The sequence below is a fragment of the Pseudochaenichthys georgianus genome, chromosome 21 (genome assembly GCF_902827115.2).
Source record: "Pseudochaenichthys georgianus chromosome 21, fPseGeo1.2, whole genome shotgun sequence".
NCBI classification, from domain to species: domain Eukaryota; kingdom Metazoa; phylum Chordata; class Actinopteri; order Perciformes; family Channichthyidae; genus Pseudochaenichthys; species Pseudochaenichthys georgianus.
This window is the reverse complement of record NC_047523.1, coordinates 35,329,373-35,389,876: the sequence shown is the minus strand read 5'-3', so window position 1 is coordinate 35,389,876 and position 60,504 is coordinate 35,329,373. Positions and strand designations below refer to the sequence as shown.

The 60,504-nt window shown below is 42.2% G+C and overlaps 1 protein-coding gene across 1 annotated transcript; it reads right to left on the bottom strand.

The window, feature by feature from the left end:
* Nucleotides 1-40,792: 40,792 nt before the first annotated feature.
* Nucleotides 40,793-41,962, bottom strand: LOC117466389 (zona pellucida-like domain-containing protein 1). The gene has a single exon (XM_034109596.1). The coding sequence runs from the start codon at nucleotides 41,960-41,962 to the stop codon at nucleotides 40,793-40,795; it is 1,170 nt and encodes a 389-aa protein (XP_033965487.1).
* Between the last annotated feature and the right edge of the window lie 18,542 nt (nucleotides 41,963-60,504).

Here is a 60,504-nt window from a genome sequence, read left to right as displayed (position 1 = left end):
TTTCTCCAGTTTCTCCATGTTGGTGAATCTCCCTCCCTCCTCTGCCCGTCCCCCCGGTCATTAATCATCTGCCTGCTGGAGGTGAAAAAAACAAACAGTACACCCACTAGGACACAAGGGGCAATTTTCAAGTGGTGGCAACAACTTTGCGACTTTTCTCAAATATTCTCTCCCCAGCGGGAGGTTTCCGTCCGCCATGAATCTGCCAGCTGACAGAACTTAGCACTCAGCGAAGTCTGTCAGTAACTTCAGCCCCTGTCTGACGGAGAGACATCCACACCAACGATTAGAACTTAATAAATCAGTTCCCTGTTTTAACACCTTGATTCCTCGCACCAAGGGGAGCCTCCGGAGATGATGTTGGTCGGAGATGTCTTCTTTGCTAATGAACTGTTCAGCGTGGCGGGGAAAGGGCTGAGTGGACATTGACTGAGAGAACGTTTTGGGATGGTTGGAATGTTGAAGTGTTTGAACTTGGTCGTGTCATTGCGGCTTGCTAATTGCATCAACGTTGAATAAAAATACCTGTATTATAATAAAAAGCATGTATAAAAAAATACTAACCTTAAAAATTAATTTAATAATAATTGTATTTGTATAGGTTAGCAATTTCAGGTCAAAGTGGAAATCTTTCCAATATGTAACCTATTGTTCCTATGTAGATTTAAATGGACTTTCCACCCAAATCTATCATTTTAGTTTCAAACAATTCACTACCACCTGTCTGTGTGTGTGTGTGTGTGTGTGTGTGTGTGTGTGTGTGTGTGTGTGTGTGTGTGTGTGTGTGTGTGTGTCAGGGTGTGAGCATGTGTGTGTGTGTGTGTGTGTGTGTGTGTGTGTCAGGGTGTGAGCATGTGTGTGTGTGTGTGTGTGTGTGTGTGTGTGTGTGTGTGTGTGTGTGTGTGTGAGCGTGTGTGAGCATGTGTGTGTGTCTGTGAGCGTGTGTGTGTCTGTGAGCGTGTGTGTGTGTGTGTCTGTGAGCGTGTGAGTGTGTGTGTGTGTGTGTGTGTGTGTGAGTGTGTGTGTGTGTGTGTGTGTGTGTGTGTGTGTGTCAGGGTGTGAGCATGTGTGTGTGTGTGAGCGTGTGTGAGCATGTGTGTGTGTCTGTGAGCGTGTGTGAGTATGTGTGTGTGTGTGTCTGTGAGCGTGTGTGTGTGTCTGTGAGTGTGTGTGTGTGTGTCTGTGAGCGTGTGTGTGTGTGTGTGTGTGTGTGTGTGTGTGTGTGTGTGTGTGTGTGTGTGTGTGTGTGTGTGTGTGTGTGTGTGTGTGTGTGTGTGTGTGTGTGTGTGTGTGTGTGTGTGTGTGTGTGTGTGTGTGTGTGTGTGTGTGTGTGTGTGTGTGTGTGTGTGTGTGTGTGTGTGTGTGTGTGTCTGTGAGCGTGTGTGGGCTAAGGGAAGAACAGGCCATCTGTCTCTGTCTGGAGAATGTGACAGTGACCCCGGGATGAAGGTGAGTGTGTACAGAAGCAGGTGCTCAGTTATTGTTCACAATACTGACAGCCAGTAAGTCATATCTGTTTGGAGTTAGGACCCCGTTAGTTGAGAATAGCCTTGTGGGGAAGTTATATTCAGAGGCATTGTCGTTACTGTCTTGAGTTTGGAGAAAGTCACATTTTGGTCAACTCTTTCCGGGTGTAATGACGGCCGTTAGGCGTGTTCTGTTTGAGGCGTATGTGTTAGATGTTCGCTGAGAACACACTGGTAGAGCCGGCTCCATCCACTTCTGGAATAGCTCCCATTCCAGAAGTGATTTCTCCATTCATTTATTCAACTCTATTGACATTTCCAGAGAACCTCAAATAACAACTTTTAGAAATGGAACTCAATCAGGACCATAACACATTTGTGACGTAGCGATCTGCCGTCTCTGGAAACTCCTGAAAACCTTTCAATGAAACGTTGTTGATCTAAAATTAATACATATTCCGCAAAGTTGCAGCAAGCCAATTTTTCGTACAAAGTTTCCAAACAAGCCGCCATGTTGGTCCGGTTTGAAATCCAAGAGCAGATCTTGGAGCAGACACGGCGGACACCACCTCACGAGCTCTTCGCATAAACACTTCCATGGTAACAGAAAACTCCATCAATCAGACGGTCCACTCGAGGAGTGTTGGTGACATAGTTCTGAAGGACTTTTCAGAATATCTCCAACATGTTGTTTACAGCATTACACACTGATGCCTTGAGATTTGATGATCCACATTTCTTAAATTGTTGTGAGATTGTATTCCTTCATGGAACTCTCCTGTTAAAGGCAGCCAATCTAAACCACAGCCATCACTACCAAAGCCTACTCTTACGTTTTATATGAAAATACATGTAGCACGTTTAAAGTCATTTTATGTTCACGCTTCAATGCCAGAAGGGTTCCTTTTAATATTGACATTTCACACATCAACCGACTATCTTGGCCGACGCACCGGCATCTAACTTTTTATTAGCTTGAATGTTTGGATGACTGCTACAACATAAGAAGGTCTAGTGAAACCTAAACCTCCTCCAGACACAACCTCTGCTTCTCACTTGGTATGCTCTGGATGGTCAAGTGGAACATTCCTGCAGACTGCATTTCACTCTGTTGGCTCAGATCTGCTTTAATCACTTCAGCGATGGCTGAGCTGTGAATATAGAGTTACTGTAGCAGCGAAAGAGAGGGGGGGGGAAAGTTGACCCCAGACCCTAGTACTTTCCCATCATAGGGCAAAGCAAGGTTTCACAGGGTCATAGCATGTTCTTATCGATCGGTACTAACTGCACGTTTATACTTTGTATTTTGTTTTTACATTTTCAATTCCGTTTCTAGTTGAACTATGACTGTGGTTTGGTGATTATCATACAGGGGATTCACACAAGCTTTCCAGTACAAACAGGAGACAGTCAAATAAAACAATGGAGTTGAAGGCTAAGACCTATAATATGCTGAAAAGTACTAGACGTGGGTCTGTAGGGATGGTGCAAAGTTAGCAGATCATTTGTACTCATGTTCAATATGAGCTACTACTAACTTTAAGCAGGGTTAACGGAAACATTGTATTCAAGGTTTTTTACTTTCACTGAAAACCAACCGGTTCGATTTGACCGAGTGTAGGTCACAAGATATTTTGCCGTGTCACAACGTTGACTGCTTTTCTGAAGTCCTTTCTAAAACAGTCATTATTCACGCGACCACAAAATGCCCTTTTCATGAAAGCATTTTTCAAGTACAGTTTTAAAACTACTCTTCACTTCAAACTACTGGTTTGCCAAATACATAGTTGAATAATTTGGGCCAGGAACCCGCTTGTTTCGTCATATTAAATACCTCGTTAGCTATAGTTCATTCAATGGTCCGTGTTCTGTCCAGCAATCAAAGTACAAAGAGACCGTCTTACGTTTAAAAAGTGATTTTCATCCATCATGAGTGGGTCGTGTGCTGTGGGTGCTGTTAAACTGTGAATATAATGTCATTGTATACACTGTTCCTTTCTCTCCACACCCCCCCCCTAGCTAACTCCTCTGTCAGGGTGCCATGTGCCTGATCGTTTACACCGCTCAAGCTGTGTGTCACCAGGTCGTTATGCTTATTTTAGACGACCACCAATTAGCTGGCTTGTAATTAATCGGCACTTTCCCTGATTCCACATTTCCACGTGTCACACGACTTCAATCCTTCTGCACCGTGGAGCTGTTCCAGTGGTTTTATGATAGTCAACTAAACGGCATGTGATCCGTCTTTGTTCATTTGGAGAGCATCCTAATGGGGTCGGCTGGGTTTCAGCGCCAGTCTTTCGTGGTGTTAACACGCAATGTTTAATTAATTGAGCTATCGTGTTACTTTAGGGCACTTTTGATATTACAGAAGAGTTCAGTACTACTTTGTATAAATAAGGACACTTCTGTCCGATGGGCCTTTTGTTGTTGTTTTCTTTAGGGTAAGGGAGATAGTGGGGGTATATTATTATGGTTTCTTGACAGAAAACGACTTATTGTTTTTATTCAGCCTGACATCCAACCTTATGTTTAAGCTTATCTTCGATGTATGAATGGGTCACTCACTCTGGTCTCTTACAATTCATAAATAGGTTTAATATTTGTATATTGCGTTTTACTTTGTTCCTCTTATGTTGGTTATTATTCTGAATATTTGACATTTTCTTTCCGCTTTAAAGCAGGCATCAAAACCAACACCATATCAAGAAAATAGATGAAATGTTCTCCTGACTAACACACCATTTACGATTGAAGAGATTAGTGTGTCACCTATATTGTTTTAAGGTCTGTTTAGTTGAGAACAGTATTATGGTCAAGGTGTAAACGCCTCTGGAGAAGCATTGACTCAAAGTTGGTCATGGACCCAGTACTTCTTAGCCCGCCATAATAATAATAATAATAATAATAATAATAATACATTTGAATTATTTTATAATCAGTACACAAACTGGTTTTGAGGCCAGTATGTATTTGGTTACATTTGGCTGTCTGATGCTGTTGCCGGGCAACAAACGGATAATAATAATAATAATAGATTTAATTTGTTAGTGCTTATGCAGGTGCGCAAAGACGCTTTACAGATATAGTGAAGGGAAAAGAAAAGGAAGGAACAACAAATAAATATATAGTTAAAGTTAAAGTCAAATAATACAAAAACATAAACAAAACTCCACTCCATACTCAATGTATTGTAAATGTAATTTCTTGGCTGTAGATTTCAACCTTTATAAAAGCAAAAGGCTTCAACGATGAGCTTGAGTTTATTATGGAAGCTAGAGTACTGTATAAGGAATCTTGCAGCAAGTTAAAGCATTTATTTTAGCATTAGTGGATCTAAGTTGTAATCCTATTAGTATCAGTAACTCACAGTACTTTGTTGTAAACAGTGAGACAAACATATTAACACATAGTACCTACCTAATTATAGTTCTAAATGTGAATGAAGCGTTGGCAGAGTATTGATAAATACTTGAACCGAGATAAAACACAAGACCAAAGTAGTTCATGATTTGATCGCTCCATCAGTGAAAATAGCTCGCTATGCTAATCATTTGAGATGGCACGATATGAACCCCTGCATGCTGTGATGAATAGTGTTGTCTGTAATTATATCTAAATTGATTTATGGGGACGCATTTCCAGAACGCTTCGGCTGCGTGTAAGGTTGCACCTGTTCAGCGAGATGGAGACATAGATAGAGCACAAGGTACAGGGCATACGTACAATACACACGCTATAAATAGAAACCCTGCATGGTAATAGCAGCTTGCACTTTAACTTTTATTTGTATCTATTTTTTCTGTGATTTCAATATATAGTGAATGAGTTCTGCGACAGGTATCAACTTCACGATACTCTTAATCACAGGCATTTAAAATGTGATTATGGCATTCAAGTTCAACAATGAAAACCAGAGTCCATCCTGTGTACATGTAATATCGGCAGTAAAACAATACACCAGTACACTTTGTATATTTATTTTACAATTTTCAGTGGAGCAACATGTAAGCTGAAGACATATTAACTAGCCTGACAGGCGTATCCCTGGATTGGAGCGCGGTTGCAGTAAAGTGTATGTTACTACATTCTCGGTCAGGTGCATTTTAATACAGCGCCGTCGGGCCCTTTCAAGGGGTCACTGCAACCTTTCCAGTCAGACTCTCTTCTTGGTCCGCAGCGCAGATTACAGCAGGGTGGGCTTTTCACATTAAAGGCCAGTGGGAAATCTAAAAGCGGGACCTGGAGCCCCGGCATGCAGGTGGGCAGCCGCTTCATGTTCCAGATATCGTCACATCACATGAAGATTCATCACCGCACACATCAACCTCTCATCAGGTCCACGCGCTGAACCCAGAGTCGACCGGTGTGCTGCTGCACATGGTGCCGCGTATAAAGCGTAAGGTGGGGTTTTTCAACAGCAATAATTGAAAAGTGTTTAAAGCTTCAGGCTGCATTTCTTAATGTGTAATGTTCGGGTCTGTTGAGGTATGACACCGCCTCAAGATATGTGCTGTGTTCTTCCTCTAATATTAAAGCTGCACTTGACAAATATTTCAAGTAAAACTGCACCTGTTCCCTCAGCTTACATGACAAATTAGTGCAGCAAGAAAAGAAGCTTCCCATCAGCAATTTCTTTCCTGCTTTCCTTAACTGACAGTTGGCATTTCCCCTTTAAAGTATCCCCTATCTGATTTCGCCTCGTCTGTTAACCAATTATCTTGCTGCCGTCTCAAATTGAATCTGTCCTCGATTGGATTGCAGTTGTGGCGCAAACTGTGTTGAACCGCCTCTTAATCCATTAGGGCCAATGAGAAATGTAATAACCATAGTCGCTTAAAATCCTCACGCCAAAGACCTTTGAAACTGTTATGTTGCCAAAACATGTGGTTCTGGCGCGATGCAAATTGTAATTCTTCTTCTATGGTCTATTTGGACTGCTTTTAACTCTCTGTTTGACTCCAAAAGTATTATATACACTGTTATTAATTCACTTATTAATATGAAACTTGTTTTACACATTCGCAGAAGACTAGTGGCGGTCACAGCAAATTGGCTGTTCACACACATCCACACAGCCTACACCATCTGAGGACTAAATTCATTTCTCACAGACCCAACCAGAACTTTGTGTACAACATGTTTTATTCTGCTTAATTCTTTGAGGTCAATTGTGTACATAGCTGATGTAGCACATTTGTATATAAACAGACTCAGTTCTCAGTATAGGGCTGTGTTGTATTGACTTGTATTTAAGATGTATTTCTCACTGTTCGTGTTCGGAAGATACCCTTTGGAGTGCAGACACTTCTTTACATTCACACACCTAAACACATTCACACCTGAGATCCACAACCTTCCTCTGTCAGCCTCTGAGCCATTGCTGGTTATCCATTCACATTTGGGCGGTGGTGGCGAAGTCGATAGGGACTTGGCTTGGCAACTGGAAGGTCACCAGTTCAAGTCCCGGAAAGACCAAGTGCTACAGAGGTGTCCCTGAGCAAGGCACCGTTCCCTACACCACCACTGGGCCGAACTCTTGAATATCAGTGAGCCGCGGCGCAGGAATGTGAAAGTCAAATACAAGCGCTGAGGAATCAGAGGGTTCTTGGTTGTCGAAGGAGGTGTTTAAAAATGTGTAGCGCCCACAGATACACTCAGAGATATCCAGCGCCAGAGATTATATCTTTTTCAAAGTAAATAAGTGGAATTATGATGTTTTTCTTGGCTGTCCACATTGTTTATAAAAAAGCGGAGAGAGCAGTCCGTTCACACTTTAGGTGATAACTACAGTGGGCCTTTGTGAAGGCGCTGGCACGGGAACGGTGGTTTACTTTGGAGGCTAATATTAAGCTCAACGTTGTGTGCAAAGTTGTCAGGATGTGTACCTTGTTTACAGAGCATAACCCGTGTGTGAACTTGTCTGGGTGTGTGTGTTTGTGCATGTGCATAATGTGTTGCTCGCTTGTGCATGTGTCAGCATTAAGACATGTTAATAAAAACAAATATTGTATATATTGTAAAAACGATTTTTGACAAGTAAGAATACATGGATTTTTTTTTTTAAAGAAAGAATAACAAGCCTGGTTCTGGTTCTGGCAGAATGCTGTCCGGATGATGGATCTATTTCTGAAGCAGAACAGAAAAGTGTATACGATTACAAAATGCTTACTACGATAATTCAGTAGTTATTCTAGTAGCCCTATATTTTGCCCGAATAAGTAGCCAGAAATGCACCGACACATCCAACTGGGATCTCAATGCCTGATTGAGCTCACAGTAACCACATGGAATTTGTTTCACCACAACTGTTAGTTCTGTGTTTTCCAAATGGCTCTTTCCACACCTGCATAGATTCTGTCACCACCACGGCCTCGTTCACATACAAAGTCTCTGATAAGAACTGACAGGTCAATAAAAGCAGGAATATCATCAGCCTCGTCCTTAACCTCGGCTCTGGCAGCTGCCAACATATCCCCCGTCGCGTCGGCCGGCTCCTCTTCAAACATCGCCGCCCGTCTTTTAAGAAAGGTGCTAATTTTACGACGGCAGAACCCGTCAACCTGCAGACAGTTCAGCGCCGATACACCTGATGTGAAACCGGGTTGCTTGTCTTTTGTCAGCTTGTCGTGATTCTGGTTGCCGACACGGTGCCTGAGCAGCTTCCCACATATCACCACCTTACTGGCTGCACACCTCAGGACTGTCTCTCAACACCTTCATGCATTGAGGTGTTTACTGACAGTCTTCACACTGTATTACACTAAGTCACACTGCTGTACTGGCTCACTAGAGCAGCACTCTTACTCTGCTCACACGCTAACTTTAACTCCTGATAATCTTCAAATGTGCACCAGTCAAAATCTCTCCTTCACTGTTTAAATAGTTACACCTAAAGTCATGAAAAGTATCAATTTTCGTGACTGAACTCTCGCTAAATAGACCTGGGAGTAAGCATTGCAAGGATTTCCCTTAAATGACTTTGTTGGAGTTTGGAATATGGCAGAAAATAAGCTTTGTGGCCAAAACACATTTATGATAAAGGTTGCGATCAGTCGGAAGATCGCCAGAAGTAAAGAAAATACCATTAGAAACTAAAAGTCTCAATTGAAACCAAATGAAATCCAGTCTGTGCAAGATCCTGTACGCCGGTATACATCAGACGATAATTGTTGTTATTGGTTATCTCATGAAAAGATCCTTTGTTATATGTATTGTAATAATGGACCAGCACCAGAGGCGTTCCCATACACACAGGTGTTGGAGCTGTTCTTCATGAAATCACACAAGGATGAAGTGCTCTGAAAAACAGTGCCATCTTTGCGCAAAATGATTATACAGGAATGAAAAGTCAATAAATAAACATGTTGTTAAAACTTTTTTTTTTTTTTTTTTTCTCCGCGCAAACCACTTTTTTATTGCTATGCATTCATATATTTTATAAAGTTTACACTAAGAAAATGTGGGCCCCAGACCAAAAACGTTGAAATTGGACGACTGATTGGATGAGCTGTTTTCCTTTTGAATTGATGCTTTCTGCCCCCTGCTTCTAAAAATGATTGTCTTCTGGTACCTTGTGTGTATCAATGGTCTTTATGATCATTACATTGAATTAGTAGAACAATCCATATGTCTAATGTGTGTGGCGAAGTGTGGTGTAACAACACAGAGGGGTTCTGTTCTGTCCTCCAGGTCATATTGTCCTGTTATATCATGCAGGCCGGCTGCTGGAGACGACGTTGTTTTGCTGTTGTCCGACCCGTTTGATGTTCTATTTCCGCGCTCAGTTGAAAGACCTCTCTGTCACATGAATCAGAGCTGCAGTGAATACCAGGCAGTGTTTTGTGTCAATCCAGAGGCATCCGCCTACAGCAGCAACGATTGATTGGGAGAAAAGCGGCTATATTTGTAGTAGCAACCTTCTGCTGGACCTCACCAGCTGATGTCAGTTAATTATTTGTCCCCTGAATCTAATACTTTTCCCCTGAGCCAAAACCCTAGGCGTGGAGAATCAGGATCCTCACACATGTAGATAGCCTCTCACATACACACAAACTTAAATGTAAGTGCACACTAACACCCACCAGCAGATGCCATCTCTTAATGTCGTTCAGTGCGGAAAATCAGACACTCCATCCATCTGCTCGTGTTGTTCCTAGCAACCAAAGTTGTGTTGCTACGATAGAGATTTCCCCACGTGAACTTGTCAATCAAGCCGAAGCGACTAAACGTTGTTATTGTTTTTCCCAATGTCTTGCTACCTCGTTTGAATGTTCGTTCACTCCCACATTGTGGTTCTCTCTGCCTCGTTGGGTCAGCAGGGTTGATGTTTACAGCTTTCCTCTGCTAACTTCAGATGCCTCTGCTCGCATGTAAGCACGGCTGTGACTTAAAGCTGAGTTAATCAAAGCGGAAGAACTTCATGTTCTAGAAACTAAACGGGAGTCGCTTTTCAGAGTTTCTGAATGAACAATAGCGTCAGTCTAAACTCACGGTTGTGCGCTTCCCATGGGTTCTTGTGAATAATGGCCCGGCGCTGAATCGATGAGAATGGGAAAGGTGCTTTGTGAAAGTTGTACGTCATGGTGGGTGAAAACCACATCTGTTTAGACAAACGTGTGATTTAGTGTTGTGGGTTGAAGGGAGAAAAGCCAGGAGAAGTTGATAAACCGCACAAAGCCACCATAACCACAGAAAGCCTCTGTAAAGTACAGTAATGCCCAAATGAAGTGTGAGAAAAAGGGGGAAAATAATGACTTTGTAATACCTTTAACGACACGGTTTACTCGAGGATGAGTGTCGTGTTTCCTCGGAAATATTGCCACGTCCGAAATGTGGGGCGGCATTTGTCTCATTTTGCATGCTGACTTACGCTTTGGTGTTACACTGGAAATAGTTACGCTTGGATTTAAAGCAGTTCCGCCGTCGCCATGACCTTCTTCCACCTCTATTGAAAATATACTGCACTCCCATTGGATGTGTTTCATTTGAGACGTGTCCTCGCTCAAAGCGCTTGTTTCTAGTGGTGGTGACAGTATATGTACAATAATGAACAATTTACTCCAAATACTGTTCTTGAGTGTGATGAGAGATGAGACGAGATGAGATAGTACTTTATTGATCCCAACTTGGGAAATGTTCGTGTTGCAGCAGCATAAAAAGACATGGCGTTGTACAACACAAATTAGAAGACAAGAAAAGAAAGTAGAAAATATACATGTTGAATTTACAAATTAACAATAACAAGATACATATGAATTAAAAATGGCAGCTAAATATACTTAAAGTGAGTATGTGTACCTATTAGTTAGGGCTGCTCGATTATGGCAAAAATCATAATCTCGATTATCTGGGTCAATAATTGATATCACGATTATTAAAAACGATGATCCATTGACTTTGAAAACATCCATTTATTAGAGAATTTTTTTGAACAGTATGTTTTTAACAGTTGATTACCGTGAACTTGAAGTACAACTCAACTGAAAAACCAATTTAAAAAAAAAATGTATTTGAAAAAAAAGAATAATAATAATAAAAGATTATCGTTTTATTTCGATTACGTTGTTTTCGTAATCGTTGCAAGCCATAATCGTAATTGCGATTAAAAAACGATTAATTGAGCAGCCCAACTATTAGTACTATTTAACTTTCCTTTTCAATTGATGTATGAGATACAGATCTCACACATCTTGCTTTTTTTAAAGTTAAAATATATTTAAAAACATTCATAAGTGCAAAAAACTGCATTAAATAAACGTGCATTAAAACACATCCTATTATAAAATACAAAGTGATACATTTTATTGAGTTTTTTATTTGACTTGTTTTGTGTTCTTTTGTAAATATGTAAATGATGTACAGTACTCACTTAAAATGAAAACAAATGTATCTAAAGTACATATCTTTTGAGTTTTTCATGATATAATATATTAAGAAAAATAGTAAATGTAGCCATTCTGCAAAACAAACTTAATGTACTTGTAATATTTATAATTACAATATGCTGGTACTATAATTGCCTGTAGAATTTGTAATGCAGAGACATTTGAGCTAAGTTACTTGTTTAAACACTTAAAAGACGAATTGGTGTTCTCTGTGAAATTGGTGAACGAAAACTTGAAGGTTGTTCACTATTATAATGAAGTCACTGTGTGCGTTGCTACGGAGATGATGTCCAGTGTGTCTTTTTGTCTTGACGTGTTCTCTGGCTTAAGAAGGCAGACTCCCAACAGGTGGCTAAAGCACAGTGACGTGCATGCACCGTATTTCTAGGAAGCCATTGCCTCGTCCTATTAGCAAGAAGGGTCTCTCAACCCGTGATGACCTGTACGACACAACCTTGTCCTGTGGTTATCCAACCTCAACTCAGCACGGGGATGGGATCAAGCGGGATGTAATGGAACATTTCTCAGCCTTTCCCGCCGCCCCGTTTCCACTGCAGGCACAGCCGGTGCTTTCCCTTTGTAACTTCACAGACCCTGGATCCCAGCCGCTTCTATAAAACCGGTCTTTAAACGCGACGCTGGCAGCAGGTGGGGCTCCGTGCCACGACAGGAATGCCGGGCAAGGGGAAGGACCGTGTGGGGGGCTTAGAGATGCCCCTTGGCACTGTGGAGGAGACCTCTGCGGGGCGGCCCTTTCAGGCTGCACGGCCAGTGAGAACGGAGTTTAGCTCCGAGTCGCTACATGTGAACCTGTCACTCCTGCAATCTGCAGGGGTGGAGGTGTGGGGGGGTGGAGGTGTGGGGGGTTTTGGGGTGTGTGTGTATGGGGGTGGATTTAGACCATTAGTTCTGGGCTGTCCAGGCACACACTCACATGTGTGTGCGGAGAGTCACTGAGGTCTTTCTGCTAATTATAGGCTGAAATCTGACAGAGAAAAATGAGAGGGAAACGGGACAGCTGCAGGGCCCTGTGGACGACGGGGGGAAGAGGAGAAGGCAGAGGGGGGGCTTTTGATTTCTCGCTAAATCCTCAAACCCCCTCCTTGAACCTTAAAACTCAATTCAATCATCTTGGTGTCCTTCTCGCTCTCTTATCCCCTCTCAACACGACCCCACTGCCTCCCTGGTCCTCTCAGACGGGAGGTCAGAGGTCAGTCCCAGATGGGATCAGCCCGGGTTTCACAGGACGTCCCATCTTTTCCCCGAACGAATGCCATTTCCTCCGGGGAGCTTAGCCAGCAGCGAGAGAGGAACCCTGAGACCCCCCCTGTGTGAAGGTGGTCACATCAGCAACCACTATCATATCACACACACACTAACACCTGTCACACACACACACACACACACACACGCACGCACACACACACACACACACACACACACACACACACACACACACACACACACACACACACACACACACACACACACACACACACACACACACACACACACACACACACACACACACACACACACACACACACACACACACACACACACACACACACACACACACACACACACACACACACACACACGCAGAGAATAGCAAATTGTGTTTTCCATAGCTCTATAATTAGCTGCTAATTGAGCCAATGAGCTCTAATGGTACTTACGGGTTTAAGCTTCACTATTCATTTTTTAACACACTCATTTTCACTCCACTTAATGTCAGTTTCAAATATACGTGTTACATGTCACTCTACACCCGCAACGTTGAAGTCATCACTAAATGCACTTGGCTCCAGACCCTCAGGGACCCAACAGGTCTCTTGTGGGACATTGTAAATAAATCATGAGCCAGTTGATGACAACCATATACAACGTTAAAATGAAGATACATCCTTCAAGATTTAAACTCCAACATGACATTTCTAAATTCTTTGGTCTCCGTACCAAATTAATCAGTGTTCAAATATAATGGTATGAGCCTTGAGATGAGTCTAGAATTGCCTTCTATACCTCTTAAAAACTCAGGAATTAAATTCAACCTGTTCTTTCACGACGTAGAGCAACAAGAAAAAACAAGACGTCAGGATTACAGAACGCACATTGATGAGACTCCAGTCGGACCTCCGCTGATCCTAAATGAAGTCAACGCTTCATAAGGCAGTCAGATGACGGAAAGCAAAACAAGTGGTGTCAGAGAGATGTCGATCAAACGCCGTCTGTTCACACGCCGCAACACACGTTCCCTAAGGTCCAATACGTGCAGAGACCCGTTTGAACTCTTTGATTGTTGACAGAGTAAAGGTAATCAGTATTAAATACATCCCCTAAATATGTGTAGATTGTGATGAACGTGTGGCTGCTGCATGTTAAGCTTAGGGTAGAACAACAGCATTTTAATACTTCAGTATCAAGCTGTCACAAAGACAGAGGACTTATTTAGCCGTTTATTTAGCAGGGACAATGCAGTGAACACTTAAAACAATCACATGTGTCAACCGTAAATATGCATCCATCCGCGGTCCCTCACATAAAACATTTAAGAAGTTTACATTTTACAAACATAGCAAAAACTAAATACACGATATGCAAAAATTGCAAAAGAGCAAGAGCAGCAAACACAAGTATTTATCACATGGTAATACAATGTAGCAGCAACGACATATAAAGTGCACGAGAAGACACAAGTGCTACCTAAAGTGCGAGAGGAGATGCCCCTGTGCTAAAGTGCATGTAGCGGTGATTGTTGTCAACCATTCTTTGAGGTGACCTTTGAACCTATTGAGGGGACAATCCGTACCTCAGTTGGGAGGCTATTCCAGAAAGAGCTGCCTTTAACGGAGAGGACATTTTGTCCAAAAGTGGTCCGTCTGCAGTGGACTTCAGTGTCCTCTGGTTTCTGACTTAGTGCAGCGTCCAGTGTCTCTTAGAGGTCAGGTCCTTGTTTTTCTATAGTGCAGCGTCATGAGTGCTAAAAGTCTGCTTGGCTGATCCATCTCATATTTGAATGAATATATATTTATAAGAGTTTGTAGTCATGTGATCTAGGAATTAGAGTTGATGCATCATGTAAAGTATATCCATGTGTGTTTTTAGGATTGAAAAAGAAAGTCCTTATCAATCCTCCCATCACACACACAGTTGGTGGGATGGCTCAGCTTCCCCACACACAATTAAAAGTCTGTTAAGTGCCGGGGAGTATGTTACTCATCCCAGCCCTCATAATGTGCGAGTGTGCAAATGTTTCTCAATGTCGGTGTAATATTTTAAGATCATTATCTTGCGACAGGGGTTTCCGTGAGAATGCCATGAGGTTTCCTTGTGCGGGCTTAGCCGTGTTACAGCTGAGGCACAGTAGCCGAACCCAGATATTCTCCCTCCCCCGCGTGATTGACAGGTGTCCACCAATCCCCCTGGCTTTGCGCCGGAGATCCGCAGAGGCCGCGTGGAGGCCCCGGTGCGGTCAGGGCTGACCTTGCCCGGCTCATCAATAGCATGCAATGCTCCCAGGCTGTGGGCAACAGGTGCTCCAGCCCAGAACCTCTGCCCCGGCCCCCACACCTAAATCCCGCCCGTTTTTATTGGTCCTTCTGCCTTTCCCCTCATCCCCGTTTCCTCCAGGGACATTTCAGAGCGGGGCTCGGGTCTCCTCTGGCTCAAATTAAATGCCTGTGGTTAATTAGCTGAGGTTGCTATTACCAGCAGAGGTGGAAACCTTTACCAGCGCTCCCAGCCCTGGGAACAGTGGGAGCTGTGTGGCCTTTCCTCTGAAACAAGAGAGAAGTTGTAGTTTTTTAACGGGACATACTTCCTCCCTCATCCTGAGTCTAATAATGCGCCAGGCTTTGCTGCGTCTGCTGCAGGCTGCGGACGTAGAGAAGAAGACTCACAGCTCCCCCCTAGTGGCCGACAGTGCATGCAACCCTTCATTGCAAAGACAGTGCATGTATTGGGATGTTACTATGCGTAGAGATGCAGCAACATACCTTCATTTTAACTCAATTGAATTATAGCATATGTACACGTTGCCCCTATGTAAGGGCAGAGTGTTTTTTTTATGAAGATGAAGACAATTATGAGAAAGCAAAGGCACACATGTTGTGTCATTATTTCAAATCCAATTATTTAGTCGGGAAATATGCTTATTTTGAAACCACCGATTACACACGCACAAGGATTACAAAAGTATGTTTTAGTTGGAATATGTTTCAGAGAGTTTCCTCCTTCACGCAAACAGGAGAAAACAACAGTCTGACACCCAGGCCTCCTGCTGACTGTTGGTCCAGAGCTGTCTTACGCAAGACACTTGGACACGTAGAGATTTCTGTTGCCAGATGCTTAGATTCTATCCTCTCATAGGTGCAAACAAGTAGTTCATATATACATATGTTTGTATTCCTAAATAAGCCGTATCTATTGCTGTTATACTTGGCCTTACCACACGCACTGGGACCTTTGTCTCAATTCTTAAATGATGTCCGCCCAGAGCAGTGAGCAGTAATCTCCCTAAAGAGATGTTTTTGTGCCACATTTCCCTTTGTCTTGTTTTAAAGGTCACAATGCTTTATTCATGTACTTGCTCAAGCTGTTAATGGTTCATGACGATTGCTGCTGTGAAGTGTGCACGTATCCAGATGTCTCCTCTAACAGTGTCCAACTCTACATGTTGCTTCTCTTTATCTCATGCCCTGTGGCCTTGTCTTGTCACTGTGTGTCACCAGTCCTTTTCTGCACACACAGGAAGTTGTTTTCGCTGTATAATATTCTGCATTTACACGTATCTACATGTATCTATAACGTATGACTTCTTTATGTTCATTTCCCCTAAAGGTTAAAAGAAAATGGCCATCTAATTATGGAAATTGAATTTTTCATTTTTTGTCGGTCAAGGTTTTCTAGTTTTCCTCCGTCTGACTTTGTCACCGGTGTTAAATATAAAAAAATAACTGGATGCAGTCCTCACATTTCACTTTCAATTTATTGAGTGACGCACCACAAATGCTGACATGTTACATGCCTTCAGTCTTATTTGAAACACCTCGGTATGTTTCAAGTGTCTTTTTTTTAAATACCTCCGGCTTCACGTCTCTCTTGTTTCGGTGCAGCCGGTGCTGCTGTATGGCTGCGCTGTGTGAGAAGTTGTTAACACCGTTATTCCTAACCCAGATGAAGGCCACGGCGCTGGTTGTTCACAGCCCCGAAGCCTCCGCGGCATCCTGAGGGACCAAAGCCCAGCGACCGTCACATGACCGGCGGCATTAACTCCTAACACCTGTGGGAAGGAATAAAATAGCCTCACAGCTCTCAGCGGTTAAATACGAGCGGCGATAAGTCTTGTGACTTTGTGCTGATCGGCGGCATTCCCTGCCTCGAACATGTGTTTTGTGTTTTATTGTGAGAACAAAAAATACGTTCAAATCATATACCGAGTTGTTTGAAGTCTTTTGGCATGAGTTTAATGCAGGTAAAGGAAATAATGGAGACATGTCACTGGTCGATAAATTCAACCATTCACAGTTTCGTGTATTTTCCTGGGATCAGAATGTACGGTCGTCCACAGGCCGAACCTGACTATTCGACCGGTATGAGCGGATCATTTGGTGTCCCATGTATGGTAGAGACGTCTGACTCTGCATCAGGTTGCGCAAGACGACTCGGTCTCTAACGTGTTAATGGAGTTTTATAAAAATGTACCAGCAGACACGGGTGGGTTAGTTACAATAAAACACATTTCCTCAGCTGTTTCATCTCGATAAATCCATACGTCCATGGCAGACTTTTCACATGCGTCTACGCTTTCAACAATAAGCAAAATAAAACACGACATATTGACCGTGTCAGTGTCAAGGTGGAGGTTTACACATGTACATATTAGCAGGCAGGGACAGGTTACTGTTGCATCATGGGAAATGTAGGAGCTTGAACCTTTTAGGGACTCGGGGGATTGTCTTTACCTGGGCTCGAGGGATATTCATGATTCTTTGGTTCTTCTGGTGAGGTTATGGTTTTTTTCTTCTGATGGTTTGTTTGTCCGTCTAACTAACCCTACTTTCATTACACTTGGTGGCAGGCAGCTCGGGTCTCAATGGTAGAACCCATAAATAATGCCTTTAAAATGAATCACAGGGAAGACATTCTTTTTCACTTATGGAAACAGCCACGGTGGAGGTCTGCGTTCGCTTAGTTGCTCTCAAGTTTAATCTCCTTTGAGAGTCAACCAAGTGCTGTACTAAACGGCTCCGGTGCAAACTCACAAACCGTAGGATAAAACTTCGAGGCCTGCGCTTTGACCTCCAAACAACCCCGTTACCTCACGAGGCTTTATGTTATACTGTAGCCGGAACATACCGGACCTCTTGCTGTTGATTATATTATTAGATTATAGAGAATTACATCAATATATTTTACTAAAAGAAAGATGGTGGAATCTGTTTTTCTGCCGCTAGCATGTTTCCCAATGTCTGCCTGGCTAAATCCCACAGGATTAAAGCAGCGTGTGTTTTTACATGTCTCAGTGCACGGGCTCTCCTCAATGTGCTACAGTACTTTGCATACAGTGTGTGAGTGAGATGGGGAGTGTGTGAGAGGTGCTGAGCTCTCCCCAGCTCATTAGGGACGCTCTGCTGGGAAGGTAACGGCTAATGTCTCCTCATTGAGCTATATTGCTCGTGCAAAAGGTCCTCGTCCAAAATCCACTCGCTCTCACCCAGGCTGCGTCAACTACAAGCATATGGCCGTGTGTGTGTGTGTGTGTGTGTTTATGAATGTGTGTGTGTTCTGTAAACCTGCATATGTTAACTGATTAAAATGCAGTGTTGCTCTCTTTGGTTTGAGGTGGAGGAGACGCTGAAGGAAAACATTTGCCTCTGGAAGCATTTTCAAATTAGAAAATTGCACTTTTAATGAAAATATTGCCTTTACCGTTTAAAAATGTTTTTGGTGTAAATAACATTGTTACCATGCAATTTGTTCATGTTGGTTTAACTTTACATCTTGTTATAAGGATGTCTTTTAACTATGAAATCCATATCTTTAATTGTTAGAATTGTATAGAAGTCGTAATTACTCATCATTATGATATCCATATCTCACATTAAGGGGATACTGATGAACAGTGAGACATATATTTTTACATAATACCGGGGAAAAAAATAATGTTGTCCTTAAGATTTCACATTTTGAATGAAGTTAGATCTTCAAACATGTAGAAAGTCTTAAGCAGTAGACTGTGTGTGGAGGCTTGAGTTTGCACATGTTCTCGTACATGTATGTGAGCAGTGTGTATGAGTCTGAGCACACTGCGCAGTCACTCAGCAGCAGTGAAGAATGAAATGTGACGGGTCCGTCCATAGGAGCCTAAATCCAAAGTCCATCTGCCTCTTTGGGCTCTGTGCATCTCGACACACACACACACACACACACACACACACACACACACACACACACACACACACACACACACACACACACACACACACACACACACACACACACACACACACACACACACACACACACACACACACACACACACACACACACACACACACACACACACACACACACACACACACACACATGCTCACACACCTCAGTCTTCTCTTCACCTTTCTTTCCCACACTTTATTCAGTCCGACACTCTGATTGAGTTGCTTCTACTTTTAGGCATTTGGAGTGGTTCAGACGTAGTCATCTGAAACCGTTTTGTTACGTAGTACCTGTACTGTGTGATGACAACAAGTTGATTCTTCTTCTTCTTCTTCTTCTTCTTCTTCTTCTTCTTCTTCTTCTTCTTCTTCTTCTTCTTCTTCTTCTTCTTCTTCTTCTTCTTCTTCTTCTTCTTCTTCTTCTTCTTCTTCTTCTTCTTCTTCTTCTTCTTCTTCTTCTTCTTCTTCTTCTTCTTCTTCTTCTTCTTCTTCTTCTTCTTCTTCCTCACACCCCGTCTGATTGTCTGGCTGCTTGTCACTTTGATGTAGACTCATATACTCAGATGGTAAAAACTATGAAGAACACAATGATGGATTTTTTACTGAAACACAATAATAAACAAGAACACACATATCTGTGATTCCCAGTTTTTTTTTAAATGTGTTTGTTTTTTCAATTCTTTCTACTCCTGTGCATCAGATACATTACTGAGGTTTGGTGCATGCTTCTCCCAACATATGAAGTCTAAAGTCGTAGTCAGTTCTATGCAAGCATCATAGCAGACATTTAACATGTTGCAGTGGTCAGAAGAGTCTTCCCATCAGCTGCTGACGCTCAGAGAGAGAAAGAGTCTTTATCAGCCTGAGAGGATTAGTAGGAACTAGTTACGCCCATAATCACACACTCACTCACACTAACACGTTCTCTCACATGCACATTTGCTCTCAAGCATTCTGTTCACTTGCACATTCTCTTGAACACAGCGGCCAACACATGCTGACACACACACACACACACACACACACACACACACACACACACACACACACACACACACACACACACACACACACACACACACACACACACACACACACACACACACACACACACACACACACACACACACGAGAGGTTGGAGGCGGCCGCATGATGGTTGGAGGGAGATTTGAGAGGGCTTATCTGAGGCTGATGGAGCGGCAGACTGCAGCTGTGCTGAAATGATTTATATCAGCAGAAACACACACACACTTTTTTCCGAAAGCCCGTACCCACAGACGTGTGCATGTGTGTGAAACACAAGTGCATATTATTGCAGTGGAGTTGCACATGATACGAATACTTAGCTGTAAAATCAATTTGCACATTTGTCTGCGACGGATCGTAAAAGATGTAAGTAGATGATTACCTTTGTCGAGTCACAGTGCGGACAACAAGCAGTTACTGCTCTGCAGATGTTCACTGCGCAGGGTTAAGATAACACAGATTACAGTATTCTTAATATCTGCTGAGGATATGTTCAAGAATGCACTAAGAGAGAGAAAGTGAGTACACAACCTGACATTTAAGTATTACTAAGACGATACAAACTGGTAAATGATACGAATATCGCACCAAGACGTATGAACCATGAATGCCTGTTTGATGCGTTTACTCTTGGAAGAGGACACTTGAGTGCAGGGGTACTCAAATACAAATCTTAAAGGTCCAAAATAAATGTTTCAATAAGACAAAGGTCCGTTTATTACGGTCGTTCAAACTTTTAAACAATTGGACCGGAGTCCGTACTTTGAGGATGCCTGCTTGAGTGTATAGTTATCCAGTTAGACAGAGACGAATAAAGTATTTAGTGTAACTCGTTTCTTTGTATCTAGTTTTTAGCGTGGCTGCTCAAATGGTGGTTATTACCATCTCTGTAGTGGTGATGAAGAGGGCAGATTATTATTCACTCCTGCACCTGTCAGACCCTTTGAGAGCCAACCTGCCCAACCTACAGCGTTGTGTGTCTTCTTTGTGTTTGAAGTCGGGGATGGGGAAAAGAAGGGGAGGTAGACTGATGCTCACAGTTTCTGTCGATCATTAATATTTCACATTAATAATATGAAAGCTGCTTTGTCTCTTTTTCACCCGCTTGTCAAAACCCGTAATAATTTGCATGAACAAATCTGTATTAACAAACAAGGATCCAAACAATATAATACGTCCATTAAGATCACATGGATCTTAGCATGTGCTTTAACCAAAGCTATTGCGAAATCACCGCTGTAGCTCTTGCCACCATTGCTCACTAAGCACTGTGCATTAGCTTCGTTAGCAGCTTTCACAGAAGCCATATTTTCCACCACGGTTTCTAAAATCAGAAGAGAAGTGGTCCCTTGAGATGTTATAATTAGCATTCAGGTGCGAACAGTATCGACTGGATTTGACCCAATGTGGACACAAAGTATCTGGATACAGGCTGTCAGTCTGTCGTCCCGGCAGAAGAGACGGAGCCGGGCCGCAGGTCTCTGTGGTGACACTGTCAGCGCACTCAGATCTGTCACGTTCACAACACTTCCACACTTTCTCAGATACCCCCATCTCCTTCTGTGAGAGGCCTTTCACCAGCTCGCTCTCTGACAGAGACACTCGCAGTGTGGTCTTCTTCACTGCCGCCATAAGCCTCGACAGAAAACACAAAATATAAGCTCATACAGAAATGCTGCAAGTTGACCCGAACATTCTGATCGCATGATATCAATGTTTGCTACACCTTGCTCCTTGTGTTTGCCTTCATTGATTGTGTTTGCAGTACCTTGAGCTCTCACTCACTAAACAGACCTCAGAAGGTGTGTTTGGACAACATTTTGGAAAATGGAGGTTTCAAATGAATTCCTCTTTAATCATCACACGGGGAAACGCAGTCTCTGAATTTCACATTTCACAGACATGTTATTGTGGACAACATTAAATCCATCCAAGTGTAAACATCTGAGGAGCGATTCGTTAATCTTTCGGCGGGCGACACTTCCAAACATTATTTGCTGTATACTTTAAAAAAAGGGTTCCTTTTCAAAGTTATGAGTCCTTGGTTTAACAAGTATCCGATCTCCAACACATAGTCACACGCAGCAGAATTGTTTATCCTCCTTTTGTTGCTGTTCTTCGCTCTGTCGATATGATTGGACTCTGATGCAAAGACAATGTGCTTATTCTCCAGAGACCTTGATCTCAAATAAAAATGATATCACCCTAAACTAGAGAACTAGATAGCTATTGCAGTCAGTGTTTGTGCATCAATCAATCAATCAATCTATCAATCTATCTATCTATCTATCTATCTATCTATCTATCTATCTATCTATCTATCTATCTATCTATCTATCTATCTATCTATCCATCTATCCATCTATCCATCTATCCAGCTATCCATCTATCCATCTATCCATCTATCCATCTATCCATCTATCCATCTATCCATCTATCCATCTATCCATCTATCCATCTATCCATCTATCCATCTATCCATCTATCCATCTATCCATCCATCCATCCATCCATGTTTATTTATATAGCCCAATATCACAAATGTTACATTTGTCTCAGTGGTCTTCACAGTGTGTACAGAATATCAGTATGACAATACGACACCCTCTGTCCTTAGACCCTCTATCCTTAGACCCTCACATCGTACAAGGAAAAGCTTCCAGAGAAAACCCACAGTTTAAAGGGAACATGGGAGAAACCTCAGGGAGAGCAACAGAGGAGGGATCCCTCTCCCAGGACGGACAGACGTGCAATAGGTGCCGTGTGTAAATTGAAAAGATAATACATTTACAACATAGGTATTCCAAATGTTTGGAAATGCATGTGTGTGTAATAAGAAGATGAATCCACGAGGATGTCAGCAATCTTGTGGGAGCCTTCAGGGAAGTAGAAGAGTCAGGCAGGACCGCAGAGACTGGTTCAGCCACGACTCGAAGTCCAGGACTCAGATCCAGTGCTCAGGATAGAGGGTCCAAGACTCAGATCCAGTGCTCAGGATAGAGGATCCAGGACTCGGATCCAGTGCTCAGGATAGAGGATTCAGGACTCAGATCCAGTGCTCAGGATAGAGGGTCCAGGACTCAGATCCAGTGCTCAGGATAGAGGATCCAGGACTCAGATCCAGTGCTCAGGATAGAGGTTCCAGGACTCAGATCCAGTGCTCAGGATAGAGGATCCAGGACTCAGATCCAGTGCTCAGGATAGAGGATCCAGGACTCAGATCCAGTGCTCAGGATAGAGGATCCAGGACTCAGATCCAGTGCTCAGGATAGAGGATCCAGGACACACGACCACAGCAACAGGATCTCGACTCAGGATCCCGGCGTAGATATGGACACAAAAAAGAGATTTGGGGGAAGCTGGGTTAATCGGAACATGAGAGTACACAGGTACAGACAGACAGAAAGACGGAGTAAGGTGCCCCCCCCAACAGTCCAAGCCTATAGCAGCTAAACTAACGTGTCTACATACATGCACTCCCTTAGGATAGGTTGAGGGAAAGGGTAGCAAGTAAGAAGTGGGAAACAGAGGTGGAGACACACAGGGAGAGAGGTCCCCACTGGAACCTGAATTTGTCAGAGGTAGGAGTGGGTCAGTGACTACGCTCCACACTGCCCGGCCGGGCTAGGCCTCTCTGCAACCTGTTACCCTCTGATAACCTCGAGTGGTCAGAGAGGGGAAAGGTTTGGATAAAGTTTTAAATATAAGATCTAAGTTTTTAGGATTTAAGTGAACTAAAATGTATAGGTGAAGAGGTACAACGTATCTACGTCAATGCACTCTTATTAGATTATTTGATTTGATCACTATAAGCTTTATTCAAAACGGATAGGCTGTCTGCCGCCCGAACACAAACTGGAAGCTGGTAGCTTGATAAGAAAAGGCTCTGGCTCCCGTTGTACTTTTAGAGACTCTAGGAACAACCAGCAACCCTGCATTCCTGGAGCGCACTGCCCTCGGTCTGCATCATGTGCCGGTTCCTCAGTTGTTCAGCTGAGGGCAAAGATCTGCATCCAGCAGGCTCACGTACGTATGGAATGATGGAGTTACACGCTGCTGTGTGTGGTGGGCTCTCTTGGCACTTGTAAAGGTGAGTGTTAGATATATATATCTCTGAGTCCCGGAGCCCTACAGGGCAGCGCTCTCGGCAGTCGGCCGGGGTTTGGGTTACGCAGGGCTTAAAGTGTAAGTTAATGGAAAGTGTACAGTGGTACGGAGATGAGCTGATGCGATGCACTTTTCTATTTTCACTTCCCGAAACCCCCCCTCCGACCTCTCGGGGGGAGCAGGGTTTTCTGATGCCGTTAGCAGATGCATGAGCGTTATTGCGGAGAGGGGAATTGGACATTCTCCATATACTGCGCTATAAATATCCCCGTGACGTTTATTGTAGTCGCTAGGGTTCAGGTGCTAAAGCACTTGGATCTCACTCGATCCCTTTGTCTTTATTCATTGTTGTTGTCAAGGAGTCCAGTCACTAGTGACAAATTGTTATGTGAGTGTGGGAGTGTGGGAACAGAGATTCAGAAGAGACTCGAGTGGTTTTAATGCATGGGAATAATCAGAAATAGGATTGAAAAATGTTTCTACTTTCAGTTGATGTTATTATTACTTCTGTTCCTCGGCTGGATCCAGCATCCTCAGACACATCGCTCTGAACGGATGCTCTGACAGATCACTGATAATATGACATGTCTCACTTTACCACTAATCCCCCCCTGAAAATGAGATGAAGTCTTCTCCTAGCATTTCACTGGGTATGCACATATTCACTATATGTTCTTTTCCAAGAATATCCACCGGCAGATCATTCCCAAATTGAATGTGACTTCTGGCTGTGGTGAGGGACACTCTATATGAGCTGCACTATCGAGTGAGCGGACTGTGTGTGTCAGTATGTGTGTGTGTGCTGTGGGCGAGTGTGTGCACAATTAGAGAGGGACACAGAGAGGGAAGGTACACACACATAACTGAGTGGTTTCCTTGAAACTTACATGACTATATATATATATACATGACTATATATATATACACGATATAGTATAAATCAGAAATACTTTTGCCTGGAAATAGAATACATTTGTATCATCCGAAATTCACACTGAGTCCAGCCATACTGAGCTTGACCCATCCAGCTATTATATGTACAACGCTTGCTCAAGGGCAGCTCGACAGTCCCACGAGGCGAACTGACACCTCTTAAAGTACCAGTCCACACTTTACACATACTGGTTCAGGAACTTGAACCAGAAACCCTCCGGTTCCCAAGCCAAGTCCCTACAGATTGCGAGCACTATAAAACATATTAAATATAGAAGAGCACTTAAATATTTAAGAAGAGCACTCAGATAATGTCGACCTCCGCAAAGATCATTTCCATACCCAGAAAATGATTATGGTTTCCTGCCTGTGAATCAGATCCGCTCCCAAATGTAACGGTTTCCTTCCCGGACCGGGCTCCACCCTTCCAAAAGGTTATTGACAATTGACAGAAGTTTCTCGTAATCTTGGTGGTGAACGAACAACAAACAAACTTTACAAATGAAATCAACAGAAAATAGCTAACCCTAAAACACTTTTCATTAGTTCCACAGAGGTCTGTTGTCATAAGCTAGTTTTTTAATATATTTAGGGATTTAAAAATACTTTAAAGAATCTCTTCAAATGTGTATTTTGTCTCTGGAGATGAGATGGTCTTTCTTCTTATGCTTCAATGTTTGAGTCACATTCATAGCATCCTTGAGGAATACAGAACTGATGTTTTTCCAAAGTTCTGGAGATGTCCTTCTGGTGGATAAACATGACAGCTGAGTGTCACTGTGTGGACTGAATCCACACCACCGAACCTGTTTCATAGAGCCCTGCTAACATACAGGGCCCCTCTCCGCATTGCCTCACTGTATGGCTGAGGGTTCCCCGGAGACCGAGAGGGAGCATGAGCTGTGAGCAGGTTTTGTGTGGTCCGAACGTCTTACTGCTATTCCTCTCTTTCTCTCCTCTCAGATAACAATCCTTCCTCTCTCGTTAGAATAAGAGGAGAGTGGGGATCATCATTTTCATCATGTCCTCCCTGTTTTGTCATGTCCTCCCATTTCATTTCATGTTATCAAGACAAAACAGACGTGTTTGCAGTATTCGTCTTGTCAGATTGCATTTTCAAAGAGGAGGAGAAGTAGACACTTGATAGCAGGACTTCCTTTGGCTCCGCCGCCGTCCAGGTTTTTCCCGTAGCGAAAAAGAAGGAAACTCCCCGATTTAAAAGAAATCCTTTGATGACAGAGATGTACTCATAATAAGGAATGTGAGCGTCGGAGGCTCGCAGCAGCACATGTGCACCACCTGTTCTCTGTAACAGACCCAACCTGAAGTCACATCGTGTTTCCTCAAAGCCCCCTCTGTGTCAGAGCAGCAGACCCAGTGAAACACAATCACACCCGCACTGTCAAACACATTATATCTGTAGTCTTTCAGCCGTGATGCAGAGCTTTTCTGATTGGTGCTGACTGCTTGAAACAAAGGCAACATGATGCCAAGACTTCATTTGAATGCTGATATCTGTCGAGCACACAGTGGTACTGTAGCATCGCCTTCCTTAGATTCACTTTGAGTTTTCTGCGGCGGCTCATGCTAACAACCCAATTCATCTAATGCTCTTTGTAAGCACAACAAAGAAACACATCCATTTCTGAGCTGAGCTGTTGGGGAAGCCATTTTTAAAAGTTGTAATATACTGGCCATTTACTCACAGTGTGGTTGAAGCTTTTAGATGCCCATGTTGACATGTTGCAGTCATGATGACCGTAAGATGGACACGTAATTTTTTTAATGTATGGCATTACCAAATGTTCTTTCTATACTAAGCTTATATTTTTATTTTATATTAATATAACTGTATTGTTTTCTCCTTTCATATCTGGCAAATGGCGAGTTCTTTAAAGATGTAATAACTTTCACCATAGAGGAAAAAACTAAGGATTTATAATGCCTTAAAATTAAGCTGCATTTAAAAAATATATATATTCAAATTGAAAATAAATATTAAATGTGTCTGTGACTGGATCAAACACAGCCCGTTCACACAGCAGTTTTTATTTAGATAGTGGCTAAGTAGTCATCTAACAATAGCCAATCGATACCGACGTTGCGCTTTGGCCAATGGGTACTTATTGTACACTGAGAAGATGAGAGATGTACTAGTATGTGGTGACCATAGTCGTACATTATCGGTGAAAAAAACATGAATCCTTCAATGACATAACCAATCCGAGCTATACAACAAAAAACAGTCCTGCCCTCCTATTATGTTCCCTTTTCCCTTTTCTATTTTACAGTGTCAGCCAAATTCCTCAAAAGTCAATCACAGGTCATGTATCTGTTCTTGTTCTGCCTGATTTCATGTTATGGGTTAACGGGCATTTGTGTTAACAAGCCCCGCGCTGACTCAGCCAGCCGGCTCCGTGTCCCTCAGCTCTTGTCAACGGACTTTACAGACCCACAGAAACTGTTCTGTGTGGGGGTGTGGAGGGCAGATGTAGTGGTGGTGGCTTTAATGGGTGGAAGCAGCCCTTATATTCCTTCAAGGAAAATACTCCACCCCTCACCGCGTGACACCACATGTCTTCAAATAGTAGGTGTACGGTGTGGTTGCTAAAACAAGTATTGTAGATGTTCTCTTTGCTGCAGTTTAGATGGCACATTCACAATGGTGCTGTTACCATCATATGGGATGGTAATCATGTATCTACAATCATCAACACGACAGTCTAATTAATGTTTGTTTCTCCCTTTGTAGATGTTAATTATAAAGTGTTAACAAATTATCCAGCACTTTCAACTACTTACATTTTGTATCGAAAATATCTAAACAAAACTTGTCTTCTAACATCTTAACAATGGAAAGAGCTTAGGTTAAGGAGAATATACCTTATTTGTGACAAAGCAACACCTAAAGGCCGTCATTATTTATTATAAGGGGCTGTATATTTACTCTTAAGCTAATGTTGTTCAATTCTAGTTTGTCTACCATGTGTAGTAATTATAAGTAAATTAGGGCATGTCGACTCACATCAGCTACAAATACTGATAAATATCCTAATGTTTAATTTATCATTATAATAATAACACATGTTATGAAAAAGACAGGGGGCTGAAAGGGGCCATTTCTGTAAGTACTTTCGATAATACAGTTTGAGTATAAAGCTTTAATATGACTTCCTCCACCGCCACTCTTTGTAAGAAAAGCGATTAATGACTTTTGTTTTCCTCTCGCTCAAACAGAGAGCAGATATAATTTCATGAGGATTTCAGGACAGGAATATTGGACAGCCCCTTCACGGGTTTCCAAGCGAACCGGCCAAAATGTAACCGAGCCTCGTCTTCCCTGCCTGTTGTTTGGTTCACTCTGCGGAGCGAGCGCTCTCACAGCGGATGGATATAAACCTGCAAGCTGAGACGCTCCTTTTGTGAGTCATACTCCTTCACATTAGAATAAAGCAAGCGCCTTATAAATAGAAGAGAGATGTGAGTATTTATTCACCAACATGTTCTTGGCTGCGTATAATGGGGCTGCTCTCATGTTTCAAGTGTTTATGTGTAGACAAGTCTTCGCTTGGAAATATACAACACGAACTAAACTTAGATGGCATTTCTACATGTCTTTTGTTTTATCTTTTGATGAATGAGAAGCAGTGGCGCAGGTATAATTGAGTATCACCATGTGTGCAGTTACCTGTGTGTGTGGATGTTTTTTCTCATGAGTGATTGTTAGCTGGTGAGAAAGGGCCTCTGTGTGAGCATGTTCATGTGCGTGTCCGTAGTAAACTATGGGGGTTGCCGTGGGGTCGACTGGTTGTCTCCTCGAGAATGTATTTGCATCTGAAACTCCAAGGTCAGGACTAATGTTTTTCTCTCTGGCCGTGTCCCTGAGGGCGGCACAGAGATTAGCTTGTCGTATTTCACCTGTCAGACTTTTAAAAAGGACCAGTGAGGGCCGGGTCTCACGAGGTCGCAGCTGCCCATCCACTACCACTGTCACAGAAACACCAGGGGAAGGGCATTTTTGTACAAAGATTCACTTCAACACCATCTTATGAAACTTGATATTTGTCGATACGCCACAGAGAGACGTTTCGAGAAGGCCAATGCCATTTATTACTTTCTTGACCAACCAGTACGTTTTGTTCTGCATCAAAGACATTGACGTTCCCACAGGTTAATGTTAAGCACATTAAGTCATTCTTCTCTATTCATATTTACAAAAAATAATTTATTCAAACTTTAGACTTTAAACATATTTTGATATTAGTTTCCTTTTATTGAAAGGGATCATTAAAAAAGGTCTCTCTCTTTGTGTCAGATCATTTGCTCCAAAATATAGTGAAATATCACAGATGTGCAGAACCGGCAGCCCAAAACTGATAAGAGTAACGAGTGGCAGTGTTTTCTGATTAGCGAGGTAAAGGAGATGGAAGGTTGGACAAGGTGATGAGACAAAGTCTTTCTGAGATACTTTTGACTACTACTTGAGGGGTCGTTGAAATGACACATTAAGATAAAGAAGCGTACTGCAGTCACTGTTTGGGTAGATGGGGACAGAGAATGCTTCAGAATGGATGCTTACATACAGTATGACTTTTTGTATTTGCCTGTATTGATCGGACTGCTGACCCCATGATTTACAGATCAGCTCACTTTCCCCCGGAGCTACAGCCAGCCCAAATCAAGTCAGAAACTGATACTCAAGTTTTTTTTGTGTGCTACAACAATTTCATTGCACTGATTCTTCAACGCTTAGAGTCATGTAACACCTGGGGATGTTTTGTGGTTTCTAACCTATGGTGGGTTTACTTCTCACCTTCCTACAGTAGTGAATAGGTTTCATCGCTGTTGGGTTTGGTTACAGGTGACTAAGTGATGCTGGGTGTGGTCATAGGTGACAGCTTCAACTACGCTGCAACACTGCTCTACAGACTGCTGTTAAATCGTCCTTAAACTAGCAAGTTTGTTTTTGTCTCCAAACCTTCTGCCCCAATTTAGTCGAAGAGAGCAAACCATGAAACTTAACCACCTTTGTCAAACGTCTTTTTACCGCAAATTTAGTCGCCACATTCACATATCAAAGTTCTTGAATCTTTAACTCTGGTTTAAGAGAGACAAAGATACATGTTGGTATTTTGACTACCATCCAAACAAAAGTTAATATCAATAATCCAGTCCAGCAGGCTTTTCTTCTGCATCAACACAAACATTGAGAGGGCTAATGACCTTCCCCACAGTTCTTCTATAGAGATAGCGGAGAACTGGCAAGTCATTGAATGAAAAATCATGTCACTTTTGAAAATTGTAAATTTTTATTTTGTTTGTTGCTGTTTCAATTATTCCATGTTCCAATACCAAAAGTAGAGGCTTTTTTCTCATTTGATGGGGTGTGATTCAATTTGTTGCACATGATATGCATTTTGGACAAAGGTGCCTGACAACAGGAAGTTGAAGCGACCCGGTGAAGTGCAAATGACTTTATTCACTCCTCTCCCAGATGCTTGACACGATGATCCAGATGTGTGTGTCCTCCAGCTGTTTTTAAAAAAAACCTGAAGAATCAGTTAGTGACAAATGAAAGAAGAGGACGATGGAGGGAAGTGAGTAGTGGGAAGACGGAAAAAAGAGAGAGAGCGGAAACAACATTTAAAAGGAACCAGGTAATAATTTTAGATGTCTACCTGGGGAATCCTTCGTAACGACTTCCACAGATACGACATTCCACACAGTTTCACCCCTCCATCTTGTTGTTTCCCCCAACTCGACTACCACCCCCCAACCCCCACTCCTCTCCCAGTCCCTTCTCGCCCCCCCATGACGGGGATGATGTCAGATCCAGTATTTCACAGCCAGGAGCGGGCGATGACATGGACAATTTGGCCTGTGAGTTCTCTCCAGCCTTGGACATGGTGTTACAATTACACGCTCCACTGCAGGTCCGACATGCCAGGGATGGAGGGGTGATGGTGTGTGTGTGTGTGTGTGTGTGGGAGATGGGACCTTTTAAATAACTTTCATAGAGTACAGCTCTATCCTGCACACTCGTAAAACCGTATAACACTGATAGATATCCTGAGGTAGGAAGATTACAGGAAACATGCTCATTTTTCGTCCGCGGCACTGAAGTCCCGCTCTCCGCCCCCACTTCCTGTCTAAAGGGCCTCCATCACATGAGCACAGCGCAGAGGAAGGGCTTCTGGAGTGTGTTCAATACATCACTCATAACCTGCTACTAATCTGCTTTCCAAACAGAGAAACGTAGGCAAAATCCTTTTTCTTTGTTTTTTTTGTTTAGCTTTACAGCCAGTTTGGGTTTCATGGCCGCAGCAGGTGAAAACTTGAGCAGGTTTACAGTCACTCAGGAGAACTGAGAGCTGTGGAGCGGGGATGCTAAAACCCCCGGGTTGGCCTCCAGGAGGGGGCTGGAGGATGGAGGAGTTCCGCCTCTGGGCCAGAGGAACCCAGCAGAGATATCTGATATGGAACATCTAAGTGGGTTGAGGGAATCCGTCTTTCTGGATATAAAAAAAAGCCCGAGCAGGCAGGAAACTTACCCAAGCCTCAGGCAGTTCCTTGGGACATGTACATGAATGAAATGTTATCAGTAGCAGATTATTCAATGATGTCATTGCAATGAGACACAGAAGGGAATCCCACCAGAATTCACAAAGGAAACATCTTTCAAAAGTCTTGAAAAATAAATCTTTATATATCTTTATATCTACTAAATACTTGTTTTATATGATGCTAATAAGATAACCACATTTACAGTTTTTATTTTAAATCATAGGTTTATGCACTCTTAAGGGTAGGTAATATGGAGGATTTAAGCTCTGACGCTACTATCACTATTATTAACATAACAAAATAGTTCTGACGCCAAATTCTCATTCATTTTTTGTATTGTAAAGGGCATCAAAGACAGAAAGCAAAACTCGTTTTTGAAAAACTTGGCAAAAAAGTTATCATTGAGTGAATATTTTATTTCAGACATATTTATTTCCACATACAGCAGAACCAAAGACAGTTAGTGTGATGTGTTACAACAACAATAACACACCTTTAGTGTGAAATGGTGTTTGTTTAGGTTTCACAAAGGCTGCAGATTGACTTTGAGTCGACCCTGGCTGTCAGCAGACTGTATATAAGGAGGAAGTGTCGAGCAGGCTGTCATCATGGCAGGAAGTCTCCCCGACTCTCCTCCTCTGTAATGTTTGTTCTTTGTGATAACTGATTCAAACATAATTCAGCCCTTCACTGGTCATTTGTGTCACAATGTGGATTTTAACCATTAACATACAATTTAATTTGGCTTTAACGCACGACAGTCGTTCTTCTCTGACATCATTACCAAAAACAACAACAACGCACGTGCCTTGTTTGCTACCGTCGACATACTAACTAACCCCCCAGTGTCAGTAGCCTCTGAATCTCTATCCACCAGGGCGTGCAATGATTTTGCCTTTTTCACTGACAAAATTCAGAAAATCAGACGAGCAGTCAGTGCCTCTGCATCAGGAACAGTAAATGTGTTGTCTCTGTGTCCACCTAATATCAATTCAAGCACCATGACACAATTCCATCAGATTAATGATAAAAACCTAGAGGACATTATTCAACTTCTGAAGTCCTCCTCCTGCTGCCTTGATATTATTCCAACAGGATTTTTCAAAGATGTTTTTCGTTGCATGGCCTCAGATCTACTTCATATAGTAAACAAATCTCTTCACTCAGGTGTTTTTCCACAGGCCCTGAAAACTGCAGTCATTAAACCGCTCTTAAAAAAGAATAATCTAGATGCTTCAGTAATGAACAATTACAGGCCCATATCAAACCTGCCATTTCTAGGTAAAATCATTGAAAAAGTAGTTTTTCAACAGTTGAGTAATTTCTTGCATTTAAATAACTGTTTCGATGTGTTCCAGTCAGGCTTTCGTCCAAACCACAGCACTGAGACTGCTCTTGTAAAGGTCTTTAATGACATCCACTTAAACACAGACAGTGGCAGAACTTCAGTGTTAGTGTTATTAGATCTCAGTGCTGCGTTTGACACTGTTGACCACAGCATATTACTAGACCGACTGGAAAACTGGGTGGGACTTTCGGAAACAGTTATAAATTGGTTTGAATCCGCCTTAAAGGACAGAAACAACTTTGTTTCTATAGGTAAATACACATCTGAGTTGACAAATATGACATGTGGGGTACCTCAAGGCTCCGTCTTGGGGCCTCTTCTCTTTAACGTCTACATACTACCACTAGCTCAGATAATGAAGAACAACAAAATAAGTTACCATAGCTATGCGGATGGCACACAAATTTATGTAACAATTTCAACAGGAGACTATGCTCCAATTCAAACACTGAGTAAGTGCATTGAACAAATCAATGACTGGATGTGTCAGAACTTTCTCCAATTAAACAAAGATAAAACTGAGGTAATGGTTTTTGGAGCCAAGGCAGAATGTATAAAAGTTAGCGCTGAGCTTCAGCCTGCAATGTTCAAACCAACAGATAAAGCCAGAAATCTAGGTGTAGTCATGGACTCTGACCTGAGTTTCAACAGTCACATTAAAACAGTTACTAGATCAGCCTACTATCACCTAAAGAACATATCTAGGATTAAAAGACTAATGTCACAGCAGGATTTGGAAAAACTTGTCCATGCTTTTATCTTCAGTAGACTGGACTCCTGCAATGGTGTCTTCACAGGTCTCACTAAAACATCTATTAGGAAGCTGCAGCTGATTCAGAACGCCGCTGCTCGAGTCCTCACTAACACTAAGAAAGTGGATCACATCACCCCTGTTCTGAAGTCTTCACACTGGCTTCCTGTGTGTCAAAGAATAGATTTCAAAATATTGCTGCTGGTTTATAAAGCACTGAATGGTTTAGGCCCAAAATACATTTCTGACCTCCTGCTAAATGATGAACCATCCAGATCAGGTCTTCAGGGACTGGTCAGCTTTCTGTCCCCAGAGTCAGAACTAAACATGGAGAAGCAGCGTTCAGTTATTATGCTCCAAATATCTGGAACAAACTCCCAGAAAACTGCAGGTCCACTGCAACTCTGACTACTTTTAAATCCAGGCTGAAGACTTTTCTTTTTGTCGCTGCTTTTAATTGAAATATTCATATCTTAGACTGCACTGTAACTTTTATCCATGTACTTTTTCTTTTAATGTTTATTTTATTAGCTTTTCTTTTTAATGACTGATTTTAAATGCCATTTTCTTAATGTCTTTCATTTTTTGTAAAGCACTTTGAATTGCCTTGTGTTGAAAAGTGCTATATAAATAAACTTGCCTTGCCTTTACCTGAAAAATATATTAGCTGGTTCAGTTAATGGGGAAATTGAAAAGTCATTAAAAGTCCCATGTCATGGCCATTTCTACTGATCATAATTCCAATGTTGAGGTCTACTAAAATAGATTAATATTGTGCAATTTTCCAAACCCACATTGGTTTCTCAAACAGCATCTCTGTAAAGTATGTGTATTCACTCTCTGTCCTAAACGGCTTGTTGGAGCTCCTGCCCCCCCCCCCCCCCCCTCCCTGTGAGCCCAGTGTGCTCTGATTGGTCGGGACGTTGCGAGGCTCGCTGCTCAGTGAGGCGTTCTGGGGCAGCATAGACAGGTATTTTCTGTGTTCGAGTTTTACTCGCTACAGGGTGTACTTTGAGGGTTTGTGACTCTGCAGACCGTTTACATGCAGAAAAACCTTCATAACACACAAGGGGACGGGTGATAACCAGAAAAGCATGACATGAGACCTTTAAGTATTTTAAGTCTTTAGGGGTGTTTTCAGGAGAGTAAGGACCACAAGAGGTTCTCATGTCCGACCATGTTTTTATAAAATTCACGGCAGACTTTACATTTTTATTTAAACTGCTTTGATTTAGGTGAGTGACCAGAGAAGTATGCAAGTCAACGCAAGTACCATTCAATTCTAGCAGAGTTTACTATAATAGCATTGAATTATGAATTTTGATGCAGAAATATATCAGTAAATAGTAATGATAAAGGGACTGCATTTTACAACTCCCCACAGCACTTTATAAGTCAGCATTCAGCCGTTAACACACATTCATACAGAGGCACGGGCTACAATGAAAACGTGTTCATATTTGATGCATTTCCACCTTATCATAACAGAGAATACATATATCTGATTAGGTTAATTTACCTGTTCTCAAGCTTTTTTACGAAATGGATTCTTCTTAACATTTCCTAACCTTCATATCATTTATGTAAGGTGATTGAGAACCAATACCAATACCTATGTTGTTTTCATCAGTTTTAATTAGTTATTGAAAGCCCCCCAGTGAGAGGATCTCTGCTATTGTTACACCTCAGATTATGCGTCTAAATAACTCGACACCTCCGCAGCCTCTCTGTCTTTCTGCTGCCGATTGTCTCTCTTTTAAAACTGCCATATTAGTGGCTCCGCAGGCGTCCGTGTGGCCGGGGCCTCGTGTGAATTCCAGACACTATTGTGGAAGTGTCACATCCACGTAGGATACATCGGACCTATAACGGTGAATTATCCGGCTCGCAGGAATTGGCTGTCATACTTCATTCACAGGAATTCAGCAATGACAGCCCTCTCCCCATGGAGGAATAAACATGGAGTCCTCACTCACCACGTCTCTCTCCGCTCACACTTCTCCACCCGCAGCTCTGACACATCCGCTCTCCAACATACAGATATCTGTGCTGCGCAAGGTGTGTGCTGACAGGAGTCTCTTTGTGTTCGGATTAATCAGTACACGAAGCTAAATGTAGGTTTTGTATTGTCTCCTTTTTCACTTCAGTTTGAATGTAGATTTCTCACAGGTTAAAATGTACTTCTCATTTACTGTTTTAAAGAAATGAAAGATATTAGAGGCCAATCAATCGATCTTCAAAAGAAAAAATCAAACATCTTGCAACAAAGCCGTTCAGAAGTGAAGGTAACTGTAGCACACACACACACAGCCATACAATCACCCACAATGCCTTTGCCGAAAATCCCCATACTCTGTTTGATTCACAATCAACGTCGGGGTCAGCATCATTTCATGTTGAAATGTTTCCCATTTCCTTTTAATAATCAAAAATAATGAAGACCTCTTTTTAGATTGAAATGCAGTACACATGATACCATATCTAAACATATCTAAACTCTTTCCAGTTTGGAAGGTCACGTTTCTAAGAATCCACCGCCTAACTGAGACACTTGATGAATTGGCATGTTGACAGACAGTTTGGCTCAATCAGTGCCTTGTGGGTTTGATGCTGCATGTATATTCTGTATTTCCCTTAGTGTATAGCCCTTTATATAATAGTGTGTGTATCATCCAGACAGTATACTGTACATTTGCTTCGATTTTTTCCATTCTTAAACTGCATTACGCGTCTCCAGCTATGGTTACGGGTAGGTTAAGGGCTAGTTTTAGCGTTTGGGTGAGGTAAGTTGGCACTTAGATTGGTTGGGGCTAAATCGATTGTCTTTAGACTTTACAGATATTTGGTAATACACAGTACTGGACAACAGTATTGGACAAGTAATGACTGGATGATCCACTTGATGAAAAGACAGTGAATCACCAACGTTGTTGAAATTCGGCTTAGGAGGGACAAGATGAACGTTGGTAACAAATGTAAGGGGAATGCATTCAATAATTGTTGAGATATTTGACCCACAAGGGTGACTCTTCTTCGGTACTAGAGGAAAAGTCAGCAGATTACCAAAGTCATCAGGAAACATTGTCTTTATTTATCAAAGTCCGTAAAATATCTCATGGAAATCCATAGTAGTCAAAATATTTGATAGGATATGCCAAACTGCGGCCTGATGTTGGAACTAGAGAAAAGTAAAGTTATCATATAATTCACTGGGATTAAGTGGCTGGTGAACATACTTGTTTGTTTCATTCAGCCACTAGTTTAGATCTGGAGCTAACTGGTGGATCAAGCTTTAAGACAAGCCAGTAAAAAACAAACAATACTGTTCCTTTCATTGATTTCAACAAAGTACACTTCCTTGGACTGAAAGCCAGAGGGACAGGAAGTCCATTTGGAAAGTCATGGAGCAGCAGAAACACATGAACATGGAGAGATAGAGTTGTAAGGTTGTGCATCTCTTGAACCTGAACGGCAGGAGTCCATGTGCTGCTGATTTGATGTACGAGGCTCCCTCTGTCTGCCCATGCCAGCTCTACAGGAGGCACTTTCACCTCTCTCTGCAGGAAACCCCAGATTTATGGAGCTGAAACTGAACGCCTGTATATATGCTTTCCCAACTATTCTCTTCTTCCACATCTCGTTGTATTCGTTATGTCAATCCGATCTTAAAAGGTAAACAGGAACATGTCGAAATGTAACGTTTTAAAAGTGTCATTTATCCAACACAACAGGTTATTTTTCAGATTTTAGACACACACGTTTTCATACAAAGTAAATCACACGTGCACACACTCTTCTTCACAGCAAGTTTTCCTCCTCCTGTTTCCTCTGTCTTCCAGTCTGCCTGCCTCCCGCTGTTTAGTCGTAAACTCAGGTAATACGTTTAGCATGCTGCGCCATCGTCTCACTGCCGCTGCTCAAGGCCGCTCGCTGTTATCATATCAGCACATCCAGGCCATACCAGGATATCTAACGCTGATATAACGCATCTGCACCGAAACGCAAAGCCAGGTGGTTTCTTATTTCATTACTGACTTTTATTATAGCATTTTATTTTATATCTCATGTGGTTTATTCTTTCTCGAATTGTCTGTGACTTAAAATACCTAGTGTGCACACATACAGCACATACATGAACCTGTTTTTCATGAGGCACAATGAATCCTATCAGTTTACTGAATCCAATACAATTTGAATTAATGTCACACTGAATAATTATATGTATCCTCTACGCAACATGTAAACTATTCACTGACCAGCTGGTCCTCAATACACTCTGGCTAAAGACCTGGTGATATCACGCCGTACAGGTGGGTACATCGACAGCTACAAGTACATATACATACGGTTATTTGGAGTTACTCACAGCATACATTCTGTGCCTTTTTATAAATATATGTTGACCTTTATACTGTAATATATACTTTATACTGTACATTTTAGTTAAAGATGTCAAAATATAGCTGCTCATATTATTGTCGAAAGCCGACCTTTCAACATGTCAAAGAAACCAGCATTAAAGTAGCTTTAATAACAGTAGTTTATTTAACATTTTAATTCCTTGCCCTCCCTATTACTGAAAAAGCACATTTAACCCTTGTATTGTCTTTGTTCCCCCCCCCCTTACTTTGGTGTTCGTGGTCAAATTTGACCAGTCCTGTTTTAACTGATATTACCTTAACACAAAAAACATTAATCATCACCATTTCATTTAACACCCTTTCAAACTGTACATATTGTATCAGACTACTGGTGTACATGAACAACTGCAGTAAATATACAAAGAACAGACACTGAACATGTATTGCGTGTGCCAGGTGTGATCCATGTGGGGGGATGGGCACATAAGAGCGGGAAATGTGTCAAATTGCAGAGGACGAGAGTAGTTCTACTGGACTCTGGTTAATTTCCTCACCGTTATTTAAGTTTTCTTTATTCGTAGGTCAGCCTGTTAAGCTGGCAAACCTACATGTATACACCCCAGGATGGCTATATTCTGACTTTCTAGTGTTGTGCTTTGTTTCAGCCCGTTTGATACAGTGTAGGCTAACTTAGCCAGAACATCTCAAGTTCTTTGAGGTTTAACTCCAATGAGATTTTCTGCCTCCCAAAAATCTCTGCCTGCGAAAGATTGGTCCGAAGTTCCAATCTGTGCATAAATGAAATCCAATCTGCTCCATACATGCATGCACAGGCCAGCTGCAGTCAGGGACAGTCGGGCCGACAAATAGACTTCCCAGTAAACTGAACTCTCCGGCTGAAAGCCCCAGAGAATACATCTCATAGAAAATATAATGCTCATACACAGGAGAGCAATCAAAAAGTGGGCCTCCTTCCTCCCGCCTCTCTCTCCTTCTTTCTTCCTCAGCTCTTATCATTTCCTCGCCAAACCCCGCTGGATGCTGGGCTGCCATAGATCAAATCCTGCATGACTCTGGGAAGCGGTTCAGTTGCAGATTCGCCGTCTCTACAGCAAATAATGATCTGATTAGGTTTTGAGTGTAGTATGAGACCCGTGCAAAACCCTCTCCATGTGGCGTGTGTGAAAGTGACCCATACGTGCGGGTTGGCTTACAGCGAGCCGGTCTGCTCGACAATGCCAAATGTTTCTTCTGAAACTCTCTATTTTCCATCTCACACACATTTTCCTGTAAAGACACACAGGTATCAGGCAGCGTATGAACCGTGTTTACATTTGTAATATTTTAACAATTCTTGGAGTATTTTTACATGGAAAAAAAGATGTAGGACAACAGACATCTCATTAAGTATTAGAAAGATTAATGATGATTTAGCCTATTCTTTGTTGATCTCATTGTTTATTTCCTCGTGAATATCATACCAGTATATGAGTCATACCTTCCTTGACTAGAGATTTCTTGAAAAAATATTCGTTTTCTTTATAGTAGTGGCTTTGAAGTACAAGAACATTTTGAATTTTTGTAAATGGTTCTGTTATTCAAAATAACCAAATGCTTGAAACTACCTTTCCGCTTTGTACTACGGAAAGATTAAAAGATGCCCCAAATAGAAAGGTTTGCTGGTGAAAAAACCCTCACGAGGATTCTCAGCGTCTTCTCCCCATTCATCAACCTTCACCTCCGGTGCACATCGGAGGGGTGTGGGGCCTTTGTGGCCCAGTGGGGTCAGAGATATACGGCCATGTGCATCCAGAGAGGCAGGCCGCTTCCTCCTCTTACATTTACACTGGCCCTGCGGGGCCTGGGGCCAACTGGGAGCTCTCTGGAGATCTCACACAAGTGTTTGAGGAGGGAATACAATCCGGGGAGCTTTTGTTTTGTCATATACACCGCTAACTATTGTTCTATAAACCTTTAAAGAAATACAAAGTTTATTACAACCCTAATAAATCCAGCCCTAGAAGGTACACCGCGGCTCAAACTATTACTTCTTTGTCCTCTGTGGACATATTAGTTTTGATAGCAGTAACAAATATTCAGGTTTTCTTGACTGTTTTCCATTTGAAAGATGTTTAAATATAATTTAGCGACAGTTTATAATAAACAATGAAAAACATTTAGGAGGCGTGTGGTGCAGTGGGTTGTTCGCTGGTGTTCGGATCAGGGGAGCACAGGTTCAAACCCCACTGCAGTCAGCATGTCGTTGTGTCCCTGTAAGTCGCTTTGGATAAAAGCGTCTAACAAGTGACATGTAATGTAATTATCAAATTTTTTTTATTTTAAATTTAAATCAGGATCTGGTTATATTGGCATTGCTCTCGTTCATTTCATTAATGAATAACAAAGACGCTTAACTCTTTTATTGTTACTAGCTTATTTGATACTAATTAGGTGCAGAGTAATAAAGACAATTCAGAAATGTTTAAAAAACATGGAAAATAGTTATTCGATACAGTCACTTTCCTGAAATGGTACCAGGCAATCGAGCACCAGCTAGAGTTTGAAGCTCAAGAGCAAATGAGAGAAATTATAACATAATACATTGAAAGGCATTTTGACTTATTTTTTAAAAGACATTAAACTCTTAACACTCCACATACAGACTTTTCCCTCCACAAACCATTTATCCCAAATTGTTTACTATTCATTTTTTTCCTGAAGCTTATAAAATGCAAATGCCTATTACTTTTTCTATATTTATTTTAAATACTAACAAGACCTAATAAATGCTCTAAAGATGGTTCATCCTCCCAACTATTCAAGACTGATATACAATTTGAGCTGTAGTAACACATGATTGACGCATAGGCCCTTGGGCCCCATTGTGAATTTCAGCTAATAATGCCTTCCTAGTTCTTGAGCCTTTTGTAAAACACAGCTGCAACAGAAAGGCTAACGAGGCAAGCAAAGGCAAGGACACCAACAGCCACACCAAGCCCAAGGTTCGCAGACTCGTCTTTTTCTTCTTTGGCGATAAGGGGCTTGTCTTTGGACTCGTTGCTGTCACCTTTGGTTATGATCTCCGAAGAAGAGATGGTGTAAGACTTAGTCATACCCGGTTCAGCTGTATCCAGGGCGTTCCTCTTCCTTCTGTGGTTGCACTGCAAGAAGCTGCTGCAAGCGCTTTTTTCACACAGCCGGATGATGCAGTGGAGGTAGTAGGTGGACACTGTCTCGTTCTGTTGCTCGATGAAGCGGAAGGCTGGGAAGCGAAACCGGGAACTCTGGCTTTCCCCGTTCTCCATCATGGTGGTGAACTTATCCTTTGAACAGGGGACAAACAGGTTGAATAATAAGCCGGAGTTTGAAGGCAGGCGGGAGATAGAGGCATAGCACTGGTCCAGCAGGACGTGGTACTGCCCTGTCAAGTTGGTCGCTTTGACTTCGACAAACACGCTGGTCCGCAGTTCAAGCCCCAGCTCAGGCATGACCAACGGTTGAGTGAAATTGGTATCGCTGAACAGCTCCATGCTCAATGTGCTGATGAAACTCCCATTGTTGTCTTTAATTGCAATGGAGGAGGCCGACACATCTATCTGGGTTTCATTCATCAGGTATTCTAATGGATAGGCGCAGGAGTAGAAGTACTTTAGCTCAGCGTTGTACGTGATCATGCCATTTGTTGGATCGGCGCTGCGAACCACGCCGCTGATGTTGACCGTCTGGATGTTGGAGAAGTCGGAGAATACACCGGTCCCTGCAGCACTGGTAGTCTTGAATATGCTTCCGCAAGCATGGGTCATATCTATAGGGAAGCTGAAGCGGGCCACAGGTGGAGTCACAGAATCATCTAGGGTTGCTCTGCAGACCGTGTCCAACATCTGGTTCAGGATCAGAAGAGTCTCGTTGTATCCAGTGTACAGGACGGGGCAGATTTCAATCGCCAGGTCAATGGAGGAAGTACCGCACTGCACTGCGATGTCAGTGATTTGTGGCCGTCTTGCTTCTGTCCCGCACTCACCTACCGACAGCTGACTGCTTCTGCCTATAATGGAGAGTAAAAGGAAAATAATCTTCATTATTCTTCTCGAGATTTGCCTTGTATTGGTTAATCCTTCGACTGAAATGTTGACTGCCGCTGAAGGCTGGTAGACCTTCCCAGTCTGTTCAAAAGTCTTTGGGTTGTTCTTTATAGGAACGTATGTCCTCTGGGATTGGCCAACAACAAGGTCAAGCAACTTGCCATTTGTGAACAACTGTATTGTATTAAGTAGGAGAACTGTGGTCTGAATCGTATCTTGAGGGCAACAACTGAAACCTGAAGCATCGTGCTGTCATGAAATACAGAGTCCATGACCTTGTTCCTTTGTTATATATGCCTTTAAAATATAGGTTTCCATGCTCTTAATGAAGCAAGTGAACATAACACTGCATGAGAAGAATCCCTGAGTGACATACAATGCTTCTATCCAGTTCGAGCCCCAGTAGCTCCTCTTATGGATGAGTCTAGATCTTGAAGAGCAGGCAGTGATGGTTATTCAATCACTGTATATATCCGGACACTTCACTTACATTAATATAAACGTCTGTGATATCTAATGACAAGAGATCACAAGAAGTGGTTGTGAGACGCTGAAGGGACAGGAAATAAACCAAAACTAACACTTTCAGATTTGTATTTCTCTTTGATAAACAGTTACCAGACTTTACTTCAAATGAAACGTACAATGTACTTCAATATTAATGTCAATCAGTCTTTGTTTGGACTTACCACAATTAATTCTCAGATATTTGTGAATTCTTCTCAATCTCTTAAAACAGAATGAACATGCTTTTATTTCCGGGGGTCATCTGCCCAAGCCAACCCGTTTGTTTTGGTTAACAACGTCTTTTTACTCTACTCTATTTACTTGTTGATTACTACAGACACAACTATGTTGTAGCCTTATTCATTTGCTTTGCAGTTAAATGGAAACACAGCTTACTCTCTCTTACTTTCTTTCTTTCTCACACATGTCCTGTCATTCCCATCGTTGTTCTTTATTAATGACACCTCTCGTGGCCGCGGCGACGACATCAGGCAGGAAGTGAGAGGAAGGACGACAAACACACGCTGTCAAAGTCCTGCTGTGAATTTATTGACGTACCGTGGCTGGTGTTTGGGGGGTGGTGGGGTCAGGAGGGGGGCCAGGGAGGGTCACCTGCTCTCCTGCTCGCTCACCTCCGCTCCTGGCTGCGTGATTAATGGTCACAGCCTTCGAATCTGCCGGAGGGTCTGCGGTGTTGAGGAGTCGCAGACGCGGAAACACGAAATACGAGGTGGGAATTCTGTTTGGAAGAAAAATACAACCCTCTGTCGCTCTTTTATTGCTCAGGTCTTGACCGAATGGCTCTCTGTTATGATTGGGCCTTCTGGGGTATTTTGTCTAGCAGCGAGCAGCAGCGAGGTGCTGATAGCTTCTGAGACAGAGGAAGTGAAGTGATGTGATGTTCTATCAGCAGGACTGTACGGAGAACACAAGCTGAGTGTTAATCTGTTGCTCCGACCAGAGCAGAGCTTGTTTTGTTTTGAGTTATAGTCAGAGCTGTTACAGGATACAAGCCACAGCCTTCCCCAGTCGGGAAGAAGTAATAGTAGAACTACTATTTTGTAGAAAGACTACCTAAAAGTATTAGTACACATTTTTCTTTTTTTTGTTAGTGTATATATATTGTGGGTATATGATATAACAAAATATCATTATCAATAAGTGTTCCTTGCTTTTATGTTTAAAATAACATTATAACCTTAAAATGTGTCCTAATAATGGAAAATACAAGAAAGTAAAAACTTGAGACTTTTTTGCCCTTAGGCCTTAAATTCATAAAATCTCTAGTACGTCAAATCTCGGAGCAATAAAGTCAAACTCCAGATTCAAATCCTCATTTCTGCTGACAGTGCACAGCTCTGGTAATTTTTAATACAACAAATAGGAATTTAACTTCAATTTGGTAGAAGTCAAACTGAACTCAAATCTATTATTCCAGGATACAGGAAGTGCCAAATACAAGTCTGCATTTACAGTACTAAAAAGTAAAATCTCTGGTAGAGATTTTGTGTGTAATACAAAGACAGTAGGCGCTTTCACACCGGAGTACTTTTCCCAGGAATAGTTCTTGGGATTTTGCATTCACACCAAAAAGATCTGGAATTAGATCTTAGTTTTTGCGAACCTTTTCAAAGGTTCCAATTTCTGATTGGCGAATTGCAAACCAGGCCCGGCAAACCAGGCCCGGCAAAATTCTGAAAAGTTTTGTGAAGCCACCATTTATTTGCTCGCATTAGCATTATTAGCATTATTAGCATTAGCCCCGCGCACCAACGGAGAGAGACTAACTTATGGCAACAAGACTAAATCAAATGTAGAAGCGGTGGAGTGATAAGGAGGTGTCGGCGCTTCTGGCGATTTACCCAGGACTTCGGGTGGCAGTATACGCCGTGAAGTTGTTTGCGGCCTGCCAGTGAAGAAGAAGAAGAAGAAGAAGAAGAAGAAGAAGAAGAAGAAGAAGAAGAAGAAGAAGAAGAAGAAGAAGAAGAAGAAGAAGAAGAAGAAGAAACGGCTTAATTTGCGTAGTCCTCCCTCAGGGACTTATTCCGGTGTGAACGCGATTTACTAGGACAGTTCCGGGACTAAAGCGTTTGGTGGGACTAAGTACTGGGAAGCAAGTACGGCAAAGTACTTTGCGTGAAAGCGGCTGATGCACATTTGAGTTCTCCCAGTGTATGTCCCTGTGCTAATTGAAAGCTCGTCTGTTTCATACCTCTTGCTGCCATTTCCTCCTCTGCCGCCTGGCTGCTGTTTTGCCATTATAGCAGCCGCTGACCTGGTTCACACCAGATGATATATCACCCTGTAAAGAGAGCCGCCATAGAAGCACACAATTGTTATGCAAAGGAAATGAAGTGTCACTTATGAAATATGTTAATGCTCCAAGGAACAACAAGCCGCATGTTTAATAGCTAAAATACAGAAATGTTGAAAAGTTAAATATAAGTATAAAAATAAACAATGGTTGTGTGATGGGACCCATTCTGATTGCAGTACTGTGTGATGCACCTGCAGAGGAACGTTTGCATTAACACCAGTTTAGGGTGTAGACCAGGGGTGTCAAACTCAAGGCCCGGGGGCCAATTCCGGCCCGTGACTTCATTTAATGTGGCCCCACAAGAGCCTGCAAAGAATATAATATGTTTACTATACGGTTACATGCTACTTTACAGAAGCACGTTGCCCATAAACTACATGTCCCACAATGCATCTCAAGTTTGACTTTTCTTCTCAGAATCTGACTTTTTTTTCAAAATGTCACTTATTTTATTTTGACTTTTTTTCCAGAATTTGGCTTTTCTTTTTAAATCATTTTGTGACATTCTCACAGAAGAGACTTAAGTTATTACCCTATCCGATAATAATCCAATGCAGACGGCAATAATGTAATATAATAATATTTATATATGTATTTTTTGTATGTATATAAAACCGGCCCTTTGAGTGCGACCATGATGCTGATGTGGCCCGAGATGAAATTGAGTTTGACACCCCTGGTGTAGACTATGCAGAAATTACACATTTTAGAGCTAAATTCAAGTTTATTTTCAAATGTGGGCGTGCCAGTGTTAATACAGTTATGTTGTCAGGTCAGTAATTGAGACCACATCCTCCTGAGCACGAAAATGGAGCTTTTATGTTCTATGTATACACCACAAACTGAACAAGGTCAAGACGAGACGGCAGTAACAATACACACAACTTTGCTTTGTGGTCATTTGAGATGTTGTTAAACTCCTTTCCCCACAAACAGCCAGTTTCTATTCACAGAGGCTGATGTAACCAAGCAATGAGCGTCACTGCAAGATATCAGGAACAGGGTTATGAATTAGACGTTCTCAAAGGACCAGCTGATTATTCAGAAAACACATTATGTCTATATGTTTGCATCTTTAATACTAATTTGTTTTAAACTGATTTGTTGTTGTAATACTATGTTTAACCTCATGTCAGTACTCCAATGTATATCATTCCTGCACTTTTTTTATGTATTTCAATTGTTGCAATTAACATTTTGCAATGCGTACAGTTGGGTTTAAAAAATGTATCATATTTTAAGTTTTTCCCCACTTCACCTCAAGTTTATACTTAAAGTTAATACGTTAAAATGTCCTCTGTCCTTGTTCTTGTTTGAGCTCCTGGCTGTAAGACATATTTTACACTTACAATAGAATATCTACTTCCAACCATTAATATATAAGTGACTGTAAAAATGAAATCCATAGAAAATGGCAAAACTAACCAAAATAAAACTCTTCTCATGATTTGATTTGGATTTCCCCGTTCATGTTATATCTGTAAATATGAATCACACTTTCCCACACACACACATTGTTCCTGCACGCTGTGCAGCGCTGATTTACGAGGCACCAGATATTTCTTAGTGATGCCTGTTGCTGCCTTCATCTTTCATGTCTCACACACACACACACACACACACACACACACACACACACACACACACACACACACACACACACACACACACACACACACACACACACACACACACACACACACACACACACACACACACACACACACACACACACACACACACACACACACACACACATACTGTGGCTGCTGCCCTTTCATGTGTGGAAAAGGGCAACTGCAGGGACCAGCTGTTAGGAGCTGAAGCAGATATGTCCCTCTCTCCGGAGCAGTTGCTTTTTCTGCAGCTAGGTCACACACACACATAAATATATACACACACACACATTCCTATACTGTTATAAAATGTCATTGGATTTGACGTGGTGACGACTGCCGTTCCCCCTGGAGAGCTTCTGGTCGTGTGGGACGGAGGCTCAATGTGTTCACACTTTCAGAAAGAGTGTAATCTGAACATGAATAAAAACACAACTCAGACGATCATTTTGTATTCTGCTGAACTTCCTCTGTTCTCGTTTCCTTCCTTTCCTTGGCCTTTTTTGTCTCCATCTTTGTTTCCTCTCCTGCTTTTCTTTCCTTGTCCTTTCTCTTATTTCGTTTTCTGTCCTTTCCTGTCTCCTTTGTGCTCCCCATCTTTCCTTAACTTTCATCCTCTGCTTTTGTCGCTTCTCTTGTCATGGCCTCTTATTTCCTTTCCTATTTACCCTTCTTCTCTTTCCCTCTTGTTTCCTTTCCTCACATCCTATTTTCTTTACTCTTTCCTCTGTCTTTTTCTCCTTTCTTTTCTCCTCTCTTATTGATCTCCTTGGCTTTTTATTTCCTTTCCTTAACTCTTTTACTCTTCCTCTACCTCACGTCTCCTTTCCTTTCCATGCTTTTCCTTTCCTTCTCTCTCCTCCTGTCTCCTCTCTGTTTCACTCTTTAGTAAACATTGCTGCCATCACCTGCTGAATCACCTCCCCTCCACCCCCCTCGAGTTTTGAGTTACACCAGATGTGGAGCGCCGCTGTTTGGAGGACTGATTGATTTGAGGCCTCACCGCAATCCAGCTGTTGTATTTTAGAGCTGCCGGCCAATGAGACGCTCTCTAGCGTACCTCTCGGAGTCTCTAGAACCAAGTCTGCCTCAATACAAAGCAGGTGAATTGGTGCTCACGGAATCATCGATGTGCAAACTGACAATTAAAAGTGTGAAACCACTGGCGGTAAGAATATGTTGTGTGATTTGAGAGAACTTAAGACTCTAAAGAATGTTGTTTGACATGCAGCGGGAGAGCAGAGGACCGTTCGGTGACAGAAACACATGGAGCGTTTCTCTTCATCGCCTCCAGCCTGTCACTCAGTCGCTTTAAAAGAAAAGGGGCTCCGAGTGAAGCTGCGCCGTAACTATGATAGATCGCCTGTGTGTGTGTGTGTGTGTGTGTGTGTGTGTGTGTGTGTGTGTGTGTGTGTGTGTGTGTGTGTGTGTGTGTGTGTGTGTGTGTGTGTGTGTGTGTGTGTGTGTGTGTGTGTGTGTGTGTGTGTGTGTGTGTGTGTGTGTGTGTGTGTGTGTGTGTGTGTGTGTGTGTGTGTGTGTGTGTGTGTGTGTGTGTGTGTGTGTGTGTGTGTGTGTCTCTGGAGTGTTCTTGTGTTGTCTTGGTAGTGTGTTTTTAGATGTAACTCCCTGTGTACTGAATACTCGTGTGTGTGTGTGTGTGTGTGTGTGTGTGTGTGTTTCAGTCTATTCCCAGTTTGAATGTTTCATTGCAGGTGAGTGCAATTGTATCCGTCATTATTTATGTCTGGTCAGTGTATGGACACAAGTGTTTCCATGCAGAAGTGTGTGTGTGATGTCTGTGTGTGTATGTGGTAAAGTGTTGGTGTGTTATAGTGGAAATCAACACATGTTTTCGTGCTTTTGCAGCACGTGTGTATTGTTTTTACCTTTGGGAGGACCCGTTTGAATTAAGACCCATGACGGCACTTCCCTAATGTGAGGACATGTTTGCAAGACGTTAGACGTGTAGTCGTGACGCTTCAGGTTGAAGTGAATCCATTACAAGAAACAAGGGACCCCACAAGGACACTAACACCAACATATATGTGTACACTTCATATGTTCTGTGCAGGAATTCTTGTCAGTGTGTTTCCACAACTGTGTGTGAGCATGTGCGTGTGCTCTGTGTTACACATTAAAACGCACACTCTTCAGCGTGCGTGAGTGTGTGAGCGGCGGTCTCCTGGGCCGGGCCATAACAGTGATGGATGGGCCGTGTGTGGAGGCCGTTATTATTTGTTATGTGAGCGGGTGTGTGTGACTGGGCCGAGGGGGCCATACACCTGCTGCGCGTCCAGAGAGCCCGGCGAGCCGGAGAACAGCTGGACGCATTGATTTAGCTGCCCGCTCCGCAGCCTGCAGGAACAAATCAAGCAACAGCTAATAAAAAAGGCCTTTATGATGGCTGCTCCGTTTGCCCTCCAAAACAACTGGCTACATCATGTGTTTTTCTAACGCCCGCCGCCACACAAAATTAAATCCCTGGCTAAGGTGTCGCTTCTGGATGCCGTGGAGCTCATGGCTTAATGTCTGGCTTTAATGCAGCGGGGTAATCAATGCTGCATGGTGTATGCGTCTGTTTGCATGCACAGCCATACATGTATCTGTGTGAGACAGTTTTTGATGTTGGCTCAAGCATGTGTGTGTTTGTCTTCACACCTAGACGTTAATGCGATCAATACTTTGTAATGTTTCTGAGTGTTTCCTCATAGTGAAATGTTGCAGCAACCATATGAGGTGTGTGTATGTTTATATATGTGTGTGTGTTTTTGATTGGGAGTGTATTTTGTACGAGCCAGGCGTGTACCCACAGGTCAGTGGGTGCAGCTGTGCTGTGTGTCTGTGTGCTGGCAGATGCTACAGTGGCTCTATTGTGAGTCTATTGTGAAGCTTTTATCACGCCTGCTGAGCCAGTGGATACAGAGGGACAGATTAACTGAGCTTTTGCACTTTGTTTCAGACACATTCTGCAACCAGAGACAAGTGTGTTATTATTGCAACAGACCGACCGGCCTGGAAGTTTAATTCAACACTGCAAAAACAGTTCTCTACAGATGCACTAGATACATCCGCGGGAAGTTGAATAATTTTCCTAAAAGAAGAGTGCAGAGGGGGGGGGGGGGGGGGTCTATCGAGCTGATTGGTCTATCCAACTGCTGGTTAGTGAAAATAAAATATTCTGACAATCGCTTAAATTCTGCAAAGACAATTTCCAAGATCTAAATGCATTGTATCTGTATGCATCTCCACTCGTTGTTATGGCTTTTTGAAAGTACATTTTTTTTTTTTTACAATTTTTGACTGCTCAGTATTTTTTACACTCATCGTCTTTTCTTCATGTACTGTAGACTTAATTTGCAAAAAAACTAAACAAATACCAATACAAAAAGTACAATTTGTACTTAACATGCATATGTATATACATAATACCCTAAAATATACATGTGCACGTTTGCTTTCATGCAGACTAAATAAGCATGATCCAGCCTTCAGGAGTATACTAATTGAAATCATCCTTTCACACTTATGCAATTTGTCATTCGGTATTATCTTATTCACCAACAATATGTAAATGTACCTTGGTTATTTGCAAGCTTCAACATACCGTTGTTGTTGTTTGCAATTAAGTCAAATGCTCCTCCAACCACGCAACATACATTAAACTTAAAACACGTAAAGAAATAAAATCCAGAAATATTGAATGATGGAATATAAGATGAATTACTGTTCGGTAGAATTAATAGTTATAATGTGTGTGTTCAGGCAGCTGCTGCTGCAGAGTGAGGTGTGAGTCTGTCAGGATACGGGCCGAGCAGACGGGGCGCTACGTGGTCATCGCCCCCACAATGCAACACACAAAGAGGTGACACGGTGTCACCCCAGCAGCTGTATTGGATATCTGACGTGTGATGCTGTGGCCGATGCTGTGACATTGTTAAATGCACCGAGAGTCGCTGAGTGACACCACTTAGTGTCCCGCCGGGAGCCTGATGAAAACACGGCTTTATTGTCAGCTTGTTGTTGATGTGAGAGTCTTACCTTCCTCGCTGCTGCTGCTGCTATAAATACGGCCCACGAATAGATTTACAAGTCAGCGAGCTGCCGTCAGAGATCAGAAGAAACAGCAGGACAATGATCAGATATTCACAGCATCTTATTGCTTGCTTACGTTTGTATAGTAAACAACATCACGTTCATCGAGGCAAAGCGTAGATGCTGGAAGATGGTGTTTGACATTGTAGTGTCAACCTCTTCTGCGCTCTGCGGTATCTATTTCAGGACTTCTGCCGGCCAAGACTGGAGAAACTAAAGCTGGACATCAGATGCTAAAGCCATCAGCCTCCATAGAGAATACTGTGTGTGTGTGTGTGTGTGTGTGTGTGTGTGTGTGTGTGTGTGTGTGTGTGTGTGTGTGTGTGTGTGTGTGTGTGTGTGTGTGTGTGTGTGTGTGTGTGTGTGTGTGTGTGTGTGTGTGTGTGTGTGTGTGTGTGTGTGTGTGTGTGTGTGTGTGTGTGTGTGTGTGTGTGTGTGTGTGTGTGTGTGTGTGTGTGTGTGTGTGTGTGTGTGTGTGTGTGTGTGTGTGTGTGTGTGTGTGTGTGTGTGTGTGTGTGTGTGTGTGTGTGTGTGTGTGTGCGCAGTTCGTATCTAAACCGGGGAAGTTCCCTAGTCCATCATCTTCGTTCGCCCGTGGGATGTAAGTCCCGGTGTCGGACATGGAGAGAAAATGTGGGAGATTCTCGCTGAGGCCCGACCTTCCCAAGGATGTGATGTCCTCATAAAACGCTCTTCTTTCTCGCAGGTGACATAAATTGTCTCTGTGGTACTGGCGGCATTAACAAAGTAGAAACAGCAATATCTCCTATCGCAGAACATGTGTCCTTGTGTTTTGGCAGCTTGACTCCTATTAAGGGACTATTTTTTCGTTCTGTCCCTTTTGAGTCCCCCGTGTTCATTTAAGTGACTGGAATACCTACTATGCATGTTATAAACCTCCACAAATAAAATATAATACAGTTGTTACAGATTTCCAGTGTTAAATGTGTCTTTTATGTATAGTTCTTACATATTCCCATACACATGAAAGCACATATCTTCCACAGTAACCATGGTTCCTTAGGCTCTCCCTGCCTGCAGCAGGTTCGGTCAGCGTGTCCTTCAAAATCATCATTGACCCAAGGTCAAAGTCAGACATATAACCTCTGATATGCACGCTTTATGTCGCTCACCTTTGACCCCTCTGTGTCTGAGGTCAGAGGGACCACACACATCCCGCAGCATGTGGCTATGAACTGAGGAATCTCGTGATTCTTTTACACGTCTGCTGGCAGGTGTCACGAAAGACACTGACATCCATCTCTCAGCTATTCGCAGCACCTGTCCTTCACCATATGAGATCATAATAAAAAGGAAACGGTCCAACATTAGAATCTGAAGCTAAGGCGAAGATTTTCTGGAAACTTTCCGTGCCTTTCGAGGCCATGTTGATTCTAAGTAGCTATCGCATTAAAGTGTTTCCATGAGATCACAGTGGTAATGAAGGTGCTATTTACACACAGCAAGACGTCGCTGATATTTGGACTGTAATGCCTTAAAGCAAGGCTTCTGCGGAAGGCGGGTGATTCATACCCAGTGCCCGCCGCTCCCAAGGAACAAGCCTTAAATTATTTGCGGGGGAAAAGAGCTGCCAGACTGAACATTAAGGAGGAAAAAACTTTTCAACGTGAATTATCCACTGTACACGACTCGAGGGCCTCAGACGTCCCTTTACAGCCCGACTCCAGAATGCGTCTCCTTCCCTCTTCTGTCTTTTCGTCTGCGTCTCAGAACTAGCCTAATGCTTTTCGATCCTGTCGCCTTACTTGTTTTATTATCACTCCTGCGACGTCCGCACAGCCCGCTCTTTGTCACCTCCCAAAGTTCCCCCTCATCGTGGCTGTTTCTGTGGCGGCGCACACGAGCCCTGCACGGTGGAAAGGGCATGTGCTCCTCGCAGAAGTCTGGCGGGGAAGGCGAGAGCTGCCATTTGGCAAAGCCATCAGGAGCACTTTACGCGTCTGACCTTCACGTGTCTACATGCAGTAAATATAACCCCCTGGCTTTTGTGGATGAGCGCGGAGAACTCTGACTTCCAGAGGGAGAAACGGGGGAGCGTGAGAGACGGGGGAAACGGGAGTTTAGCTGGAAATGTTTACATCTCAGCATGATTCGTACAGAAAGGCTGCAACGTCCCATTCATGGTAGTGACATTTTAAATATTTTCCAAAATGCCATTCTGTTGATTGCTTTATTTTGTGGTCACAGAAAAATCTATCTGACAGCTTGTTGTGCTTCAACTTGGCCTGTTTTACAACTGGGTTGTTCATGCAACATCCAGACATACTGTACTAGGCAAGGAGTTTAAATGACTCACATTCATCTATTCGTAACCTGGCAGTAAATAATGCATATACATTTAAATACTGGCTTCATCAAAATAACATGAATATATCTGTAACCGATTAAATTGTTTAAATTAAACTAACTACTGCAACTAGAAAATAATGTCATCAACAGCAAATACCTTTTTTTAAATGCCTCGCATACTCAGGGGTTTTTACTCTAACTGCCTTCTACCATATAACCATAAACGTGTGTGTGCGTGTGTGTGTGTGTTCCTGTCAGGATGGTGTCACTCCTCAGATTGAAGCTCCGGGGATGAAACTTTCCTTCAGCAGCACATCTGGAGTCCAGCGGTGACGCTCCGTCCTGCAGACCTCCACCTCACACACACTCTCACACACTCTGCTGCTGCTGCTGCTCTCACACACTAACCTGCAGCCGGGCGCAGGCACAGCTGGGGCTGAACCTGCTGGCTTCATGGTGTCCACCAATAAAACTGTAATCTCCTGCCAGGACCCTTTAAAGCCTCTGATCTCCTTACCAAAACTTGTTATCAAGAATAACTCAAATCAGATTCAGAAACCAAGGACCTTGCTTTAGTGCATAGTGGTGCGCACATTAACACAGTGCAAGGAAATAAGTTGCACAAATATTACTTTTATAAAAAAGAAAAAATATTAAAAAAAAGGATTTAACATTTAAAAGAGAAGCAAGAAATATTTACAAAGAATATAAAAATATAAGATAAATATGGCAAAAATATTTAGAGGAATTTGCCGGTCTAAAAAATAAGAATTGCTAACAAGGAACCTCTCTTATTGGTTTGATCATTTCAGTCATGTTCCCCCATTGTCATGCATTTCTATAGCCTGATTAAACCATGATCAGACTCTGAATAGAGGGGTATGCCTAAACATCCTCTAAGGGGTCGATGAAGGTTTGATCATTGGTATTTTGAGGGATTTATTTTTCACAATAAATGCAACAAAATATATTAAAGGTGGGGTAGGTAAGTTTCAGAAACCGGCTCGAGATACACGTTTTGTTATATTCCATGGAATGCTCTTAACATCTCGATAGCAATGAATATCTGAAGTGCTTTGACAACAAATCCATAAAAAAATGTCATCTGTAGAAGCCGTAATACTGTAAAAAGTACAACCGACTGGATGGCCTACCTGCCTGTCAGCCTTCAATCGGGGCACACACTTATCTTGTGCCCTCATTGGTCATGTGCGCGTTCGTGTGTGTTGGAGGAGGGGCTCTATAAGGAAGTGGCAGATTTTCTCCGGTTGTGTATTTTCAAATTCTAGCGCACTCGAGCCGGTTTCTCAAACTTACCTACCCCACCTTTAAGTAGCACTCTAATTACAGTAGATATTATGTTCTGTTGACATCTGGTGTTTCGCACTTCCCCTCTCTTGCGCTGAACAAAAACCATCACTTCCTGTGTTCCTATGACATGTACTGTAAACGTTTTTATGAGAGACATATCATCAAAATTGAAAGTCCACGGGTGCTAAAAAGTATTTTAAAAAGCATTTCTTATCAGAATGTAAAAACTGTGGGCTTTTACACCAACATGTCTTTTCCTTCTGGTGTTTAAATCTTTGAGCAAACGAGGCCTGAAGCTTCAGCTTGTAATTGGTTTCAAACTCTTTGACCTTTGCCCCAGGAAGCATGTCTTGGTGTCGCTGGACGTTTAAACGCACACTCTGACAGAAAACAAACGTCAGTGTCAATGAAAATGTAAATCATTTGAAGTTGGTGAAAGGTCTCCGCGCCCCGGGGAGCGGGAGGGGGAAACACCGCAGAGAGAGAAAGCTGCCATTCATGAGCATTTCATCAAAACCCAACAAACTGTCACTTCCTGCTACTAATCACTGCGCTCGCTGGTCCGTCGCTGGACAATACGTTTCACTCTACTGAGCCTGCATATTCATACTGATCACAGACCTATGACACCTTTTCAGAGTATGGAAATAGAAATGTGGTGTTTCTGCTGGACCCAGACTTACAAAAAACAAGTTATGTTTACAAAAAAATAATCATATTTAAAGGATTTTTTTGTAGGCTTTGTCAAATATCACATTTTTACGTTTAACCTCAAATCAAAACATCACATTTTTTAACTTCTAATCTTAATTAAATAAGTAGGCCTGTATTTATATGCAGCTACAGTACTGAATGCTGTTTAAACATTATTTTTATAATATTTAGGAACATTTCTTAGAGTTTCTGCCATTTGTCTTTTAGACATTACACATATTTTTATATTTACACAGTTCAAAAAGGTTCACTTGTTTGTCCTTTGGGTTTTTGACCATGCCACTAAAGATCTGAAGATTCTTCCTTGAACTGCTTTGTCTGATTTGGGGTAGAAATTGGCTTGATCACATCGTCAGGATGCAATACACTCATTGCTAATGAGCAGGATATTGTTATTTGAACTCAACCTGATTTATGGTTATACTCCTGTTACCTAAAAGTACTTTCACCGTTACAGTTCATACGATCTCCAATTTTATTTATCCAAACCATACACGTTTCTTAAAATGTGCCCACAGTGTCAAACAGTGGCCTTTACATCCTCCATAGAGAATACAGTGTGTGTGTGTGTGTGTGTGTGTGTGTGTGTGTGTGTGTGTGTGTGTGTGTGTGTGTGAGTGTGTGTGTGTGTGTGTGTGTGTGTGGTGTGTGTGTGTGTGTGTGTGTGTGTGTGTGTGTGTGTGTGTGTGTGTGTGTGTGTGTGTGTGTGTGTGTGTGTGTGTGTGTGTGTGTGTGTGTGTGTGTGTGTGTGTGTGTGTGTGTGTGTGTGTGTGTGTGTGTGTGTGTGTGTGTGTGTGTCTAGACCGAACAGATAGGGTTACACAGTGGATCTGTGACTGAAGAGCTGGTGGACGGATTGCTATAAATTGACTTGCCATGCTGACGTGCTGCTCTCTTTGAGGTCTCCTTTTTACAGCATAAACGCTCCATCAGTCAGCACAGACGGTTCACCGTAGATGGAGCAGATCCAAGTAATCTCTCCCCAGGCACGACGCCACTTACATCCGATCCTGTGTTCAGGAACATGCCTCTGGACCGTTGGTACAGAGTGTTGCTCGTGTGTCCGCTGACGGCTCATTAAGCTCGTTATTAGCGTCACTGCCAAGGTTATCTGGTGTTAGAAATAATCTAGTTAAGAGGGTTCACCTCAATTGGAATGTTTTCTAGATTGGTCTTGAATTGGTTTATCTTTGCCGTTTTCTTGTTGTTGAATCTCTGTAAATTCTTTAATTAATTTAGATACATTTCCTTTAAGGATGCCCTTCCTCTGCAGACGCCATGATGCAGGGTCCTATATGGTGCCCGTGTAGTGCTCTTTGGGGTGCCCTCCCAGTGCAGAACACCTGAGAAAAAGCCTGCTAGGTTGCCTGACCACCAGTGTGTCCCATAGGCTGTCTTTCCAGTGGAGAAAATGTGATACATGTCCTATAGAGCAGTGGTTCCCAACCTGGGGGGCAGGGGGCGCGCCAAAGATCGCTGGGGGGGCGCCAAACCGGACTTTTCTGGATAAGCGCATTTTTAAAAACAGTCATTGTCCATGCCGGTTTCAGTTGGATTATTTGTCGCAGTTCCTCCGATCAGATCGGTCTCCTCCATTTTGTAGATTATTTACGACTTTTGAATCCACATAAACACATCGGCAAAATCCGGCTTACTTTGAGCATGTGTTTTAAACAGTTTAATCCCTTTGTGAATTGTTTCCACTTGCGCCGTCCTTTCATTTCTTCATTCAGCGGGAATCCAAATGAATTAATCCTGAGTCCAACAACCATCAAAGTCACTCCAATAGTGCTCCTTAATTACGCTTTCATCCCCCTTTAACAACACACTTCACATTCATCCAGTTTGTGACAGTAGTTGTAGCTTTTTTGAGACTTTTAAACTTTAATTACCACTGTTGTGCCCCCCCCCTTGTTTCAATCAATCAATCAATGTTTATTTATAGCCCAATATCACAAATGTTACATTTGTCTCAGTGGTCTTCACAGTGTGTACAGAATATCAGTATGACAATACGACACCCTCTGTCCTTAGACCCTCACATCGTACAAGGAAAAACTTCCGGAGAAAACTCACAGTTTAAAGGGAAAAATGGGAGAAACCTCAGGGAGAGCAACAGAGGAGGGATCCCTCTCCCAGGACGGACAGACGTGCAATAGATGCCGTGTGTAAATTGAAAAGATAATACATTTGCAACATAGGTAGTCCAAATGTTTGGAAATGCATGTGTGTATAATAGGAAGATGAATCCACGAGGATATCCATCCAGGACCGATGATCCAGGACCACAGCCACGACTCAAGATCCAGGACACAGGACTGCAGGATCATCCATGACTCCGGATCCCGGCGTATATAGACACCAAAAAGAAAGACATTTGGGGAAGCTGGGTTAATCGGAACATGAGTGTACACGGGTATAGACAGAGAGAAGGAAGAAGTAAGATGTCCCCCGACAAACTAAGCCTATATCAGCAAAACTAGGGGCTGAATCTAGTCAGCCCTAACTATAAGCTTTATCAAAAAGGAAGGTCTTAAGCGCGCTGTTAAAAACGGATAGGGTGTCTGCCGCCCGAACACAAACTGGAAGCTGATTCCACAAATGTGGAGCTTGATAAGAAAAGGCTCTGGCTCCCATTGTACTTTTAGAGATTCTACGAACAACCAACAACCCTGCATTCTTGGAACGCAATGCCCTAGTAGGACAGTAGGGTATAATGAGTTCTTTAAGGTAAGATGGCGCCTGCCCATTAAGGGCTTTGTAGGTGAGAAGAAGAATTTTAAATTCTATCCTGTGTTCTATAGGGAGCCAGTGTAAGGCAGCCAGAACAGGAGTAATGTGGTCCCTTTTCCTAACTCTGGTTAGTACACGAGCCGCAGCATTTTGAATCAGCTGAAGCGACTTGACTGACTTCTTGGTACACCCTGATAATAAAGAGGTACAATAATCCAGCCTAGAAGTAACAAATGCATGGACTAGTTTCTCTGCATCGTTTTGAGGCAAGATATGCCTGATTTTTGCAATGTTACGTAGATGGAAGTAGGCGGTCCTTGAAATTGATTTTATGTGGGCGTTAAAGGATAAATCCTGATCAAATATAACACCAAGATTCCTTACAGTCTCACTGGAGGCCAAATTAATGCCATCCATAGTTAGTATATCTTTAGATAATTTGTTTCGTAGATTCTTCGTGCCGAGTACAATAACTTCAGTTTTGGTCGTGTTTAACATCAAAAAGTCAGCCTGTCCTCCTACAAAAAACGACCATATAGGTCGATTGTTCAGCAGCTAAATACGACCCAGAGACACGTTTTAGAAACAACATGCTCCTGTCGATTGCAAACGCTCCGGAGGGTCGTTTATTCACAAATAACCCTCTCTGGAAAATCCTAAATTGTGGAATAGTTTGGCCATTAAAATGCTTTTTTATTAGATTTCTAGCGACAAGTGTATATTGTACTTTTATAATCCACGTCCAGTGGATGTGTAGGATCTACAGTTTGATAGATATACGAAGATGATTTGAGGTCTCGCCAGGAGAACGCGAGAATCAACAACTACATTCAATAACGTGCTTTAACCACTAGGAGGTGCGGTTTAGACCAGTGGTCTAGTTAATAAAACATAATAATATCATACATAATATGACTATTCACTTTATTGTGAGTTTAAAACAGAACGGTAAAGGAAAATACAGTTTCAGTCTCTCGATGTGAAGCTTATGCATTGTACCATGAACCTGTATAGACCTGTAACAGTCAACTGCATGAGGAGTTGGAAAGATAGTTCAGAAAATCAGTAATATCTTTAAAAACTACAAAAAAGTCCCTTTCTCTCAGCTGTGCACCGTTATGGTGTAAACACAGACTATCTACTAATTGGATCAAATATAAAAGTCAGCCGAATTAGTGTTGATACTGCAAGGAGACGTATTGTGTGAAAAGAAATGGAAGATGTTGTTTAATTGTTGATATATTTATGGTCCACGTCACGTATTCAGTTTTGGCGGCATCTCTTCCAGTTTGTCAAAAGGTCTTCTGATCAGGGCTCTATAAATACATATCTAGGGCAGATATGTAATATTTAATGCAGCCGAACCGTGTATTACAATGCCATTATGTGATGACTTTCAAAGAGAAAAGCAAGAACACTCGGAATAAAGTATTATTATTATTATTTTTAATGTTTTCCGATTTCATATCACATAAACACCATATCCCGACGTGCATTGCGGCGTGATTTTAGCCTATCAAAACCTCTGAAAAAAGAAATGTGTCTCTCAGAATCGAAAGAGAAAAACCTATGGGAAAAACACAAAAGCATTGTACACAATTTAAACCAATTAATGTCGTATAATTAACTAGGATAAACTGATGTTTTTTTAATGGATGAGTAGTGTAGATATCACTGTTAAATCATTTGATCATTGGTTTTATTATGAAAACGGCGAGACCGGAAATACTGTTTTCAACCCGTAACTTTACATGGAAGCTTGCCGCATATACACGTTGTCCTGACGAAACCTCAAATCATTTTCGTAATATCTATCAAACTATAGATCCTACATATCGACTGGACGTGGATTCTAAAAGTACAATATATACTTCTCGCTAGAAATCTAATCATAAAGCGTTTTAATGGCCAAACTATCCTACAATTTAGGATTTTACAGAGAGGGTTATTTGTGAATAAACAACCCTCTGTAACGTTTGCATTGAACGGGAGCACTCGAGGCCGACAATTTTCAAACGTAATTATAGGTCGTATTAAGCGCTTGAACAAACGATATATTTGGTCGTAATAAGGGCTTAAAACAATCGACCCATTTGGTCGTATGAGTTGGAGGACTTGTTGCAAAAAGTTTAAGGTCATCCATGTTTTTAAGTCCTTAAGGCAGGCTTGAATTTTATTTAGATGATTAATTTCATCAGGCTTGATTGATAAATATAGTTGAGTATCATCCGCATAACAGTGAAAGTTTACAGAATGATTCCTTATAATATTGCCTAATGGAAGCATATATAATGTGAACAAAATAGGTCCGAGCACTGAGCCCTGTGGCACTCCATGGCTAACTTTGGTTTGCGTGGAAGATTCATCGTTGACACGTACAAACTGAGAGCGTTCAGATAGATAGGACCTAAACCAGCCTAAAGCAGTTCCCTGTATGCCAACTAAGTGCTCTAGTCTTTGCAATAGGATGTCATGGTCGATAGTATCGAATGCAGCACTGAGATCGAGCAAAACAAGAATAGAGACAAGTCCCTTGTCTGAGGCTATTAGAATATCATTTGTGACTTTAACCAGAGCTGTCTCTGTGCTATGATGTGTTCTAAAGCCAGACTGAAAATCTTCAAATAAGTCATTGTTTTTTAAGTAATCACACAGCTGTTTTGCGACCGCTTTCTCAAGAATCTTTGAGAGGAACGGAAGATTAGAAATAGGTCTATAGTTGGCTAAAACCTCTGGATCGAGTTGTGCTTTTTAAGAAGCGGTTTTATCACTGCTACTTTGAATGATTGTGGAACATAGCCTGATAATAAAGACATATTCATAATATTTAATAAAGAAGTGCTAATTAATGGAAAAACTTCCTTCAACAGCTTAGTTGGAATTGGGTCTAACATGCACGTTGATGGTTTAGAAGAGAGAATCATTGAATGTAATTGTTC

Excerpts from the sequence above, each read along its gene's own strand:
- LOC117466389 (XM_034109596.1), bottom strand. The coding sequence starts at position 41,962 with ATGAAGATTATTTTCCTTTTACTCTCCATTATAGGCAGAAGCAGTCAG.